This window comes from Mercenaria mercenaria, chromosome 2 (assembly GCF_021730395.1).
Source record: "Mercenaria mercenaria strain notata chromosome 2, MADL_Memer_1, whole genome shotgun sequence".
NCBI classification, from domain to species: domain Eukaryota; kingdom Metazoa; phylum Mollusca; class Bivalvia; order Venerida; family Veneridae; genus Mercenaria; species Mercenaria mercenaria.
The window spans coordinates 84,580,881-84,652,969 of NC_069362.1; the positions used below are offsets into that span (position 1 = coordinate 84,580,881).

A 72,089-nucleotide genomic window follows, 5' to 3' on the forward strand; every position below is an offset into this window, starting at 1 on the left:
AACAGTACAGGTATCGTACTTGAGTTTTCCCCTTCAAATATCATATTTATTATATGATTCAACATTTCGGCTGTTTTATTTTCGAGTGAGTGAGCGACTAAAGTGTGGCCTTGCTACCGCAAGAGAGCTTGAATTTTAAATATATGGAAATATCTGGCTCTCTGGTAACTGGTTTTGTGGTAACTCGGTAGTGCTTCGTTACCACCTAAGCAGTTAGCTCTACTCTCGAGCCGGATATTTCAAACCGCGCCTAGACCAGTGAAATATTGTTACACTCCTTTTCTATAACGGCGATAGTTCTACAACTGTTTGCTTTATGTTTAATAAATAACAATTGAGCCTTGCCATGAGAAAACCAACATAGTGGCTTTGCGACCAGCATGGATCCGGACCAGCATGCGCATCCGCGCAGTCTGGTTAGGATCCATGCTGTTCGCTTTCAAAGCCTATTGCAATTAGAGAAACTGTAAGCGAACAACATGGAACCTGACCAGACTGTGTGGATGCGCAGGCTGGTCTGGACCCATGCTGGTCGCAAGCCCACTATGTTGGTTTTCTCATCTTATTTTGTGATTTGTCGCTTGTGACGTCAGCAAAATGAATTGTTGTTTATTCTAACACGACTTGATTCATTTTCCTATTCAACAAAGAGGGCTGAAAGTTTTTTTGTTATTTTACAACACTTCACTGTTATGACGTCACAGTTATTACGTCATAGCGCCAAACGGCATATTATTCCTTCGACAGTGATTTTATTCAACGATTTATCACTGGATGACATTATTTCTTAAATTACACACAGTTTTCATCCTTCTTTGTTTAATGGGAAAATGAAACGGATTGTGTTAGAATCCTCGTTATTGATAGTAGGCCTACAATCGATTTCCATTTGAATTTCAAGGTTTTGTCTTACCTTCTTATTCGTACTTGGCTATATAATCTAAATTGATTGTACATTAACATCTGCCGTTTTGCACACAGCTGCTTTAAGCTCGTCTGGATTGTCACATCATTTCTGTCAATCATAATTAAATTTATCATGGATCTGCTATTCAATGGCTGCGAATGAATAGGTGTGCTTTGGATCATTTATGTATGAGAATCTAACAGCTGTCCTTTTCAACTGTATGATGCATTGATGTATTTTTCTGGTTTGATAACTATCAATACGACAAATAGCTGTAGTCGTGCATGTAGAACAGTCCTTGAACTGTTTACTTCAATTTTCTCCTGTTTATAGATAGATATTTTCCCCACACATTGACATGTACTATAAGCAACAAAGACTTTCCCCTTCCCATCAGAAGCTTCAGCAATATATTTCACATTGTGAAATTCTGTGGGTTATAACTTAAAAAAAACCCCAAAAAACATTCTGTTGACATATTAAGTCACACTTTCCCCAGGACATTTCTTGATTTGAATTTTACGAACGTTGCATTTCAAAAAGCGTATCCCAAATCCATCGGCAGTGATTAGGCATGAGTTTTTTATGCATAGCTGTAAAGTACTGCTTAACTTGAAAACGATGGGAAGTTCCTAGTCACCTAAGCCTGCAATGAAGTTTTCGCGGAGTCATCTCCAGTTTTCCCAAATATTTTACACAAGATCATTTTTGTCAGATAAAATAACATTTATTTCTTTGATACAGAAAATGATCCTTTCATTACCGTTTTCAGACTGTGAATTTTGATGCAGTTAGCTACAAGTGTATTTAAAAACAGTGCGGAAACTTGAAGTCTGTATTATCAATTCGAATGCCTAGTAGAAACATTTGTTAATCTATGAGAAAGGATTTCAAAAAATGCTTGTGATATTGCATCTACAGTTATTTTAATTGAGCCAATGTTTGCAATTAATAGTTCATTTAGTTATCAAAACTCTAATACAAAACGTTAAAACGTAGAATCATATTTGATAATGTTAGATAAATGGCTGTGATTCAAAATATCACTATTGTACTATTCCATATGTTGCACAATTAACAGTTTATAAAAGAAAAACGTCTAACATTTTTAATCATTTCAAACTAAGCATGGTACTCTATGACAAACTAGAGTATGTCGATGATACTCGCATAAACATACTGACCCATGTATGTGACAATTTTAGTTGTAATATCTAAATTGAGTAATGATACACCTATCTGACCATACACTACGCCCTGGGTTTTGCTGATCGAAGAGTATCTTCAAGAACATACAAGGAACAAGAAAATTTATTTAACAAATGAACTCGTCCTTGGCAACATATCCCGGTGTCCATAAATGTTATTGAACACCTGATAAGTACAACATATAACATTAGCTTAACGCTATTTTCCGACAAACACATGTAAATAATGTCAACATAAGTAAAACAGCTGTAAGAAATTGCGTACGTGTTGAAGCACATTTAAAGCAACATAAAACATAGCTGACACTAAGAAAATAAGAAGAAATTACAATTTATTACATACATTATTAAAGCACCTTAAAACAACATAAAACATAGCTGACTCTAAATAAAAGAAAAAAATGACATACACGGTAAAGCACCTTAATACAATTTAAAACATAACTGACTCTAAGAAAATAAAAATACATTGGCATTACCAGCATACAATTGCTAATAACTAAGCTAAAACTACAAAAAGAGAGAAGAATGATTACAAACACAGAAATAAAGCAGGCAAAGCACAAAAAGAAACTAAAACAAAAACTAAGAAACACAGGGGAAGCAACTTCTGCAGAAACTATAAACACATGGCACATTAACATTTGGGACCAGTCCAGGGCAGAAACTATAAACACATGGCGCATTAACATCTTGGGCCAGTCCAGGTGCGGACAAGTCATCATTCTCACGCAGCCAATGATCCTAATATCATCTGGCAGACTGTTCAACACCCTGACAGCCTCCAATCTAAATAAATTTTAGTCATACCTGACCGTCTTCACAACTTTATAAGAATATAACATTTTTCAACATACACTTACATTACAACAGAGCTGAATACGAAAAAATGATCATCAAAACATTTTGGTCAGCAGAAAACAGCCTTGAAATACTCACATCTTGGAAACGACCATTGCATAACTGACTTCAAAATTGTACAGTACAGAATGTCAAAAACATCCCTTATTACAAACAGAAATAAAAAAATTAACCGCTTATGGAGGCTTGAAATTTAAACAGCTAAAAATAACACGTCGTACAGTAATACTACGTAGAATTATCTTTAATTTGAAATGTCTCTGAAAATATTGCAATAATATCAACGGTAGGCAAGAAAAATGATCTAACTTGACTGTCTGAGTAAAGCAGGTGCTTTCCCAACTTTCGGGACAGTTTGGAAAAAAAAAAAAACATCGCTAGCACTCGGCTTTCCATTCCACGCTGCCCCTCGGGTTTGCGAAAATCCTGTCTTACACAGGAAGTCCTTACTGTGTCTAACCCTGCATATTTCTTTGTTCTATAATATAAAAAAGTTAAATAAATTAACAGATGATGGCGTAAATTTCTAACATCCATAAAACCCAGAAACATTTCTATGTAAAACGCCGATAACATACAATTTTTATGCACTCACCAATAGTTAATTTTTCTACAAAATCGATAATAAACCGACAGTCACAGAAACAACTAAAATATAGGAAAAACATATAGATCACTTGTGTGACATTATCAACGAACAATTTATAAGTTAAAAGGTATTCATAAACGAAATGAGTGTCATGGCTTTAACTGCAGTTTGGCGTAGTCTAAATGACTATAATAAGACGTATCTATAGAAATGTCTTCGAGATACTCTTTCCATGTTCTTTCATACAGCAGCTCTTCTAAACAGTCAAGAGCTATAGGTTCAAAATCAAGGTAAAACTTATTAGCAAACAGTCCAACACTAGTGTACGCGCTGGGTAGATCCTCAACTCCAAGTACACACACTTGTCTTACGAATTTTCCATAGCAGGTTTTAACATGATCATGATAACCTTTAAACTGCCAGATGACGTAACGGAGGAAAAACGGCTTCAAACAGTATTCCTCTGGTTCTCCTAAAACGAATTATATATGTTCATATTGTTAACAAAACTAAAAATTATAATTTTTTAAAACATCTCAAAATGTTAGAAATTTATTTGATCTAATAACATTTAAGTAGAACAAATTCTCCGAAAACGTAGACCATTTTAAAACAATCCCTTTGATAGCGGGACAACTCGGAAAACATGTCGAAACTTAACCTACACAATGTTATATGCTGTATGTGTCTTAAACATTCAATTTATCACGTTTTAACACTTACCGAGAAAAGATCCGGGTATTCCCAACTGTGGATTATAATTTAATGAAGAGAAGAAAGACTCATCTGGAATCCTTGTTTCTTTTAACCACTCTATGAATTTAAGTGACACTGGGTCGTGAAGGCAGAATTCGACAAAATGCCTATTAGCAGCAACATGCATTGATCCTTTGACTAATGTAATGTTACCAGGTGGTGGCGCTTTAACCATAGACCAGCGTCTACGATAGTGTTCAAACGCTCTGAAGGATAGTGTGATATAACATGTTAGTCCCATGACAATTTTTAGATTTAGAGATTTTAGTAAAAAATGGTATGATAAAATAGGTATGCAACGATCTATGAATTAATCAATGAGTAATGTAGCCAGCATTGTCAATAGTTTCAATTGCAGTATTCTTTATTTTAAACGTGCATACTTATCTGCACTGAAACGAGACATTAAGACATGGACATGATATTGCGTTAGCAGAAAGAAACGCGCTTGATGTTTGTAAAGGCGAATACATTTTTATGAGACAAATATCAGGAAAAACCAAACAAAAAATTATTATTAAAATTGTTTATATTTGTTGCCCATATATTCATTCCTTTATAAAACTAAATTCATTGTCATTAAACAACTGAACTATAGCATGTGTGATATTTTATCGTCTAGTAATACAAAGCTCATTCCTTGACTTTAGACAGCCAGAGACGGCAAATGCCAATACACATACAGTAGTTACGTTTGAAGTTTGGAGTCGTGCGAAAACAATATTGATATATGGACAAGCCATGTAACGGCGGCAGCAAAACATGAGGTACAAATAAAATCAACCCGATTTGAAAATTGCGATCATTTTCCGTATTGAAAATTTCGATCATTTTCGGTATAACTACTGTGTATCGAACCAAGACTTTAACAAGTGACATATCTTAAAAAATTGACCTCAGATAATATTATTTTGAACATGACATAGTTCGACGCCGCCAGGAGGCGGTGTCGAGTATATGGGATACACTTTTATTTTGGACCCTGTAAAGATGGTAATGAATAGTTTCGGAATGATAAACTGAACACAGTGAATAGTTTGTAAAAGGACCCTCGATATTGCACGATAGATTTTAGTGAATAAACAAAAAAAATGGCAAAAAAGAAAACATAAGAGATGTATGTAATGCAATTTATTATGTGATATAAAACAATGTTATCTGTCTTTCCTCTCCTTATTTGTAGAGCAGAAAATATTTTTTTATTTACAATTTCGTCAAAATGTTGATCCGACTTATTGAAAAGGGAGGTTACTCTGTAAGTCAAGTTTTCTATTTCTGACCTTAGCATGACCTACTTACCTATTTAATTTTCTATAAATAGAACACACCGCAGATATACCATACTGCAACGCGTGCATTGCGGACAAGTGAGCGTTCATGCATTTTACAATAACCTTTCAGTAAACTTCGAAGAGAATATCAAAAAAATAAAAATACGGAAAATTACACTTTGCCTACATAAAATTCCTTGAAAAAACGTATTAAAAAATTAAATAAAGGAATCAATAAGCATATATATATGTTAACTTATTTTTAATCTTTTGTCTTATTTTCTTTATTGATTACAGTGCTGTAATGTCAGAATGCGCACATTTTTGCAGATTCATTTTACAATTGTATATTTATATAATTGTTATGGCTACCTTAACTTTGAAGCATAGAGTTTCTCAATTGTGACCACATGTACAACTGGTCAGAATATTTCTAAATATTTCATAAACTCATCTTGATTCTAACCTTTGACTTTTTTTTGCTTATGTGTCATATACTTATTGTTTACAGATATTCACTGTCAACTAAGGTGTGCAATAAAGGGCCATCATTTGGCTGAATTTGTCAGTGACAAGTTAATACTTCTTTAAAATGTGGTTTGATCGAAATATCAAAAGCCATGGGACCATAACTTATCAAAGCATCAGTGACTTTCAAATAGATTTCTTTGTTGAATTTATATTTTCATTAATTTTATATGACTAGTCAGTTGCTCTGGTCGTATTATATCTTGTTACTTGTTTCTTTTTCTTTTACTTTTATAGATAGTCTGTTTTTGTATCTGTCCATTCCTGCCCAACTTAAAAAAAAGATTTTCATTAAAACATTTTTTACACTTTGGCAGCGGATTATTATGCTTGCTAAATTTCTTGTAATATTAGATTTGAATCAAGTTTACCGTTGGCCAAAAAAATGAATTCTATGATATTCCAAAAGTATATAAGAAAGATTCATGACATTTGCTTTGTGAATAGGGGCAATATAGAGATTATTCATGTTATATCATTCTTTTCTTGGACAAAATATTTGGTTGTTTTGGCAACGGAAACTGTATAATCTGCATTCTGAAATCTATAATGTAGGTGACTAAGGACCACGAATCTTCATCAGTGAATAGAAAACACCCATTACATTATATGATAATAAAAATAATGGTTTCTGTGAACCACAACTTTGAAATAATTATCTTTCAACATTTCCTCATTTCCCAACAAACTGCATTTCTGTGAAACTTCATACACATACTCCTGTATATAAGAACTTTTCACATGTGCTGACCTTAGTTGGTGAAATAATTACTTTAATTTTGTATGTAATGGGACCACATACTCGCAATGTCAATGTCATTGCAGGTAGAGGATTTGTATTGCATGGTAATACTTTTCTATCATGCTTATTTTTTATGCTTTTAACATATATTGCATTATGTGCTAATGTTGATAATTTGTAACCAGTCAGACTAACCAAACTAATAATTAGGTGATTTCTCATATTGCAAAAAATGTACTTTAGACACAACACTTGGCGGCGTCTTTGATGCTTGCATCAATGAATTTCCTTGTTTTATATTGGAAAACATTCTGACAAAGATTTATGAGGCCCAAGTATATAATACAATAGTCTTTTATGGTTTGACCTCGCGACATAGCTATTTTCTAACCTCATAACCTAAATGATGCAATTCGAGTACATGAATAAAAATATCCATCATTGTAATGCGAAAATAATGGAACCAACCATGTAATGCATGATAATTGAAAAGGATCATATAATGCAGAATAAATGGAACCATCCGTGCAATGTGGAACAAGTGGAATCAGGATAAATGTAATTACCCATATTATACTGTAAAATGGAAACACACGTGTAATGCGGAAACATACAGGAATTATTATCTGTAAAACGGTAAACGGGAATGTAGTTTCTAATGCAGGGTCAACGGAGCCATACCGTGTAATGTGGGACAGATGATACCATCCGCTTAGTGCGGCATATATGTAGCCATATATTCAAAAAAGTTAAGATGCGTTGATTATGCAATCTGAATCAATAAAACATTGCAAAATCTTTTTAACTTTAATTGGCAATAGAAATAAAGTGCAGTCTTACTTTAAAGATCCGTAAACAACGTTTGCACCGTCTAAGACTTTTAGGATAGCAACTAGCTGGCGGTTAGTTTTCAATGGAAATTCTTGTCCGGTAAGGTTGATATAATATTTCCATTGTTTATAGGGCCCAAGTATTCTCATGCACAGCAGCTCTGCCTCTAAAAGTGAAAATTCTCCCCATGTTACATTGACTGGTTCTTTAACGATAAACACGTTGTTCAAACAATTTGCTATCTTCTGGAAGGTTTCCTTCTCAGCTGTTTTCATTTTGTTATCCAAATGTATGCAGTAAAAATTGTGCGGTCTGTATATTAAACGTAGGAGTCTTTCAACTTGTTCAATATCTCTGTAAACCAGAATTGAAAAGGCCATTGGGAATTCATATTCCATCTTAGAAAGTGGATGGTCAATATAGCCCCTGGAAGCACGAAATAAATGGCAGTTGTCTGTCATCTTTAAATAATAGTCCATACTTATATTTGATGATTTTATCATGAACTGCTTGGATTTTGTTATCTCTTTTTGATCTTTGTTGACTATTCTAGCGCAGCTTATACCAGCAGAATTTCTAATTGGTCTATAGTTTTCCATGAACACCTGATGACGGTATAGTACGTCCTCTCTCAACTCAAATATTGTCTTGTCTGTCAGATTGAATTTCGTTCTTGCTTCAATAGCAGAGCCGCTTACTAAGCTTTTGTTAGTTATTGAAACATAGTTTAAGTACAAGGCACATATTGTGGAAAAACATAGAGCTGTCAGCGTACGAAGCGAGTCCTTCATATGTTTTTTTTCGATTTCTGATACTAAGGAAATTCGATAAGCATTAAAATTAGGAAAATTTCAAGCAAGGAGTATGCTTCGTTTAACCCTAATGTTGGTAATAAGGCGATAGTGGGTAAGAGAAATTAAAAGTCAGCTACAATCCCATCGTCTTGAAGCGCATTACATGTTTCCTGACCGGCATCTTAATCATTTACCAGACGTAATACACGGATTTGGTCCTGTCTCCACCACACATATACAAAGAAAAATAATAAAGTGTAAGTGTTTAACGAACCAGCTCTGATTTTAATAATTGTCGAACTAGCGCTGAGAATTCTGTCGTAAGAACCGATATTCATTCCGATCTATTATTGAGACTGCAAACACTTTAAATGATACCGACCTTTGAAATGATAGTGTGACAGTGTGATGTTCCACCAGCCCTGAAATACTTAAGAACAAATTAATTGAAATTCCAAGGTTGAACAGGCAGTATGTTGTGAGCCAAAATTGTTCAGTAATTCTGAAATTTGTTAAATTCAAAAATCCATTTATTGACAGTAATGCCGAATTTCAGGCTGCTCTGAACTTGAAATTTGGTTTAAATGAAATTAAAGCAGTTGAGTGGTAGGACAGGAGGATGAGGATGGCAGTAAAACTGCTATAATAGAATGACAGGATTAAATATTGCCATAATAATATCCTTTAATTTTCATCCTAACATCCTACTATTCTACAAATGCCCTCTGTCTTTGTGATAAAAAGCAGATGACACACTACAAAAATCAATGCGATGGTAGGATGTAGTAAAATTAGAGTGGTAGATTAATAAAATAGCGACTTTAGAATGTCAATAGTAGGCAAGTAGAATGACTCTATTGCACCCTACCGTCACTATTTTACTGTACTACCAGCCCGCAAGCAGCCTTTCTGCCTGCCTACCTGCCTATCAAATTAAAGGTAGAACACAGACTAGATATAGCAAAGTACATATCGCAAGTTGCTAAGAAATAGTGACACCCGAAACTGAATTTAGTAATAGTGTTTTCAAATGCTCACAATACGTCGAAAATTTTTCTATATCATTTTTACTGACAAAATACAATAGTTTGGTCTTTTACGCGACAAATGTTTACTGCATATGCATTTCATAAGACCTACAAAACGGACACAAGGTATTTTCGCATTTGAATTGCTGTACGAAACGTGGGACTGGTTCGTGCCTGGAAACGCGGCTGTTTGTAGGGATAGTACTTTTCTAAGCTAAACATCTCTGACAAGGTGTTTTATTTGGATACGGTATTTACGTACTTCTCTAGACTTTTTAACTTCAACATATGCCCGCCCTGTTACCTCAACAGGGACTTCGCAAATCTGTATAACTGAAATACTGTTGACAAATGGCACTAAACCAAAGAACAAAATAAAACAAATTAGTTATATATTTTTTTATTTCACAAATTGATACAAGAATAATGTTAGAGAAATCATATTAGAATTTCATATGAATATAACTCATTGAACGCGTTACAGCACACATTCATTTGCTTTCTTTACCTTAAACCGAAATACTCTCAATGGTAAACACGAGCTATGCTTAAAATATTTTAAAGTAAACATGAAGCACTTACAATATATTTTTCTCGGAAATATCCATCAAAGCCATTTTCACAAACCCAGTAACAGTATATACGGAAACGACAAACTGTCACCGTTTAATCAATAATAAACTTTTCTAACAAAAGAAAACAAGACAAACAACAAACAACATTCCTAACATATTTTGTCCAGTTGTCCATACTTTCCAATATCTATTACATCAAGCAATTCGCATATCAGCGAAGCCCTTGTTCATCAATTTTCTATTCATGAGCGTATAATTATTCTTCAGTACCAAATCAGATATGTGTAATATTCTTAAAAGGCAACAGTATATTTTAGCACATATTTTCTTGAATTATTTCTTAAATAGAAGGTTCAAAATTTTGGGGAAGAGAGCAAAATCATAAAATGCTGAGGAAACATGATGTTTATTTGAAATTAAGGATTAATTTTTTGCATAAAGATAACAATCGCAACAAAACTGTAAATGGCATTTTTTTACTGAAACTACGGTTCAAGAACTATTATTTCCACTTCAGTTTGGCATTACTTGTACAAATATATATATAACTTGGACATTGCACATTAACTGAAGGCGTTATTGTCTAGATAATGTCAAAACACACATATCCGTAAAGCTACGCTCTCCAAGCTACCTAAAACGGTATTGGCAAAATAATTACAAGCATTATTTGGAAAATGTATGTTTTGCAAAAATCAGCCATTGTTTAATGTGCTTTTTCTAAATCATTTCTAAATCATTTACTGCTGCGACAACGTCATCAGGAAACAAATGTAGAAGTTTTATTTCTGGATATACCATTTTTTAAAAATATTTTTCACATTTAATTCGGAAAACTCCACCATATTGAATTAAGAAATAAATTAGAATTGTTTATAGTGATATAACTTGGATACTAGATGTATTTAGGTAGCAGATGCCGGTTTTTTCTACTACTTCGGACTTCCGAGCGATGTACCAAAGTCGTACGGCTTCTGATTTCTTACGAGATGCAGACCTGAAAATAAAAAGATACCTGTTTACATCTTACTTGAAAAAGAAATAAAATACATAGTAAACTTCATACAAAGCATAGATTTTTAAATCCACAAGCCACCTGAAAGATAATTTCACCCCGCGAAAATACATGACATTTCAGCCCAAATTAGTCATTTCTCAAAGTGGCCTTAAAGTGTTAGGGGAAATTATAGAGCCAAATTGCCACATGCATTCTGTACCCAGTTTCAAGTATTACTTGCAGACCTGGACAAAAATACCTGTCAACCGATTACTTTTTTCACTATTTTCAACTGTGTGAGGCTTATATGATATTTGACAGTTCACGAGAAGCTGAATGCTGAACGCATTTCAAGCAGTTATACGAAAATAATGCCATCAAGCTTACATTCGCATCTGCCAGAATTTCTGCAACATACCATTCTTACATTTGTTAATCAAAAACTCACATTAACAAATATTTCAAACATCAAAACAGCCTTCACTTCAAGGTTTTATCTCTAATGACAGATTTTGACCCTGGGCAATTCGAATCTGTGGCTGGAAACTACCAACTGCTACCTTAAGGACCAAGCCATGCATCTCCATGGACAGTTTGGCACCTGATTCTAAGAAAATGATCTATGACAAATAAAATCTTACCAGTATCTAAACAATGCTTTGTTCTTCTTGCAAATTGCACATGTCCAAACAATGTCTATAATATTGTGGATTTGGCCACATTTTACACACCCTCTGTCTTGCTGCATCTATTTTTCCGACATTAAAAAAGACTTACCTACTAATACATGATGGCCATACATGTTCTGTATTAGCATTGTGCACAGCCCTTCATACTTGAGGAACAGAATTAAAAGCAGCACAGCTTACCCAAGACTAACAGTACTTCAAGTCCGCAAGGTCACAAAAAGCCGCCCCTGGTTACAAGTACTTTTTCATATTACCTTACATACAATAAGTAAATATTACTTATCTGATATATAATACTAATTAAAAATACAATTAATATCAGCAAATGTATATATAAATGAAAACTGTACCTCTTCAGTGAACCAAAGGATGCCAATTCCTACATAAGTGAAACATAGTCCTCAGTGAAATGGAGACAATTTGTGCAAATTTCTTTTACCTACCTGCAAAAGTCCATTCTTGATGAGAGACATATGCCCCTTTCCAGTTTGTCATTAAGGCTGAAATCTGATATCCAACAAGCTGATAAGTACATACTTTTTCAGTGAACCAAAGGATGCCAATTCCTACATAAGTGAAACATAGTCCTCAGTGATAGGGAGACAATTTGTGCAAATTTCTTTTACCTACCTGCAAAAGTCCATTCTTGATGAGAGACATATGCCCCTTTCCAGTTTGTCATTAAGGCTGAAATCTGATATCCAACAAGCTGATAAGTACATACTTTTTCAGTGACCCAAAGGATGCCAATTCCTACATAAGTGAAACATAGTCCTCAGTGAAAGGGAGACAATTTGTGCAAATTTCTTTTACCTACCTGCAAAAGTCCATTCTTGATGAGAGACATATGCCCCTTTCCAGTTTGTCATTAAGGCTGAAATCTGATATCAAACAAGCTGATAAGTACATACTTTTTCTCCTGCCTGGTCATTTCTGAACATTGCAACAAAAAGTGTGTAACATTTAAAAACAAAATCATATAGTTACTTGCCTTAATATTTCTGGATAATCACAGTTTAGCCATCACTTTGTGTTAAGAAGTTTGGATTATATGCTGAACAGTCATTCTTAAAGGATCTACAAGTAAAAGAAGCTACAAATATGCCGATAAGAGAAGGAAAAGCTACAAGTTGCTAAAAGCTTCAAGATAGGCAATCAACTATACAAAAACAGACACAAACCTTGTGAACAGGCAGAGGTGTTAACTTCTGGACAAGACCAGGTAGAAACTTTTACGCAGCGCTTAAGCAACTCAGAGGCACAGGAAATACTGCATATATCTAGAGATGACAATCCTGACTTGACACTACCATACAGACTGAGACCAAAACCTGAAAAAGACAATGATAACGATAGAAATAAATCTGATGAAAATGTTATTATAAATATTTCAAATCTACAAGAACTTGTAAAATCCTTGAACGGACACATATGTGATCAACCACACCTAGAAACACAAATAACCGACAAATAACCGACAGAACTGGACTTTGCATAACCATGTCAGTGAATTGTCACCACTGTCACTTCTCATCCGGAGAGATTAACATGTCCGAGAAAGTAAAGAAGTCTCGTGGTCCCCCGGCCGGTGCACTGAATGAAATGCTTCTACTGCCCGTCAGATGTTCTTCTTGTGCTATCATGCCTAAATATCAAAACACCGAATCGAAATACCCTACAGAGTAAATTAAATGTTCTAAGTGATACTGCAACACAGATAAACAAGAAACAAATTACATCAAATCAAAGATACCTTGCAAGAATCATATCTCTTGCAGGAAAAGAAAAATCTGTTGACACCCAGTATGATACTTCTTTCTCTAGTAGATCTCAGGCCGGAAGTGAGAAGGCCCAGCAGAGTTTTTCTCCACACATTGAGCATACAAGTTTAAAGAAACATGTCCTCAGTATTGCAGTTGCAAACAAGTGAATGAAGTATTGCCCTGCAATACAGAGTCCCCTACTGGAAGGCACCTAATTTTCTCTACTGCAGTATAACATAATAAAATGATATCTGTCAATGATGTATAAACAATATTGTACTATATATACAATATAAATAACAAAGCACTTGGATTAAAATTTGCATATATAAAAACGTACAGTTGTTTTCATTTGGATTTTTTTTGGCCTATTATACAAAATGTTATCATAAAAGTTATTTATAGTAACAAGTAACAACAAAGTGAATTAATCCTAAAAAAAAAAAAAAAAAAAAAAAAAAAAATTATAAAATGTAAGTCCACAAGAAAATCTTTACCAGGTAGAGATAGATCAAAATACACCTAAATATTGGATGTAACATGCATGTTGTACCACAGAAAAGTGGTCTCGATTTTTCTCTACAGCCAGTAATTAAAAAGTTACAATGTAATCTATTTATAGTAAAAACAAAGGGACGTAATTCTAAACAAGAGGGCCATGATGGCCCCTTTATCGCTCACCTGTTATCATTGCACTTGAGGACAAGAAGGTCCTCAGAAAAAATATCTAAGTCCAAAGGACAGGAACAACAAAGGGAAGAAATTTAACCAAAAAGAAAAAAAATCTTACAAGGTATAGATATGTTAAAATACACCTAAAAATTGGAGGTACCATCCATGTTGTACCACAGAAAACTGGTCTCGTGTTTTCCCTACGGCCAATAATAAAAAAGTTACTAAAAATAAGCTATTTATAGTAACGTAAAAGGGAAGTAATTAAAAAAATAAATATTGTAAGTGGACAAAAGAAGGATCTGCCAAATAAATCTGTTGACATAAATGAAATTTCAGATCAGTATCTTCATTAGTTATGGAGATATAACAATTTTAATTTGAAATAAAGGGAGGCAATTTGACATAAAATCAGTCCATAGTTATCTATCCTGATTGTCTCAGTCCAACTAATAACAATAATGAAATTTCAAATAAGTCCTGTAAGTACTTACTGATATAAATCCATTTTGATTACAATCAGGGGAGATAATCAGATATAAAATAACTCTGGAACCTATGATTGGATCTGATTTGTCATGGAATCCAAGATTTCTTGTTGTTGAAGGTATTTTGGAAGTTTGTATCAAATAAAACCATAAATGAAGTCTGTTTATTGCAAATAGCCAATTTTGGACCTTCAAGGGGCCATAACTCTGGAACCCATGATGGAATCTGGCCAGTTGAAGAAAGGAAGCAAGATCTTGTGGTGATACAAGTTGTGTGCAAGTTTGGTTAAAATCAAATCATAAATGAAGCTGCTATTGTGCAGACAAGGTCAAAATAGCTAATTTTGGCATTTTCAGGGGCCATACCTCTGGAACCCATTATGGGATCTAGCCGGTTCAAGAAAGGAACCGAGATCTTATGGTGACACAAGTTTTGTGCAAGTTTGATTAAATTCAAATCATAAATGAAGCTGCTATTGTGCAGACAAGGTCAAAATAGCTAATTCTGGCCATTTCAGGGGCCATCACTCTGGAACCCATAATGGAATCTCGCCAGTTCAAGAAAGGAGACGAGATCTTATGGTGATACAAATTGTGTGCAAGTTTGGTTAAAAAAAAATCATAAATGAAACTGCTATTGTGCAGACAAGGTCTAAAATAGCTATTTTTGGGCCTTTCAGGGGCCATAACTCTGGAACCCATAATGGAATCTGGCCAGTTCAAGAAAGGAACTAAGATCTTATAGTGATACAAGTTGTGTGCCAGTTTGGTAAAAATCAAATCATAAATAAAGCTGCTATTGTGCAGACAAGGTCAAAATAGCTAATTTTGGCCCTTTCAGGGGCCATAACTCTGGGTCCCATAATGGGATCTGGCCAGTTCAAGAAAGGAACCGTGATCTTATGGTGATACAAGTTGTGTGCAAATTTGGTTAAAATAAAGTCATAAATGAAACCACCATCGTGCAGACAAGAAATTGTTGGACGGACGGACGGACGGACACACGACGGACGACTTGACGAAGGGTGATCACAAAAGCTCACCTTGTCACTTTGTGTCAGGTGAGCTAAAAAGTGTGCCTCATGGTGGTGAACATTTGTGCCAAGTTACATCAAAATCTCTCCATGCATGAAGAAGAAATGCTCTGGACAAAGTCATTCTTGAATTTGACCTTTGACCTCTAAGTATGACTTTGACCTTAGACCTAGCGACCTGGTTCTGGCGCAAGACAATGTGTCTTATGGTGGTGAACATTTGTGCCAAGTTACATTAAAATCCCTCCATGCATAAAGAAGAAATGCTCCAGGCAAAGTCATTCTTGAATTAGACCTTTGACCTCTAAGTATGACCTTGACCTTTGAGCAAGGGCTCCGGGATTTGCGCATGACACGTTGTCTCATCATGGAGAACATCTGTGCCAAGTAATATTGAAATCCCTTAACGAATGACAGAGTTATGGACCGGACACGAAACAGACCCTGTTCATGCCATGTTAACATCTGACTACTAAGTGTGACCTTGACCTTTGAGCTAGGGGTCTGAAAGTTGTGCATGACACATCGTCTTATTATGACGCACAATTTTGCCAATTGATATTAAAATCCCTTCATGGATGAGAGAGTTATGGACCGACAGGAAAAAAGCCCTGTTGACCTTTGACCTCCAATTGTGACCTTGACCTTTGAGTCAGGGGTGCGGGTTTTGCGCATGACACGTCGACACATCATGGGGAACATTTGTGTCAAGTAATAATAAAATCCCTTCATGGATGAAAGAGTTATGGACCGGACACAAAACAGACCCTGTTCATGCCATGTTAACATTTGACTACTAAGTGTGACATTGACCTTTGAGCTAGGGATCTGAAAGTTGTGCATGACACATCGTCTTATTATGAGGTACAATTGTGCCAAGTGATATTAAAATCCCTTCATGGATGGGAGAGTTATGGACCGGACAGGAAAAAAGCCCTGTTGACATTTGACCTCCAATTGTGACCTTGATCTTTAAGCTAAGGGTCCGGGTTTTGCACATGACACGTCGTCTTATCATGGGGAACATTTGTGCCAAGTAATAATAAAATCCCTTCATGGATAAATAAAGTTATGGACCGGACACGAAATTGCGGACGGACGGAATGACAGAATGACGGAATGACGGAAAAGTGCATTCCTATAGTCCCCAAAACTGGTTTTCAACCAGTATGGGACTAATAAACACCGCATGGAAAAGAAGCTTCAATTTCAGCCAGTGAAAGTACTCTCCTTCACCAAAACCTTTAAAACATTTCCGAAGCAGGTCACATCAAAGTTAGGTCTGTTACTACTGACTCAAGCTCCCAAGTTGCGAAGGCATTAAGGGAATACAATACAGAGAAGAAATCAAACATTCAACATTACAAATGTTTCATCCACAAATAAAGGACTTTAAATAAACACGTAAAAAATCTCAAACTCAGCAGTATACCGAAAAAAATACGACAAGAACACATATACCCAAAAACTGGCTACTTCAGTGCGCACAAGGGTGCGAATGGAACAGAGTACCTAACCTAAAAATTTGTAGAAAAGGGCAGCTTAACTCTAAACAAGAGCTGTCTCCATAGGATGACACATGCCCCCTATGGCACTTTGAATGAATAGTTATGGCCGATGTTAGAGTTTAGGACCTTTGACCTACGGAGCTGGGTCTTGCGCGCGACACGTCGTCCTACTGTGTCACACATTCATGTGTAGTTATTTTAAAATCCATGCACGAATGACAAAGATATGGACCGGACACGCCCATCAATGCACTATCATGAAAAATGACCTTTAACGCCTAAGTGTGACCTTGACCTTTGAGCTACGGACCTGGGTCTTGCGTGCGACACGTACACATTCATGCCAAGTTATTTGAAAATCCATCCATGGATGACAAAGATATGGACTGGACACGCCCATCAATGCACTATCCTTTAACGTCTAAGTGTGACCTTGACCTTTGAGCTACGGACCTGGGTCTTGCGTGCGACACGTCGTCTTCCTGTGGTACACATTCATGCCAAGTTATTTGAAAATCCATCCATGGATGACAAAGATATGGACCGGACACACCCATCAATGCACTATCCTTTAACGTCTAAGTGTGATCTTGACCTTTGAGCTACGGACTTGGGTCTTGCGCGCGACACGTCGTCTTACTGTGGTACACATTCATGCCAAGTTATTTGAAAATCGATCCATCGATGACAAAGATATGGACCGGACACGCCCATTAATGCACTATCCTTTAAGGTCTAAGTGTGACCTTGATCTTTGAGCTACAGACCTGGGTCTTGCGCGCGACACTTCGTCTTATTGTGGTACACATTCATGCCAAGTTATTTGAAAATCCATCCATCGATGACAAAGATATGGACCGGACACGGAAATTACGGACAGACCGACAGACTGACAGACCGACAGACGGTTCAAAAACTATATGCCTCCCTTCGGGGGCATAAAAATATTGTTCCCTGCTTCAGTGGACATCATAAAAATTGTAGACACAACACTTAACAGTTTGCTCAAGTCACCTAAAGAGCTACAATACCAATTTTTTGCCATTTGGTGTTCATCTTTTCTAGATAAAAATGAGCTAAGAAGCCTTTACCACTTGTGTAACACCAACCTCTGTGAAAAGCTACACTCCACAGTCTACACCTATGCTCCAAAATTCACCTGTTGGAGCAGGAACTTTCCAGCACTATGCCATTCGGCCACCCATTCAAGAACTATGGGAAGCGGCCTAGCATCTATACTTCTAGCTAAATCAGTCGGTATCAAGACACGTGGGAGAAGCAGCATGTGCCTACGGCTAAAAAAGTATGATGAACAACGTGAATACCACCAACGCAAAAAAAGAACGACAAAATATAAACAAACAAGATTATATTCCCTTAAACGCAAACTATTCCGCACTGTATATCTGAAATCCATGTACACTGATCTCCCATCAACATCATCAATGAGCCAGGACCACAACTACGGTTTACGTGCGTGAACATTAAAAAACAATGGTGAAAGCAAACCCGCTAAAATAAGGAAACATGAACTAAAGATGGAGTAAAAAAAAATTGAAACAAGAAACTAAACATAGTGAAGGATTAAACTGTCAAATACAACTAATACCTTCTAGTGCAGGATACATCTTGGATACCCTCTGTGACCTGTGCATTCTCCTTCAGCTGCACATACTTGCCTACTGTAATTAACAACACCAGGCTCATATGAAAGATGTGTTGCCTTCACACAAAGATTTTTATGGCATAAATGTGACACATGAATTTCCCGTGATAATGTAATTCCTGGATTTGAGAGCCAGTATGCTAAACGATGTGCAGACAATCTGACACGTTTACCGGCAAACATATAATCTATAATATCCGTAACCATAACGGTCAACATCACCAGTCCAAAGCATACAGTGTTCAGCTTGAACAGACTTTTGCGAAATAACTAAAAGTAAACTTTTTCGAGTTGCGGAATAACGAGTGGCCGGGAAAAATGCACAAGCCATTATATAACCGACAGAATCTGAAAAAACGAGGTGTTAATACTTTCCACTATTCTGAAATAAAATAATGCAAGAAAATAGCTGTAAATAAATACTTTACAATGCACTTTTGTTGTTGTTGTTGCCACCACCACTTACCTATTTCAATGAATTCGAGCAATCTCCCAGTACATCTCCGAGAAACCATATCTTCTCTTAATTAAAAACAAATATCTGCAAAAGTTACCTGGACCTTAAATGCACCCAAGATGTAACCACTCTCTACACTTTTCCTCTGTCATCATGTCATGACACTGATAAAGCCACAATAGAAATTTGTAAGAACTAAAATCATACCTGCCACTCGAGAAATATCTTCGAAAGAAATATCACCATAAAATCCAGTTCCGAGCCTTGTGAAATAGCCATGTATTTACAAAATGCCAAAAATGTTGCATTTATATTTCCTTTAAAAGTCCTTCTTCCTTTAAATTTGATATAAACTACAAAAAATGTGTTTCCCATTGAGAATTTTAACAAAACCCTACACTACAAACAGAAATAAGATTTACGTACCTGGTAAAATCAGAGTTACCTCCCCTTAACTTCTACCATATAAAACAACATCTGTCTAAGCTATGAATCCATTCAGCTCGGATTTATAAATAACACATGCAGGAGAGCTTGAACAATACAAAAGAAAGCATGAAATAGTACTTACAAAAATTGACAGATGTCTTAAGGTAGCAGATGCCGGTTTTTTCTACTACTTCGGACTTCCGAGCGATGTACCAAAGTCGGGCGGCTTCTGATTTCTTACGAGATGCAGACCTGAAAATAAAAAGATACCTGTTTACATCTTACTTGAAAAAGAAATAAAATACATAGTAAACTTCATACAAAGCATAGATTTTTAAATCCACAAGCCACCTGAAAGATAATTTCAGCCCGCGAAAATACATGACATTTCAGCCCAAATTAGCCATTTCTCAAAGTGGCCTTAAAATGTTAGGGGAAATGATAGAGCCAAATTGCCACATGCATTCTGTACCCAGTTTCAAGTATTACTTGCAGACCTGGACAAAAATACCTGTCAACCGATTACTTATTTCACTATTTTCAACTGTGTGAGGCTTATATGATATTTGACAGTTCACGAGAAGCTGAATACGAAAATAATGCCATCAAGCTTACATTCGCATCTGCCAGAATTTCTGCAACATACCATTCTTAAACTTGTTAATCAAAAACTCACATCAACAAATATTTCAAACATCAAAACAGCCTTTACTTCAAGGTTTTATCTCTAATGACAGATTTTAACCCTGGCCAATTCGAATCTGTGGCTGGAAACTACCAACTGCTACCTTAATGATGCTACTTTGTCCAAGCATGCTATCAATGACAGCTTGGTTTATCGCAGATGCTCTCAAGATCGTTTAGGTAGGGATTAATCCAACCATTCCGCAGAAGTCATAATGTTATGCATTGATGTTGTGTAAGTGGTGTCGTTTTGATTTTCGGCGTGAGTTGTATAACATAGATTTTGACCTATATTCTATAATAATCGGGGCAAGGAACATGTGGGCGCTGAAATGATAAACCTTTAATTACTAAGTCTTAAATTACGTTGAATATCAGAAGGCACATATCAAATAGAGGATATTTAGTAGTTTTGCTACCACAAACTAAAGTGATTTATTCTAATTTGAAAGTCTTTAGTAATTGATCATCATCAAGAGAAATCGAAGGTTAACTTCTTCCCCCGGTGCGCACCTTGCTTAGCTAAGCTGAAAATCTTAAATTTCATGAACATAATGACTACGCAAACAACAACAATGTGCAAATCAAATTAAAAAAATTCAATATTCCATCGTATATGTAAGTATTTTCCTATTATATTACCCAAATAAAAACGATTTCAACAGTAATTGAAGTTCTCCCAACCTGCAAATGTTCAACAGACTTCAACATGACTTATGCTTAAAGTTTGATAAAACTGACAACTTAATAGAGTAATAAGAAATGTTTGGGTCACTAATGTTCAAAAACTTCTAGGGTTTTAGTTTGATTTCTAGTCTGCTAAGATAAACAAAGAAACACTTAATATACTCGCACACCAGAATAGGAATGGCATAATGTTATATATAATAAATGATATTCAAAATCACCGAGTTGTCTGTGAGAGATCGACATTATAGCTATATATATATAAAACGTTTAAACGAAGAAACATGTTTGATAAATGGCTGTGATTCAAAATATCACTGTTGTACCGTTCAATACGTTGCACAATTAATAGTTTATGAAACAGAAATGTCTAACATTTCTTAATCATTTCAAACTCAGGCAACAGAATGGAGTAAATATGACAAACTAGAGTATGTCGATGATACTCGCTACCCCAGTATGTGACAATTTTGGTTGCAATATCTAAATGTAGTAGTTTTACACCTGACTGACCATACACTATGCCCTGGGTTTTGATGATCTTCAAGATACATGATACAAGAAAATGTATTAACGTCGGATAAATACAACATATGTCATTATTTTCCGAAAAACACAAGTAGATAAGGTCAACATAAGTAAAACAGCTGTAAGAAATTGCGTACATGTTAAAGCACATTTAAAGCAGCATAAAACATAGCTGACACTAAGAAAATCACAATTTACCACATACATATTAAAGCACATTAAAGCATCTTACAACAACTAAAAACATAACTGACTCTAGACAAATAAAAATATTAAGATCGGCATTACCAGTATACAACAGGCTATAACTAAGCTAAAAACTAAAAAAACTTTTTTATTTTTATATTTTCGGTCCATGCATTCAACGAAACTTATAACTTCACTCAGCATATACATGACAGAAAATACACATTACATACGCATGATAAACAAGTATTTTTTCTGTAAAGTCGTACATTTTACTAATTGTTTAATATAATATTATTATTTATAACTCATGGAACAATGTCGGTATCTAGCAAAGTCCATAAAATACAATTAATTACAGTAGCTTAAAGATGTGTTATATTCTGCTTTAATTTGCATACTTCAATAATTCTATCTAACCAAGACGCGTTGCTCAAAAATCTAGAGCCGAGTTTACCTATAAATGCCAAGCAGTCGGTTTATCGATATTTTAGTGTAAAGGGAAACAACTACAACGGCGCACAAGGCAAAAAAATTAATACCGACAAGGTTTGCGGTTCTCGTATATTTCACGCTCAAAGTTGGGGATGAAACAAAAAAAAAAAAAAAAAAAAAAAAAAAAAAAAAAAAAAAAAAAACAAGGATACACAGAAGTAAAGCAGGCAAAACACACAAAGTAACTAAAACAAATACTAAGAAACACAGGGGAAGCTACCAAAACATTCCTTATGACAAATAAACATGAAAATAATTAGTTCAACCACTTATGGAGGTTTGACATTTAAACAGCTAAAAATAACACGTCACAGAGTAATACTATGCACAATTTTTAATTTGAAATGTCTTCGAAAATATTGCAATAGTATCAACAGTAGGCAAGAAGAATGACCTAACATGTCTGCCTGAGTAAAGCAGGTGTTTTCCCAACCTTCGAGACAGCGTGGATAAAATACCTCGCTAGCGCTCGGTTTTCCATTCCACGCTGCCCCTCGGGTTTGGGAAAACCCTGTCTTATACAGGCAGTCATGTAAGATCCGTTTAGTCCTGACTGTGTCTAACCCTGCATATTTCTCTGTTGCATGATAATACAAAAAATTAAATAAATGAACAGGTGATGGAGTAAATTTCAAACATCCATAAAACCTATAAACATTCCTATGTAAAAGGCCGATATCATACATATTGTATGCACTCACAATAGTTAATTTTCTACAACATCGATAAACCGATAAATCACAGAAATAACTAAAATATAGGAAAAAAATATAGAATACTTGTGTATCAACGAAAAATAAAAAGTAAAAAAGGTGTTCATAAACGAAATGAGTGTCATGGCTTTAACTGCAGTTTGGCGTAGTCTAAATGACTATAATAAGACGTATCTATAGAAATGTCTTCGAGATACTCTTTCCATGTTCTCTCATACAGCAGCTCTTCTAAACAGTCAAGAGCTATAGGTTCAAAATCAAGGTAAAACTTATTAGCAAACAGTCCAACACTAGTGTACGCGCTGGGTAGATCCTCAACTCCAAGTACACACACTTGTCTTACAAATTTTCCATAGCAGGTTTTAACATGATCACGATAGCCTTTAAACTGCCAGATGACGTAACGGAGGAAAAACGGCTTCAAACAGTATTCCTCTGGTTCTCCTAAAACGAATTTTATACAATATGTATGTTCATACTGTTAACAAAACTAAAAACTATAATCATTTAAAACATCTCAAAATGTTAGAAATTTATTTGATCTAATAACATTTAAGTGGAACAAATTCCCCAAAACTTAGATCATTTTAAACAAAAAGATTAAGATTTTCTTAATATATTTCTTTAACTGGCTAATGAAATTTATGATAAATACCAAAGTATTGAAACCATAACCGCAATGGATGAAAATTGATCAAAACCATTGTTTTTGTCAAAGAAGTTCAAGTAAATAAGGTTTTACAGTTGGATTTGAAAAGCAGAATATTCTTACGCACATGTATTGCATAAAATATCATACTCTTTAAACACACAGATGGTTATAAAGCTTTCGAAACTAAGCTGATTTTAAGTGAGAAAACTGTGAAATTGGCTGACAGAAGAACGATCTACCGAGTTGCTAACCCGTACCTGAAATAATGTTTGGAGAGACACCAGTAGGCCTTTCTTCACTGTAAATGGTGGCAAGTCGTTATATGAAGTTAGTTGTGTCGGTGTGACTTTAACCCTTACCTTGCTAAATTTCTATAATGAACTTGTCCATATTCCAATTTGGACAGTATCATTAATTGTTAAAAAGGGATGCTTACCATAAACAAGAGGGCCATGATGGCCCTATATCGCTCACCTGTTATCACTGCACTTGAGGACAAGAAAGTCCTCAGAAAAAATATCTAAGTCCAAAGGACAGGAACAACAAAGAGAAGAAATTTAACCAAAAAGAAAAAAATATTCCTACAAGGTACAGATATGTCAAAATACACCTAAAAATTGGAGGTACCATCCATGTTGTACCACAGAAAAGTGGTCTTGGTTTTTCCCTACGTTCAATAATAAAAAAGTTACTAAAAATAAGCTATTTATAGTAACGTAAAAGTGAAGTAATCAAAAAAAAAATTATTGTAAGTGAACAAAAGAAGGATCTGCCAAATAAATCTGTTGACATAAATGAAATTTCAGATCAGTATCTTCATTAGTTACGGAGATATACCCATTTTAATTGAAATAAAGGGAGGTAATTTGACATAAAATCAGTCCATAGTTAACTACCCTGATTGGCTCAGTCCAACAAATGACAATAATGAAATTTCAAATAAGTCCTATAAGTACTTACTGATATAAATCAATTTTGATTACAATCAGGGGAGGTAATCAGATATAAAATAACTCTGGAACCTCCGATTGGATCTGATTTGTCATGGAATCCAAGATTTATTGTTGTTGAAGATATTTTGGAAGTTTGTATCAAATAAAACCATAAATGAAGTATCTATATGGCTGTAAAAGCCAAAATAGCCAATTTTGGGCCTTTAAGGGGCCATAACTCTGGAACCCATGATGGAATCTGGCCAGTTCAAAAAAAGAACTAAGATCTTGTGGTGATACAAGTTGTGTGCAAGTTTGGTTAAAATCAAATCATAAATGAAGCTGCTATTGTGCAGACAAGGTCAAAATAGCTAATTTTGGCCCTTTCAGGGGCCATAACTCTGGAATCCATAATAGAATCTCGCCAGTTCAAGGAAGGAACCAAGATTTTGTGGTGATACAAGTTGTATGCAAGAGAAGTTAAAATCAAATCGTAAAAGAAGCTGCTATTGTGCAGACAAGGTCAAAATAGCTAATTCTGGCCCTTTCAGGGGCCATCACTCTGGAACCCATAAAGGAATCTCGCCAGTTCAAAAAAGTAACCAAGATCTTATGGTGACACAAGTTATGTGCAAATTTGGTTAAAATCAAATCATAAATGAAGCTGCTATTGTGCAGACAAGGTCAAAATAGCTAATTTTGGCCCTTTCAGGGGCAATAACTCTGGAACCCATAATGGGATCTGGCTGGTTCAAGAAAGGAGCCAAGATCTTATGGTGACACAAGTTTTTTGTAAGTTTGATTAAATTCAAATCATAAATGAAGCTGCTATTGTGCAGACAAGGTCAAAATAGCTAATTTTGGCCCTTTCAGGGGCCATAACTCTGGAACCCATAATAGGATCTAGTCAGTTCAAGAAAGAAACCCAGATCTCATGGTGATACAAGTTGTTTGCAAGTTTGGTTAAAATAAAATCATAAATGAAACCACTATCGTGCAGACACGAAATTGTTGACGCACGCACGGACGCACGGACGGACGAAGGGTGATCACAAAAGCTCACCTTGTCACTATGTGACAGGTGAGCTAAAAAGATACTTGCTGAATAGCGAACAGTGCAGAGCATGATCAGACTGCACGGATGTGCAGGCTGATCATGATCTGCACTGGTCGCAAAGGCAGAACCAATCATGTCCAGCACGGTAAGGGTTAAACCCAACAATAACAAATAAATGATTCCAAAAAAGGAAACACTATTTCAAAATCAAAAGTTAACTTGAGGCAAGGAAACACTTTAGCTATCAAATTATCATTTTCCTGCTTTTCTCATATACATTTGGTAATAACGGCTGAAAAAAAAAACATATATAAAAATTCAATTGACATTGTATCTTTCTTGCAAGAAAACATGGTAATACTGAGTGGAACGCTTTTTTTGTATTTTTTTTTGTTTTGTTCAAATACCCAAGGGGAGTCACTCTAATATGACAGCGATCGACGAAACGAAAGTGAACAAGATTTTAAACAAATCAAAATTACATTCGTTAAAGGTGTGCAATGTAAGCACGTGGCTGTATCTTATTTGTAGAAGCTTTGAAATGGCTGTTTAGTCATGACACTTGCATTGCCACGATCGTTTCTAAGTAAAGCAATGGTCGAATTTTGCTAGTTTTAAAAAAACTTTTTTTTAAGAAATGAAAGATGACATGTAAAGGTCTACCCGGGAAATGAAAGATATATTGAATTGGCATTGTTGGCATGCGGATATTTGGCCATATCATTTGGGTTTAAAAATGACAGAGCGTGAAATGAAGGTTGCCGTAAAATGCAGAACTGCAGTCTTAATTTCTTTGTTAAATCAATATCACGGGAGGGGATCCAACATATGTATTCCCAAATGGGCACCGCTTAAATTCATATGTTATGCTTCCGGTAGTACATATGTGGTAAAACTTTCGCAGAAAAACAGGTGAGGTTTTTATTTGTGATTGCATTTTGCGGAAATGACAATGTTTTGCCAAAAAAATCGCGATGCAGTGCAACCGAGTATACATTAACCAGCACGTAAGTGCATGTACCTTACCTGTATTTGTAGAAATGACAAATTGTTGCTGAAAATTAGCAACAATTTTATCAACAGATGGAAATATGTTGTAATTGCCCTGCGCTTGCTTAGAGTTTGCCCTCGAAACCTTCCGTATGCAAAACCCCACCCAGAAAAAAAGAATATTATGGCGATCACTTTGCTAGAAAAAATATTTTGGGGCGAAAACCCGAATGGGATACATATGTGGTGCATTAGACTTTTTAGAACTCCACAGATCTTGAGCTTAACTGGTACCTGGATAAAGAAACGAACTGGAAATACGTACCAAGTATATTTCACATTATTCCAAAAATTATATACATGCATATTAAAGGGATAACGTATTAGAAACGAGCACAGCTTTAAGCTTACATATGATGCTGTAGAACATTTCCACTAAGGAGTCAACGCATCTCCTAAATCCGAAGGAGTTTATGTGTTGCTTATGTGTGTTGACCTGTGAGTGTCGGAAATATGCATGTATAGTTTGGTGTATAGCATATTAGCTGCCGATACGGTCTGCGTAATGATATGTAATTGAACCCAGTGTTCTTTTCGTGCTTGTTTTACTCGTTCAAGTGCGCCTCTATATATATCTTCGGCGGTATTTTGCATCGTGAACTGTGGAAATTGTCTGTCTTTGAATCATGCACGTGAACAGAGTTATAGAGCCAAATATCTGTGTCTCGGGCAACGCACTCGAAAAGAAAATGTAATAAATACTTTTGGGTTTGGGATTTCAATTCAGGAGGTAATTTTGGTTTGCCCGATACAGAACTATTGGCCCGGCCGCTCCAATACATAAGATATTGTGGACCTGGCACTTACTTGTGTTGAACTTCGCAAGCTAGACCTATATAGTTTGTGGCAACGTAGGAGGGAGGATATATTGCAAGGCACTCGGACAAAAATTGTGTGATTATTACTGAGCGTGGTCATTAAATTATGAAATATTTCCTGGGCCCTTAATTTGATTAAGTTACCTACCAAACGCAGATATGTTTTGATTATATGACTGAGTACCTTGCAGTATATCCTCCCTCCTACATTTCCACAAACTATGATAGGCATAGAATATGGAATTGCGGTATTCATGTAACAATGTAGTTTTACATGAGTAAGTGCAAGGTCCACAATATCATATATACATGTAGTGGAGAGCCTGGGCTAGCTTAAGATACTTCAGCGCACCCGTTTATGCTTGATTTGGACGGGAGCTTTAGCGCACCCGTTTATGCTTGATTTGGACGGGAGCGCTCTCTAAAGCCGCAACTATCAATAATAAAAAAAAATATATGAAAAAGCGGCATTTAGAGTTTTGGAAGCCAGGAAAAGCCGCAACTATAAAAAAATATGAAAAAAGCGGCATTTAGAGTTTTGGAAGCCAGGACTAAGCCTGGGCCAGTAGTTCTGTATCGGACAAACCAAAATACCTCCTGAAACACCCTGACCGTAAAGTATTTATTATATTTTATTTTTGAGTTTGTTGCCCGAGACAGATACTTTGCTCCATAACTCAGTTCACGGACAGACAATTTCCACAGATAACGATGCAAAATACCGCCGAAGATATATATAGAGGCGCACATGAACGGGTAAAGCAAACATTAAAAGAACTCTAGGTTCAAGAACATATAATTACGCAGACCGTATCGGTAACTAATATACTACACACCAAACTAAACATGCATATTTCCGACATTCACAGGGCAACACACATAAGCAACACATTAACGCCTTCGGTTTTAGGAGAGATGCGTAGACTCCTAAGTGGAAATGTTCTACATCATCTAATATAAGCTTAAAGCTGTGCTCGTTTATAAGTTATTTCTTTCATACAAATGTATATATGTATGTGCCATATACTTCGCACGTATTTCCTGTTCGTTTCGTTATCCAGGTACCATTTAAGCTCAAGATCTGTGGAGTTCTAAAAAATCTTATGCATCACATATGTAGCACATGCACAGCATATGTATCTCATTCGGTTTTTCGCCGAAAAATATTTTTCTGGCAAATTGATCGCCAAATATTTTTCTTCCGGATGGGGTTTAGCATACGGAAGGTTGCGAGGGCAAAATTAAGCAGGCGCAGGGCAACTTAACAACATATTTCCACCTGTTGATAAAAATGTTGCTACTTTTCAGTTACAGCGCTTCACGGAGGATACGTTTTTCTCCGTCATTTCTACAAATACAGGTAAGGTAAATGCACTTACATGCTAGGTAATGTATAATCGGTTTCACTGCATCGCGATTTTTTGGCAAAACAATGTTATTTTCACAATATTTAATCACAAATAAAAATCTCACGTATTTTTCTGTGAAATGTTTACCACATATGTACTACCGGAAGCACAACATATGATTTTAAGCGGTGCCCATGTTTGATCCCCTCCCGTGAATATTCAGTAAATGGGTGCTGGATTTATTTTTGTGTCCTGGACTGTCTCATATATAGCATGATTATTGACCACACAAATGTGCCGAATGCCTATGTTGTTGACCAAGTGAATCCTGAAAGCTGGCAAGTCCTCCGGACCAGAAAGAAATCAGAGGTTGTCGATCTAAAATCAACAAATTTACTCATCTTGAGCTTTGTAAAAAAGCATTATCATTAAAAATAGAAAATTGGTTTTCCGAAAATACTCCGATGTAGAGCTTTCATTTTCAAACATTACGTTATGGGACTGACCAATTACACAATTGCTGGGCGTGAAGGCGACTAAAGTAGTTGTCCAGGGAAATAGTATCTTGTAACTTTAGCAAACAACTTTATTATTGCAGAAAATAACATTTCTGATCCAAGATTAATTAAAACATATTTCCGATCAGTGATCAACGTACTTACTTTGGACTTTCATAAATCCTACTTTTACAGTATCTTTTAGAAAAAGAAAACATTGTCTGCTATTAGGTTATACAACTAGTAGATACATTGTGATGACATAACAATATTATAAATAGCCTAAAACACAGGCACATGGCAGTTAAAGGGAAAGTGTCGGCAAAGTTTTCTTGTTGATTTTTGGCATTACTCTTTTATGTGTTGGTGACTTATTTGTAATCAATATATTTTTGTGGATTTTCATGCTGTAAGCTTATATATATTTTTAGTTGAAATGAAAGACTTACAACAAAGACACCTCGTTTGCAATGAAGCCAAATTAGTTATTTGCTTCCATTTCTGTTTAGACTCTATTGAAATATGTTGCAATATGTTCGGATACATCAAAAATCAATTCAGAGAGACAAACAATGTTTCAAAGGATCTTTTTTACAGATTTTATTATTTATCAGAATTTATTATATTCAAAAATTTCTACTTTTGTGCCTGCATTTATGATAGGCTGTGTGTATTTTAATATTCTTTATAAGTGTCTTTAAATATAGAATACAATGTCCAGTTATTTATTTTTAAAGAAGTCTGTGATATATTCTTTTATATGTGGTCTTTTAAAAAACGAGTTCATAGGAGTCGAAAGTGTTGAAATTTCATATGAATTAATTTTCTACATAAATCAATGTATCATAAAAGATACAGCTTTGAAAACTTCATTTCGTTTTGAAGACAGGGGTTTCATTAAGGGCCGAGGGGCGGGACTTCCACTGCTCCTGAAGCACCAGCTACTTTACCTTTAGCAAGTAAAGTTATAAATAGGAGGAGTCCTCAGATCCCTCTCTACTCTGAAACTTTCAAAAATTCGAAAATTAATGAAACCCTTGAATGTGACACATTTTGTTACTAAATTTGAGATGATTGTGGGGACCAGTTTCATTTTGTTTGGACAACTAAGTTTTAAAAAGTTAGAGGTCCTTCGGGCCACCAGGTAAAAATATTTGGAGTCGACCCCTTAAGGCTTAAGGATCGATGTGAACCCCTACACCCAAATGTTTCCCGATTGAGAGGAATCTTTATATACTTTCTTTTCTGAATATTAGGAAAAAGATATAAACCTTAAAAGATTTAAGAAAATTATTAAATTTCATAAAGCATTAAACGCCAATTGAAAACATGCCATATTTGTTTATATGCTTTTCCTACGTAGAAATAAGTCTTGCTTGTTTTACAAGCTTGCTTCTTTTTGAACACCAGCCAGACGGTAAATATGGAACAAAGCAATAACGAGAATGTCTACCCTAACTGACATAGGCTACGCTATCATTAAGATGACCACTGGTATTCCGCTTTCAATTGTAATATACCAGTGTATGAAGTTACGATAATAGCATATATGATAGCAATAATTAAAGAATGAAGAAGGTATAAAGAAGCAAGAAAGGTGACGTCTTTATAAAGTAACGTAACTTATAAATCTCGAAATAACTGTTAACCTTTATTATACTGGACACGATTAATTTTGCATTAATTTTGCGACTAGTGTAGATCATGATCAGCCTACACATCCGTGCCGTCTGATCAAGATTTGCACTGTTCGCTCTTCAGTCAGTATCCTTTTGGTAAGCACCCCTTTTAACAGTTAATGGAACTGTCCAAATTGAAAGATTTAGCAGGATGAAGGTTAATGACATGTTGATGTTGATATTTTATAAATTAGTATCATTGTAAGGAGTTCCGACAACACATGAAGTACAGACTTACGAAAGGACGGATATTGCCTTGTCTGATGATGCCTTTGATAACGGGTCAACTCAGAAAATCAATCTACACAGGAATGTTATATGCTATACGTGTCTTAGACATTCAACTTATCACGTGTTAACACTTACCGAGAAAAGATCCTGGTATACCCAACTGTGGATTATGATTTAATGAAGAGAAGAAAGACTCATCTGGAATCCATGTTTCTTTTAACCATTCTATGAATTCAAGTGACACTGGGTCGTGAAGGCAGAATTCGACTAAGTGCCTGTTGGCAGCAACATGCATCGATCCTTTGACTAATGTTATGTTACGAGGTGGTGGCGCTTTAACCATAGACCAGCGTCTACTGTAGTATTCAAACGCTCTAAATGATAGTGTATTATAACATGTTATTCTCATGACAATTTCTCTTCACACTGATTTTAGTAGAAAATGTATGATGAAATAGGTAAGCAACAATCTATGAACTAATCAGTCAAATTGATTGATGAGTATTTTAAGCGAGAATAGTGAGAAGTTAGTTTAAATTGTATTGTTCTTTATTTTAAACGTGCATATTTATCTGCAATGAAACGAGACACTAAGACATGGACAGGATATCGCGTTAGCAGAAAGAAACGGATGAATTTTGTGCTGCGTTGATATGAGACAAATCTCAGGAAAAACCAAACATAAAAGCATAATTAATAGAGAATAACAGGTTACTGTCTTTTGATATCAATGTTATCAGGTCGAGGCTGATATGGGCTGGAAGGGGTGAGGGAACCGATACAAACTGCATAGAACAACACATGTCCTCAACTCTTATTTCGTAAAATATGACTTCTGAAGCAAAAAATTAATAGATCTAAATTAATATTTTACGGATTTGAAAATTCATCCGCCCCTGAAACATCTGAACGAAACAATACGGCAGCCATATTGAATTCAACTTCGACAATGCTTTTTGACTTTCTGATATTCTTGTAAAAAAATAAACTCGTACCTGCGTAAAAATAAAAAAAACCCATTCTCTTGAATTAACCAGAACATGCTTTATTGACTCAGACAACTACATGTCCAAAGCGCTCTGTGAAAATTTCACTTCCAGTTCCAGACTCAAGTCACAGACTCAGATACTTTAAAGTTTAATCACTAAATTTACACTGATCCAAGAATTATAATTAACTGATCCAAGAATAATAATTAACACAAATACTTTTGCTAATAATTAATAAAATGTGGATGCCTTAAATAAGTCATAAATCAAGAATAAGTTATACATTGAACCTTTCCAAGAATCGATCCATGTAAACATTGTGATGTCATGATGAACGTTTCGCAATGACGTCAGTGCTATTGTCTGTGTGATAAATGTAGAGACAACCTTATTCAAGGAAATTTGTTGAGATTACAGAATCTATTTAGAAAAAAATGTTGTGCAACATCGAAACTGCACTCTGTAATGAAATTCAATCTCGAAGGAAGCTGATGTAAAAACTAGTCCGTCAATATGGGAGGAGCTTAATTTTGATATCAGGTCAATGACTTGATATCAAAATAAAATATCAGGCAAGTGATATCAGGTACTTTGCATAGTAGTTGCATGATAACGGTAAATGCCAATGCACATACAGTAAATGCGTTTGACGTTTGGAGTCGCACGAAAATAATATTGATATATGGACACGCCGTGTAAAGGCGGGTACAAATGTAATCAAACCGAATTGAAAGTTTCGACCATTTTGCGTATAACTACTGTGTATCAACACAACTGGTCTCTTGATACAACATAATTTGATGCAAGTAACCTCTTAATGAAAGTTTGAATGTAGATTAAACTGATATTTCACTTAACTTCTTGTACGCTAGACATACTATTGATGAAATACTTTTCAAAATTGTTTCCCAGTAACAAATGCAAATCCTATCGTATTAACGTTCAACCTAAGTTTCAAAACAACTACATCTGAACCTAAAAATAAAAGGACGGCATCCTCCTGTAGTCTAGAACTTCTATATTTGCTTCCCTCTTTTATGACATTCCTTTCAGAAAATATTTTTGAAAAATAACATAAAAGACATATCGAATGAATGTTCAAACTATGTTTCGAGCCAAATACACAACTGACTTGTTCAATACTACGGTTTGAACTACTATACCTCTTTTCTCTCTTGTATGAAATTCCTTTTAGAGAATATCTTTGAATAACAAGCTACAAGTCCTATCGTATAAATGTTCGAACTATGTTTCGAACCAAATTCATCTAAAACTATCTCCAGGAACGGCTTGACCTGTTCAGCTTAACCTCCTATAGGCTAAACTACTATATTTTGCTTGGCTTTTGCATGAAATTCCGATCTTTGAATTACAACCTACAAGTATATTAATTTGGATATTCAAACTTCGTCTCAAACAAAAACTGTTCAAACGTGTATTTAAAAACCACTTGAGACATGCAAATATGTGCATTGCATACCCCGCCAGCATGTGGTACTCTCATAGGTTTAAACAGTAACTTTTGTTTAAAGCAAATTTGTCAGAATTCAAGCTGATGTTTCAAAATATGACGAAGATTTAGCACAGTAATCTAATCTGCGGACCATATATACAGCTCAAGGGCCCTTCAAGCATGGGTCGATATGCCTATATATGCTCTTTCAAATTCAATAATTCCACTTATCGGATCTTTGATCTGCATTCCTTGATTCCTGTAGTCGGTATGCTTGATAATCATACACCAAATCTCATGACGATCAGGTTGAAAATGTAACATTTTGAGAGTTAACAAGTTCTATGATTTTTTCCCCAAAGAACATAGCTTTTAGCCTACATAACCAGGTTTCAACCGTGATCTAGATTTCAAAGAAACATACATTCTGATAATTTGAAAGATGTATAATGATCAAATAGAAAACTTGACTTCTAGACTGTTGACAAGGTTTTTCTGTGATTTTTGTATTTTGCTTATATTTAAAATGTACTTGTTGATGAATATTTAATCAACCCTCCAATACAATTTCTTTTGTTGCAAGCCTACGTTTCAGTGCATGGCTATCTGGATGTGTTGAGGGTGCTCTGTGCTACCGGAAGTCTACCCTAACCTTTCATTTTTGATATCGTGACCTGGTTTAAGATCTCAGATAAACAAGTTTTGAAGTTGGTCTACGTTTCATAGAGGCAATAATACTAACAATTATTTTCAGAAGATGAAATGTAAAATGTTAAAGAGGTTTTCCTACGAAGATTTTATATTGGAAAACATTCTGACAAAGATTTATGAGGGTCAATTAGAAAATATGGCCTCTAGAATACAATAGTTGTTTATGGTTTGACCTCGTGACCTAGCTATTTTCTGACGTCATATCCTAAATGGATCAATTCGAGTACATGAATAAATAGATCCATCATTGACATGCGGAATAAATGGAACCAACCATCTAATGAATGATAAATGAAAACGACAATGTAATGCAGAATAAATGTAACCATCCGTGTAATGCAGAATAAGTGGAATCATTAATGTGATTGAGGATAAATGGAATTACTTTTATGATACTGAAAAAATGGAAACACACGTGTAACGTGTAATGGGGAATCATAATAGAACCATCGGTGAAAAACGGGATATATGGAATAATTCTGTGTAATACAGGATAAACGGGAGAGTGTTTTTCAAATGCAGGGTCAACGGAGCCATACCGTGTAATTAGGGACAGATGATATCATCCGCTTAATGCGGCATAAATGTAGCCATATTTACCACAAAGATAAAATGCGTTTCTTATGCAATCTGGTACAATAAAACATTGCAAGATGCAACTTTAACTGGCAATAGAAATAAAATGCAATCTTACTTTAAAGATCCGTAAACAACGTTTGCCCCGTCTATGCTTTTTAGGATAGCAACTAGCTGGCGGTTGGTTTTCAATGGAAATTCTTGTCCGGTAAGGTTGATGTAATATTTCCATTGTTTATAGGGCTCAAGTGTTCTCATGCATAGCAGTTCTGCCTCTAAAAGTGAAAATTCTCCCCATGCTACATTGACTGGTTCTTTAACGATAAACACGTTGTTCAAACAATTTGCTATCTTCTGGAAGGTTTCCTTCTCAGCTGTTTTCATTTTGTTATCCAAATGTATGCAGTAAAAATTGTGAGGTCTATATATTAAACGCAAGAGTCTTTCAACTTGTTCAATGTCTCTGTAAACCAGTATAGAAAAGGCCATTGGGAATGCATATTCCATCTTAGAAAGAGGATGGTCAATATAGCCCCTGGAAGCATGAAATAAATGGCAGTTGTCTGTGATCTTTAAGTAATAGTCCAGACTGATATTTGATGATTTTATCGTAAACTGTTTGGATTTTGTTATCTCTTTCTGATCTTTGTTGACTATTTTAATGCAGTCGATACCAGCAGAATTTCTAATGGGTCTATAGTTTTCCATGAACACATGTTGACGGTATAGTACGTCCTCTCTCAACTCAAACTCAGTTTTGTCTGTCAAATTGAATTTTGTTCTTGCTTCACTAGCAGAGCCTCTTACTAAGCCTTTGTCAGTTATTGAAACATAGTTTAAGTACAAGACACATACTATGGAAAAACATAAAGTTGTCAGCATACGAAGCAAGTCCTCCATATATTTTTACGATTACTTATACTTACTAAAGAAAAATTGATTAGCATTAAAATCAGGAAATTGTCAAGCAATAATCCAAATGTTGGTGATAAAGCGATAGTGGATATGAGGAATTAATAAAGTCAGCTGTAATCCTAACGTCTGGAAGCGCATTATATGTTTCGTGACAGACATCTTAATCATTTACCAGACGTGATACACAACTTTGGTCCTGTTTCCATCACACATATCCAAAGCAGAATATTACAGTGTATACATAAGAAATGGACGTGTGTTTGTGTATAACGAACCAGTTCTAGTTTTAATAATTGTCGAATTTACACTGAGATCAAAATTCTACTGTTAAGAACTGATATGCATTCCAATCTATATCTGAGACGACAAACGCGTTCAACGAATACCGACCTTCGAAATGACAGTGTGTTGTTCCACCAGCCCTGAAATACTAAAGAACAAATTAATTGAACTTCGAGTTGAACAGTCAGTATGTTTTGAGCCAAAAGTATTCGCAGTAATTTTGAAACTTGTTCAATTCCAAGATTAAAAATCATTTTAAACTAATGCAAATGTCAGACTGCTCTGAAATTGAAATTTGGTATGAATGAAATGAAATCAGGTGAGTGGTAGGACAGGAGGCTGAGGATGGCAGCAAAACTGCTATAATAGAATGAAAGCATAAAATATTAACATATTAATATATTTTAATCTTTATCATAACATACTACTATTTCTGGTTACGACACACTAAATAGCTGTTCTTCTTTATTCTATATAAAATTGATACATTTCCAATGGCCTTAGCTCACACCAGGACCCATTTTAAACGTCTGTAACTTACATTGTCTTGATTTGTTTGTTTGTTTTGGGTTTAACGCCGTTTTTCAACAGTATTTCAGTCATGTAACGGCGGACAGTTAACCTAATCAGTATTCCTGGATTCTGTACCAGTACAAACCTGTTCTCCGCAAGTAACTGCCAACTTCCCCACATGAATCAGAGGTGGAGGACTAATGATTTCAGACACGATGTCGTTTATCAAATAGTCACGGAGAACATACGCCCCGCCCGAGGGTCGAACTCGCGACCCCGAGATCCGTAGACCAACGCTCTTACATACTGAACTAAGCGGGCTGGTACTACATTGTCTTGAAGAATATTTTCAGTGCTAAATATAAACAAGTCAAAAGTTTTTCCGTCGCCAGAAATGCATATTCAGATCAGTCAGAATGAATGTCCTTTTATTGATCTCAAAAATCATCTGCAGGTCATGGTGATCTAAATATATTACATTACGTTCTAAAAAATCTAACATTTATGGTTTATGCAAATTAACCACACTTTCCAAACCAGAATCCTAACAGAAGTAATGTAAACACATTTCCATTTACTCATCTCTATCAAAGGTTATCAGCTCACTGGACAGCTGATTATTTGTTTACATGTTATGTAAGCGGATATTGATGACGTCATACACAACTTGTTTTTACAATTTAATATTAAGAAAAAGCATAATTCCACAAATCTCCGATAATCGTGGTAATCCTACATCACCACCAAATTATACAATTCTTGTATCTAAGTCAAATGTACCACATGAAAAGCGAAAATTGTAGAAATAAAAATGTAAACAAAAGGATCGTGTGAATTACAGTTCGATTACTAGGTCATCCGTGTTTACACTTCTTCAAACCAAAATTTCCCTACTTACAAAATGACTTTTCTACTTTTCGATTATGTTTTGTTTTAGCTTGGGTTCATGTTTTTCTTATACAAGACACACTAAAATATGGAACCCTGGGTTTAGGTTACAAAACGCAATCTTTAATGTTTACAAACATGATGTTTACGAAAACGAACTGTAGATCACGGTCATCCGAGATGGTTGTAACTTACGGTGTGTTACGAAGATGGTCGGGTAATCAAAAGAAAACAGGCGGGGAGGTGGGGGGTGCGGGTCATGGTTCATGCAAGAAAAATATTTTCAGTCAAACACACAAAATGCGTCCTACATGTCAAGCATAGATCTGTCATGTGATTTTAGCAAAATAATTGCATAGAAAATAAGGAAAATAGCTCTACAGAGCAAAAAAATTCTGTGGACTATTTGTATCCGCCATTATACGATACCGTTTTTTTTCGCGCCAATTTCCTATTTAGTGTCTGCATGCCTTCTACAACTGCTTCTGTCTTTGTAATATGTACCAAAAGACGCGCTACATAAAATCAAAGAGCAATGGTAGAATACAGTAGAAATGTTTGAAGTTAGAATGGTAGAATGATAGTATAGCGACTCTAGAATGTCAATGGTAGGCAAGTGGAACGGCAATAGTATCCTATCGTCTCTATTTTACTGTTCTACCAGCAAGCAAGCCAGCCCGCCAGTCAGTCTGTCTGTCTGTCTGCCTGCCAGCCTGCCTATTAAATGTGTAAAATATATCAAACAAGTACTAAACAAAAGTTGGTAAGTTTCATCTATGATATTTCAAACGTAGCACATTTTATCAATTCTTACAATAAATGACACAGAACCATTAGCACAGGTGTCTAGTACGAATGCTTATTTTGCTTCTATCCCACCAATGAAGACCCATATGAAACTTTTTATCTTCGATTGTACGCAAAGTAAGCATCTAGAAAACAGACTATAAATAACAAAGGACATATCGCAAGTTCGTCAAGAAATAGTACTACCCGAAACTGAATTTAATAATAGTGTTTTCAGATGCTCAAAATACGTCGAAAATCGTTTTCTTACATCATTTTTACTGACAAAATCAAATAGTTTGGTCTTTTACATGATAAATGTTTACTGCATATGCATTTCTTATGACTTACAAAACGGACACAAGGTATTTTCGCATTTGAACTGCTGTACGAACTGCAGGAATGGTTTGTGCTTAGAACCGCGGCTGGTTGCAGGATTAGCATTTTTTTAAGCTAAGTTTGATTTGGTTACGGAATTTACGTTCTTAACTAGACTTTTTAACTTCAACATTTGCCCGCCCGCTTAGCTCAGCAGGGAGAACACAATGATCGTAGGGTCATGCGTTTGATCCCCGGGCGAGAGTTGTTCTCTGTGGCGATTTGATATAAAGATGGTGTATGAAATCTATCCTCTTCCACCTCTGAATTATGTGGAGAAGTCGACAGTTAATTGCGGAGAAAAGGTGAGTACTTGTACAAACTCATTGGTTACGGTAACTGTCCGCTGTTATAGAATTGAAAAACTGTTGAAAATGGCACTAAACGAAATAACAAAATAAAGCAAATTAGTTTTACATGTCACATTTCTTTTATTTGAAATGTGTTTATTCATTTCATTATAGATTGATACAAGAATAATGTTAGAGAAATCGTATTTGAATTTCATATGAATATAACTCAATGAAAGATATGCGTTACAGCACACTTTCATTTGCTTTCTTGATCTTAATTCGAAATACAATCAATGGACCTATGCGCAAAATATTTTAAAAGCTTAACAAAGAATAAAGCACACTTACAATACCTTTTTCTCGGAAATATCCAGCAAAGCCGTTTTGATATACTCAGTAACAGTACATAACTGTCACCGCAGAATCAATGTAGGCGATGTTACAAACTTTTCACACAGAATGTCAGGAACAAAAAGACAACTCAAACTACAAACAGCTTTCGCTGCATATTTTGTCCATTTGTCTCTTTTTTCCAATACAATGTTCAAGAAATTCACATATCAGTTAAACGCTTGTTTAAATTATCATTCCTCTATTCATGCGCGTATTTGCATCAGTGCCCAATCAGATATGATATGTGTAATATTCTAGAATGGCAAGGAATCTAAAATTTTAGCCCGTATTTTCTTGAATTATTTCTTATATAATGATTATGATTTTGATTTTGATTTAATTCAGTAAGAGGTTAAAAATTTAAGGACAGAGCAAAATCATTAAAAACATTCGAAGGAAACAAGTTTCTTTTGAAATATAAAGAATTAATTATTTTTATGGTATTAATATAGAGATAATAACAATCGCAACATAACAGTAAACGGCAATGTTTTACTGAAACTACGGTTCAGGTGCTATTATTTCCTCTTCGTTTACGAACAAGATTTGGCATTGCTTGTACAAATACATATAACCACAGGAGCCTGAAATTCTATCCAAAAGCAACGAAAAGTCTGTATATGAAAAAAGACCCCCCTTCTATATAATAAAAAACTACAGGAATGAAACGTATTCACACCCCACCCACCACGAGAAAACAATAATATTTCAAAGTAAGCAGTGCGAGTGTTCTCGGATGGCGTAATTATCTAAAGGCAACTAAAATATATGCGGGACTGTGCTTACTGGTTGCTTCACCGTATTAACTAACACGAAATCAACGATTTCAACAACATTTCGTTCATCGTCCAAACCATTGCGTGACGTCACACCTTCATGTATATTTCTGCACCGGAGTTAATAATGTTTTTGTGTAAATGCCAGTGTCCGGTCCGATCCGTACACAATTTAGAACTGAACAGTACAGCATCGTGTATACAATGTCATTTGTCATTTACAACACAATTAATATTTGATATCAGAAAACTCATTCCGTATCACTAAGCGCAGCTAAGCAGCCATGATATTCTTTTTTCTGTTATGTGCTGCTTCCGTCAATGGTTGAGTTACTTTCCCTTTTTTTCAATGCTAGAGTTAGTTCCCATAATGGGGTTTTTCCAACATGATATGCCTAATTCTTTTATTATTTAATGGTTAAAGAAATTCAAAGATGTAATATTTATTGAAAGAAATATTAATAATAGAACATAACATATACAGATATTTTTTACCTGGTTCTTGAAATTATTTTGTATTCTCTCCGGCGCAGAAATATACATGAAGGTGTGACGTCACGCAATGGTTTGGACGATGAACGAAATGTTGTTGAAATCGTTGATTTCGTGTTAGTTAATACGGTGAAGCAACCAGTAAGCACAGTCCCGCATATATTTTAGTTGCCTTTAGATAATTACGCCATCCGAGAACACTCGCACTGCTTACTTTGAAATATTCTTGTTTTCTCGTGGTGGGTGGGGTGTGAATACGTTTCATTCCTGTAGTTTTTTATTATATAGAAGGGGGGTCTTTTTTCATATACAGACTTTTCGTTGCTTTTGGATAGAATTTCAGGCTCCTGTGATATAACTTGAACATTGAACATTTATACTACAGAAATTAAGTGCGTTATTGTCTAGATAAAGTCAAGGTACACATATCCGTAAAGCTACGTTCTCCAAGCTATCTAAAATGTATTAGTCTTGTATTGGCAAAATAATTACAAGCATTATTTGGAAAAGGTATGTTTGGGCAAAATCAGGCATTGTTTAGTGTGCTTTTTCTAAATCATTTACTTCTGTGACAACGTCACCAGGAAACAAATGTAGAAGTCGATTTTTTCTGGATATACAATTTTCTAAATTCTTTTCACATTAATTTTCAATTCTGAAAACTCCACCATATTGGATTAAGAAATAATCTTATATGGTTTATAATGATATAACTTGGATACTAGATGTATTTAATGATGCTACTTTGTTCAAGCACACTATCAATGATACCAGGTTTTGTCCTGCTTGGTGTATCGCAGGTGCTCTCAAGGCTGTTTAGGTAGGGATTAATCAAATCGTTCGGCTCGGTTTGCATTCTGCGACGCATTTCGCAGAAGTCTTACTGTTATGCATTTATGTTGTGTCAGTGGTGTCGTTTTGTTTGTCTTTTTCAGCTTGAATATTCCGGCTTGAGCGGTTCCAATTCTCCGGCTTTCATAATTTTGAGTATTGTTTAGTCACCCTTTGGATACGGTACCTGTTATTCAATTTTGTCAACTGGGTACTGTACGCAGCTTTTCACGGATTTCTACCGTAGTGTATTATTGAAGGTTCCTTGTACAACCGCCATATGAATACATCTGTAGATGTCCCTTAATTGTCTTTTAGTACTTGTAACATGTACAAATGTTGAGATCTAATCAACATATTTTTTGATAGAGGGCGTAGAATGCATTTCCATTACTATCAGTTCATACAATTCGTCCGCGGAAAGACAGCTGTCTGCGCATTTACACCGGAAGTGGAATCGCCCAGTTATTCTTGCAACGGTTGGTGATTTTAAGAGATAAATTAAATTACGACGTGCCGATGTTATCTATGCAGCTTTGTTATCTCGACAGCCAGAAGTCTAATCAAATAAAGATTTCGACGGACTTACATGACTTTTATTCTATAAAAGCGATAGTTCTTATATTCCTGTACATTGCAGGATCAATTTCTGATGTAACTTCAAGTGAAACGCCGTCTTATTTTACTTAACTTCTCAGTCTTACTCTAGCTATAAGAATCTTTAATTTTGATTTACCTTTTCATTGATTCTCTAAAAGAGTATTGCCATCTGTTGCGTTATTTACAACCGCTTTAAGGTTATTTCGAATGTCATAATTGAGCCGTGCCATGGGAAAACCAACATAGTGGGTATGCGACCAGCATGGATCCAGACCAGCCTGCGCATCCGCGCAGTCTGGTCAGGATCCATGCTGTTCGCTAATCGTTTCTCCAATTCCAATAGGCTTTAAAAGCGAACAGCATGGAGCCTGACCAGACTGCGCGGATGCGCAGGCTGGTCTGGATCCATGCTGGTCGCATACCCACTATGTTGGTTTTCTCATGGCACGGCTCATATGATCTTAATATCAGATTCAAGATGCTTTTTCATTCAATAACTGCGCAATTTCGACATTGATTACCTACTTTTGTTTACGTAAGATTTTACTGCGTATCAAATTTACATGTAAAAAAACTAACAGGTGTTGTCTTAACTATCAGTAGCACAACAGACAGCATCAAAAATGTTTGAAATGAAATAACATTTATTCTGCCGTAAGCTACATTGCGATGATGTACGCGAGATGTTCAATACATAATTGGGAAAATGCTCTATAATTTTTATTTCTTGTCCTAATTTGATGAAACCTTAATTTATGATAGATAAGGACATATAAAATGTGAGTAATTAGACCATGCAAATAATAAATTTATTTATCGTTTCTAAGGCAACGTCACTACCACGAAAGCGACCAAACGTCATTACAAAGCTATCATATCAAACAACATTAATCAATACAACTCGTGGTTACAATTTGATCAATATTTCTCGTCCTTTAATAGTATACCTCCTTTTGAGAGTAATCAATTCACACCATAAACCTACTTTGACTTAAACTTTTCAGGTGGGCATAGGTTCAAGCCCCACTGGGACCAACATTTTTCCCGTATATTCCATTTTCTTCTGGTAAGTTTTGACTTTTTTCAATACTTATTATTGATTCATTGCTAAAATTGAAAATGCGCGAATTAAAGCCCGCGCGAAACAGTCCTTCCTCATGTTTGCGCGAAATTTCATGCCAGCGAATTTAAATGATTTCACAGTAATTGTTTACCAATCGTTTGACGTTTCTTTTATCAAAATTAATATCTGCAAACATTTTGGACAGTGGCCATCCCTTTGAAACTTGTCCCTACTTGAGCTTGGGGGAAAATCATGATTTATACAAAATTTATAAAAAAAAACGGCACGGTAAAAGTTGTTTACAAATTGCAAAACAGTGCGAACCAAGGTCAACTTTAAGAATATACCAAGCGAATGCCATTTTTCAAACATTATTATTAGGGGTCTAGTACCGTAAATATCTACACATTCCTACGAACAAACAAAACCAGATCATATACTATTCTTGTGGTACCGGTGAAATTAGACTATGATCTGTGATACACCTATCAAGCAGCTCTTAATTTTCAGAACGTGGCTGAAAGCTATCGCCTTCTTGCAACTTTTTGGCGAATCGTCCGTAATAATCCCCCGGCAACTTTTAAAACTCCAGTATCACTGAAAAAAGGATGTTCTCTAGGGCATTGTCCTTTAAACCTCATGTAGTGTAAAACTTGCCTTTTTCCTTGATTTTTAACCCATACCCTGCTAAATTTCTACAATGAATGTGTCCATCATTCAATTTAGACAGTACCATTAACTATTAAAAGGGGTGCATAGCAAAAAGAAACTGGCTTAATAGCGAACAGTGCAGAACATGATCAGACTGCACGGGTGTGCAGGCTAATCATGATCTACACTGGTCGCAAAGGCAGAAACAATCGTGTTCAGCATGGTAAGGGTTAATTCAAACACAAAATGTTATAGCAAATTTATTTCATGCGCTGACCAACACAACATGCTTGTCAAACATTTTACTGATATCCCCTTATACATTGACGTTATTGGCATAGTCAAGTGCATTTTCAACAGGCATTCGAGCATAAACATCTAACGCACGACCATTTAAAAGAGCACTTAAGGTGGTTCGCGGGGTTCCTACGAAAATTTCGAAGTATGAGATATAAGACTGATATTAAGTCTGTATGTACTAACATATCCTGTCTTTCATTTGGAGAAAAAAGAAAATCGTTCCGAGTCCACATTTCCTTTGAAGAGCGCCACCTAGCGGCACATGTATTTTTCAAGGGAAATCGCCGTTTTTCTGTAATAATCGCATTAAAATTAATGTTATTACATTTTTTCAAACTCAGGGATATATCTAAATTCAATGTTATTGTTTACATGTCGTATTTTGTAAGTTATTTCATTTAGAAAATGCTTAAATAAAGAGATATCCGTAGTAGGGGTAGGGAAAAATGGCGAAAATATTCTATGTGTTTCTTGGCCGTTTAGCCGAAATAAAATAAAACGGAACGGTCAAAATTCTTGATTTTCAAATATATTCTTCTTTAATCATTTCTGAACAAGAAAATAAAATAAATATAGGGGGTCTTCACGGCAGATTTTTTGTAAATTTACTTTTTATTTGTTTTGGTAATGTAAATATTGTGACGTTGATACGTCATTTATGGTGTTAACGTCACACAAACGTTTTGTTCATTATGTCCTTTAAAGATACATTTTTGTATATACAGGATGATGAAAGTATACAAAAATGAAATATTTTTACCAAATAGATTCACATTATTTACAGTTTTAAGTAATTTACAATCTAAGTATATCATCTAGAAATATACTTCTATGTAAGTTCAACAATTTCCTTAAAGACGCTAATTATCTTGTTTATATTATTATGTAAAATATCATTTAAAAATGATGTCCACGGACACCCTTGCCGTTTCTGTTAGGGTATTCAAATTTCAGCCTGTCTCAAATTCTATTAGACTAGCTGTCTGCAAGAACAGAGTCTATATTCACATGGATTTCTGAATACTGGCGTCGTAATTAGCATTGCGTGCAACCAATACGCATCTGCTAAATTGTTTTATCCATTTTTGAAACAGTTTTAGAGCTAACTTAATGCATGAAGACTTCACTGTAATCAATCCATGGTACATTTTTAAGCCGTGGATCTTCAATGCAATGATCACAGTAATTCATTAAGGAATATATCCAGTCGGTGGTTACATGTAGACTTCACTATAATCATTTTGATTATGATACATTTGTGATCCATGATATGCAAAACTGTGAAAATAAAATTAACAGAAAAATCTAACAAGGCGCTTCAAAACGCATAAATGTAAAATCCCCATTTGATGCTTGCACACCGTAACTTCTGAAATATCTGAAAGAAACAGCGGGTCTGAACAATGAACGCATGCCTCTAAACCTTTCGCAAGAGCAGCCTCATTTAAACCACTCTTCTTCCATCTTTCCATCCTAAAATATCGGCTGCGTCGACTGTATCTGTTTTATATTATTTTCTGAATGTTTTGAAGCGAAATGAGTTAGAGTTTTATTTTTGTTCTGTCATTTCGAAGCAAGTTTTCCCTCAATACGGTTTGCATTGTGCATTCACGTTGACGTTATAAATCTAATGCACTAAGCGGCACCAAAATGAGCTTTATTCAAGTAACGGTTTCAAGTTCACAGACTGAAGTACATTTTTGCCGTAAGAGGCATTATCTCATTTATCCATCATCTGCTTAAGATTCCATGATTTTATTTATTGAAAATATTCAATACAGGTTTAAAAAGCAATAAATATAATACACAATTAGAATTATAATGAAAATCAAAACCTCTAAATAAAGTTACATATCATAACAAAAAAGAAACATATTGATGTTTTAGCCACCCTTCAAAATGTTCCTTTTCGTTAAAAATGTATTTCATTTTTGTCTGGAAAACAGTTTCACCACATTACGTATCTTGTATCTTCGTTGTAAGCTAGTCACTTGAAATATTGAAAAACAATAAGGAATGTCGTTCAGTTTCGCACTTAAACATTTCATACAAAAGGTAAAATGAGCCGCGCCATGTGAAAACCAACATAATGGTTTTGCATCCGCGCAGTCTGGTCAGGATCCATGCTGTTCGCTACCAGTTTCTCTAATTGCAATAGGCTTTGAAAGCGAACAACATGGAGTCTTGACAAGACTGCGCGGATGCGCAGGCTTGTCTGGATCCATGCTGGTCGCAAAGCCACTATGTTGGTTTTCACATGGCGCGGCTCAATGTAAATTTACAAATCACTCTTTTTTTCTATTTTCTTCAAAATAATTAAAGAAACCTATGTTTGAAAATAAAGATTTTTGACAGCTCCGTTTTATTTCATAGGGGATAAACTGATAAGATTTTTTCTACACCCCCACCCCCGTCCCCCCAACACTTTACTAACCCTTAAATATGGAGCCAGATACGCGAGTTATGCAAGATTAAACATTTTCATAAAAAATTCAACCGCTTATACCATATTCAGTAGATATAGTACATGTTTTAGCGCGACATATTCACATTTTGTGCCAAACTTGTTGAACATGAACATGTTGAAAAATTTCACCGAAACTGTGGACAAGTAGCTTTAACTGACTCTGATGTATATTACTAGATAATAGATAGATATTGACTGCAAAATACGCAACAATGTACATCATGTGAATATATTCGAATAAAAAAGATTCTAAAGTTTTTTGTGAACTCTGAAGGTCCTGTTTATATCAATGAACGACATAATGACGACGTTAACGCCGTCATTGTGTATCAACATCACAAAATTTACATTACCAAAACAAATAAAAAGTAAATTTACAAAAAATCTGCCGTGAAGACCCCCTATTTTTATTTTATTTTCTTGTTCAGAAATGATTAAAGAAGAATATATTTAAAAATCAAGAACTTTGACCGTTCCGTTTTATTTTATTTCGGCTAAACGGCCATGAAATACATTGAATATTTTCGCCATTTTTCCCCACCCCTACTGCGGACATCTCTTTATCTAAGCATTTTCCAAATGAAATAATTTACAAAACGCAAAATGTAAACAATAACATTGAATTTAGCTATATTCCTGAGTTTGAAAAAATGTAAAAACATTAATTTTAATGAGATTATTACAGTAAAACGGCGATTTCCCCTGAAAAATACATATGCCGCCAGGTGGCGCTCTTCAAAAGAAATGGGGACTCGGAACGATTTTCTTTTTTCTCCAAATGAAAGACAGGAGCTGTTAGTACATACGGACCTAATATCAGTCTTATATCTCATACTTCGAAATTTTCGTAGGAACACCGCGAACCACTTTAAATTACACGTAAATGTACACACACTCTAAGAAAATGTAGGTTGAAAAATAAACAAGTTGAAAGTAAAATTTAAGCGAAATTCAATGCAAAATATGGAGAGAGACAACATAAGGTCGGATGATATCACATGACCTTCCTATCATTAGTCCAAAGAAATTATGGTGTTTTGACATATCAGCTAAACAATCCTTTATTTGCATTTATAAAAACAGTTTCATCGCTTCTTGACGGTATGTGAAAAAATTGGAGCACTCTTCCGGGTATTTATTTAACATCCCTCGTAATTTCTAATCGAGTACATTTTCTTATCACTTTTATCAAACATCGAAAAGAAAAACAAAAACATAAAACATGTGAATCCAATTTTGTTTATTTATCTCAAGTTATAATACATGACAACATAAAGTTAACATAACAACAAATAAGGCAACAAAGTTAAGCACTGAAATACGCAGTCATACTTGTTTTTAAGATTCACATTTACATATATATCATAATCAAATATAATATTTAATTCTTTCGCTTGATTAACGTGAAAACCAATTTTATTCTAAACTTGGACACAAGACACATGCCGGATAATGTCTGATCAATGGCGGCTGATAACCAGCTGTTACACGAGATAATCGTTGCTGATAACCCATACGTCATGCAATTAAATTTTATAAAGAAAAGAAACATCTAACATTTAAATCAATTACATAGTGAAATATGATTTGTGTACTTTTATTGTCTAAGCATGTACTATAACACTGTAATGACAAACTAGATGTCGGTGAAACTCGCTTTACTGGCCTACACTTTACAACTGAGTTTGTTACTGAAGTCCAAGAGGGTTTTTGTATAAATGTGAAAGGTTTTATCCACTTACAAGAGAACAATTTAATAAAAACGTATGACTAAAAATGCTGTTCTAAACGACCTATGCATAGTTGGTAGACTTCAAAGCCGTATAGTGCGGAACAGTTGAAACGATCCTTCTGATTTAAACAGAAATGAGCCGCGCCATGAGAAAACCAACATAGTGGCTTTGCGACCAGCATGGATCCAGACCAGCCTGCGCATCCGCGCAGTCTGGTCAGGATCCATGCTATTCGCTTTCAAAGCCTATTGCAATTAGAGAAACTGTTAGCGAACAGCATGGATCATGACCAGACTGCGCGGATGCGCAGGCTGGTCTGGATCCATGCTGGTCGCAAAGCCACTATGTTGGTTTTCTCAATGCACGGCTCAAATGAAAATAATTACTACAAGCTTTTAAACATATTCTAAACATAAACATGTTTAAGCCTATGTATTCAATAACTTTTGTATTCAAAAGATGTGACTGTCGTTATTCCGGTAGTGTTGTTCTAAAAAAAGCTAATTATCAAACTTGAATATTTTGGTATTTTATATTTTACGTTCAACGTGATAAAACATCATTTAGACCTGAAAATGATGTTTTTCATTTTTAACCTTTAGCCTGCTGCCGGCATGTGATTCTGCCTTTGCGGCCAGTGCAGATCAAGATCAGCCTGATCATGGTCTGTACTGTTCGCTATTCTATCAGTATATTTTCAGTGAACACCCCTTCGGATAATACGTGGTACTGCCCAAACTGAATGATAGATCAGTCCATGTTAGAAATTTAGCAGGGTAAAGGTAAATATATATAAATTTAATGCTACACGGAACATAATAACGTCAGAACTCTCTTGTACTAAACACAGTTTTAGTTGAAATCAAGCTACTGAAAGTACCAGGTCAATGGTCCACAAATTGAACTCACATTGCAATGCTGCCTTTCACTGGTAGAAACGGGTCACTTGACAATATTATTTGAATAAAAATTCGCTTAAGACTGTAGACATGATTACTTTCTAAGTACGACATCAAAATAAGATAATCTAAAACTGACACAACTGTTTGACTCTTTCATATCTCATTGTATTTGCAAATCATGCAGTTAAATGAATTAACTGGTGATGTTGTATTTTAAACATCCATAAAACCCGGAATATATATATATATATATATATATATATATATATATATATATATATATATATGTCGTATAAACGTTTGGCACTTACATTTGTACGCATAATTTTTATAACTTTATAGAACTTGTACAGTAATAGAAACATCTAAAATAAGGGAGAAAGACAATGTACGAACGATTTTATCTAATGTGATAATTATTTCTGCTTCTTTTGGTGCTACGGTTTCGACTGCATCTTGGAGTAGTCTAAATTGCTATAATAAGACGTATCAATAGGAATGTCTTCGAGATACTCTTTCCATGTTCTGTCATATAGTAATTCTTCTAAACAGTCAAGAGCTGTAGGTTCAAAATCAAGGTAAAATTTATTAGCAAAAAGCCCAACACTATTGTAAGCGCTGTGTAGATCCCCAACTCCAAATACACACACTTGTCTTACGAATTTTCCGTGGCAGGTTTTAACGAGATCCAGTTGACCTTTAAACTGCCAGATGACGTAACGCAGGAAGAACGGCCTCAGACAATGTTTCTCCGGTTCTCCTAAAACGAAAAATACCTGTTTATATTGTCGATGAGTATGAAAATGTACTGATTTAAAACATCAAACAAACTTTACAAGTTTATGTGATCCAACAACTTCTAAGTGAGGCAAATACCCTTAAATTAAAGTGATAATTTTAAACATATTTTAATTTGCTAAATATATTTTTAGACTGGCTGTTGTAATTTGTGTTTCAACTAAGGTCCTCAGGTGCTTGGAGTAGTTCTATTCCATAACGAATACCAAGGTACTGAAACCATAATCGTAATTGATACAAAATTGATCAATGTCCTCGTCAAAGCGGTTCAAATTCATAAGGGTTTGACTTTGTGTTGAACATTTTGGATTACACAGTATATCCAGTTTTACTAAAGATAATAGGTAAGGGTAAAACAATTGTGCTGCTTCAGCGTGAGGGCTGTTACACATTTCGTTACCCCTCATGAACAAATTCAGTCAAACCATGTCTTCTATTATTTTGCGTGGTTGCATTCTATGCCTCCAAAAGATCTTCTTATAGATTGTTTCACAAATGTTACAGAAAAGGAAATTATCCCTCCTAACATACATGTATTGCAAAAGATGGTATATTGACTAATACACAGTCGATTGAAAAGTTCTTAAAAAATAAGGACAAAGTGCAACAAGAAAAGCCACAATCGAAGAAAGCAGCCGTCCATACAGCATTCAACACAAAAAATTCTTTTTATGTCAGAAAACTATGCAGCTGACCTTCGGAAGTTGCTCGACCGTGCCTGAAATGATTTTTTTTGAGATGTACCAGTAGGTCTTCGTCCACCTTTAATGGTGGCAAGACTCAGAAGAAGTTAATTTTGTCATTGTGACTTAAAGCCTCATAATGCCTTTGTTTAAAATGTCATGAACATAAAACATATTTCTTTTTAAATAATATTTCCAGTAATTGTTTTCCATAAAACTTATCAAAGATTTGAATATTGATGAACACAGTAGAAAGTTTTTATTGAATCTTTCGTTTTTATTACGTCATGTATTTCAGATGAGGTAAATATACTAATAAATTTATTTATAGAAGGTGATCAATAGCATTTCTAATTTGAAAATCTTTTGACATATTTCAGTTTTCATATATTCTGCTTGAGATTTATTTTAAGATTAAAGTTGCACATGATATAAAAGTTACATGCCTGTTAGAAATGTATTTTGTATTTTTTTTTAAATAAAAGTTTGTAAATACTCCCTTCAATATAGCTGAGTATTTCGTTTGATTTCTATGTAATTTCTAGCTTTAGATTTGCATTTGATAAATATTGAGATGTTTCAACGATCTGAACCAAAGAAATGTTTTGAGACTGCGCCTAGCCTCTAAATCTACCTTGGTCGTGCAACAAAGAAAAGCAATTATCGGGGGGCGACTAAATATAGACTTACTGGACCAATCCTTGTCCAGAAAAGGCATTAAAATTGCAATATTTTTGTTGTAATACGGTAAATCGATTTCGTTGCTTCGTTAGTTCTAACCAGGCATTGCCCCATTCAAATGACTGACCCAATTTAAAGTAAACACTAACATCCTGGACTTTGAAATCGGGCGTAATACAACTATACTGTTTTCATTATTTTTGGACAGGATCTATGCTCGCCCAGTGGTATATTATAGAAGAAAAGAATTTGTGTATTAAATGACATGATAAACATTTAGTGTAATCTATCAATATTCTAAAACAACATAATAACTCACACAAAAAGCATAATATTATACAATGGAAGTGATTAAAACGTATTCACTGTAAAAACTAATGATGCAGCACTCTTGTTCAGAAGTTATGGGTGTATGTTCTACGGCTGCGAAGATGACCATCTCATTTTTATGAAGCATGTCGTCTTGGTTGGTTATTGTGTGTGCGAAGGTGGCTGACCAATCCGATTTGTACATAGAATGCGCGACCGCACTCCGGACAAGAAGGGCTAGTTGGTACGGTGACTGATACTGCTCTAGACATTCGTAGTTGTCATTTCTGTATAGTTAACTGACACGGTGGTTTTCGTATGCTCTGGCTCCCTGCTTGAGTTTTGAGCGCCATAACGATTTGTTTTTGGCAAGTTCCCCCAATTGTCTGGTCCTACTTGAAACGATTTGATGGACGACTTGAGGGAGTCTTTAAAGCGCTATCTTTGTCCGCCCTTCTTATGTGAGCCGTTCTGCAGTTCGCCATAGAAGAGCTGTTCTGGGATCTGTGTGCCTGGCATCCTCCTTACACGACCTGCCCAACGGAGTTGTCCTTGGCGCAGTATGGTGTCAATGCTGTACATGTTAGCACGATCCAACACTTCAGTGTCAGGTATTTATCTTGCCATTTTATGCCCATGATTTTACGTAGACATATGGTATGGAAGTGATTCAACTTCTTTGCATGTCTCTGATGCACTGTCCAGGTCTCACTTGCGTATAGTAGTGATGTCAGCAGAACAGCCCTATAAACGCTGAGCTTTGTCTTGGTGGTGATGCCTCAGCGGTTCCATACCGATTTGTGTAGGTGTCCAAAAGCTGAGCTGGCTTTAGCTAACGTGCATCGACTTCATCGTCAATGTAAACAACTCTGGATAGAGTACTCCCAAGGTAGGTGAACTTTTCCACTGGGTTAAGGCGTTGAGATTTGGTGAACATCTCTGGTTCAGTGTAAGTTGTGTTTGGTGCTGGCTGAAACATAACTTCTGTCTTTTTTATGCTAATGGTCAGGCCAAAGTTGTCACAGGCATCTGATAACTTCTTGAGACTGTCCTTGCATATCATGCCATGAGGTGGCATTTAGAGCAAAATCGTCAGCAAAAAGGAGGTCACGGAGTCTAATGTAATGTACCGTTGTCTTTGACTTTAGACGACGTAAATTGGTGCGGTACCTGATATCAACATCTGGAGAATGCATCTGCAAGCATTGCAGTAAACATCATGCTGAAGAGAGTAGGGGCAAGCACGCAGCCTTGTTTGACACGTTTGACACCGATTGGTTATCGTCGTCAAGAATAGGGGCCTGCATTCCATCATGGAATTGTCGTACCATCGAGATAATTCTTGGTGGGCAGCCGAACTTTGCCATGATCTTCCAGAGGCCGGTCCTGTTGACAGAGTCAAACGCCTTTGTGAGGTCCACAAATGTGGTTTAGAGGTCAGTGTATTGCCCTTGAATTTTTCCTGGAGTTGTTTGGCAGCAAAGATCATATCTACTGTGCCGCGGCCTGCACGAAAGCCACACTGACTTTCTCGAGTAGGCCATTCTCAAGATGACGGAGAAGTCTGTTCAACAGTATGCGTGCAAGGATCTTCCCTGCGATGTCCAGTAACGATATACCTCTATGGTTGTCGCAGCCTTGTATGTTGCACTCACGCTTGTATAGATGTACTATTGACGCATCCTTTAGGTTCTGTGGATTCTTTTCTTCCTGCCACATGGACTGAAATAGCTCTGTCAGCTTTAGAATGAAGGTTGGACCACAGACTTTGTATATCTCGGCTGGAATTGCATCTGCCCCGGGGGCTTTGCCAGTTGGCACCTGGTACATTGCCTTTTTTGTCTCCTGAGTAGTGGGAAGTTTGTCAAGTGATGTGTCTATTGTTGTCTGAGGAGGGCATTCTATAGCTGCGTTGTTGATGGATGATGGTCTGTTGAGGACCGACTCGAAGTGTTCTGTCCATCTGTCGAGAATGTTAGGCTTGTCTGTGAGAAGTTTGGTTCCATCAGCTGAGAGGAGTAGTGATGTACCAGCTGGCTGTGACCACAGAGTGTTCTGACAGACTCGTAGGAATGTTTAGTACTGTGGGCATCTGCTTAACTTTGCATTTCGTCGGTTTTGTTGCTTAAAAATTTGTCCTTCATTTGCCTCAGTTCAGCCTGGACAGTCTGCTTTACTTGATGTAGAGCAGCAGTGTTGGCTGGAGTCTTGTTAGCTGAATATGCCTTCAGCAGTCTGTTGTAGATTATATATCGTTATATATCGACTTGTTGTTCTCGTCAAACCGGTCTTGATGGCAGTGAGTCTTTGGACCAAGGATAGTACTGCATGTTGAGTGTACTGTGTCCTTGAATTGTGCCCAATCCTATTCAATGTCATCGGAGTTTAGGGTGAGTGGTTCCAACTAATCCTCCAATTCTCTGTTGACTTGCTGTTTGACTTCAGGAACTGTAAGTTTCTGAACGTTCAAGCACTTTGGGGGTTTCTTGCCTGAGGTCGCCTAGGTGGTTGGATTTTGAAGTTCACCTTGCACAGGATGAGGCGGTGGTCGATCCAACATTCTGCTCCACACATGGACTTTGTCACACGCACATCATGGCGGTCTCTTTGGCGGACTATGGCATAGTCGATGAGATGCCAGTGTTTGAGTGCGGGTGCATACATGTGGTCTTATTTCTGGTCGGTAGCTGGAACATGGTGTTCGTTAGAAGGAGGCCATGTTTCGCGCACAGCGTCAGGAGAAGAAGTCCGTTGCTGTTACATTTTCCAACGCCATGTTTTCCAATGACTTCGCCCCAGGCTTGAACGTCCGCCCAACATGAGCATTAAAATCTCCGAGGATGATCAGTTTGTCCTGCTTAGCAGTGGATGTGATCACATTGTCGAGTTCTTCGTAGAACTTGTCTTTGGTGTCGTCAGGGTTAGTCATTGTAGGGGCGTAGCAACTGATGATGGCATGCTTCTTTCCCTTTAGTGGTTGTATGAGCGTCATGAGGCGATCGTTTACGCCTTTGGGCAGGCTGGGCAGCTTGCCTGTTAACTCATTTTTTATGGCAAAGCCAACTCCCGACTCACGGTGCTTTTCCTTCCCTCGTCCACTCCATTAGAAAGTAGCCGGCTGTGGGCTCTCTCAGCTGCCTTTCTTCGGCAAAGCGTGTTCCGCTCAAAGCAGCGATATCAACATTTGTATCTTGACAGTTCCTTGGCTACAAGTGCTGTTCGCCGTTCTGGTCTATCTGTAGTATCCTTGTCCAGAAGTGTCCATGCACCAAATGTGATTGGTTGCTGTTTGGTTGTTGGTATGTTTTCTTCTTGTATTTCGACCGCTTGGTGGGAATCCTAGCCAGTCGCGGTAAACTGGCCCAGGTGTGTCAAGTAGACAATGTTTAGGACACCTTTTCTAGTCCCTTCCTCATTCTGCTGAGGTGAGCAATGCGGTCCTAAAGAGGGCTGCCCCGTCACCCAAGGTGCTGCCGTGAGCTACTGCTGTCTCGGTCAGTGAGCTGACGACCAATATCTTGGGCTGTCTGTGTGAAGGGTCATGACTACAGCTTCCAGTGTATCCTCACCTGTCGCCGATCGCCACAGGACTTGTGAGTATATGGTGTTGTGCGGATGCTTGCGTGTAGAAGGAGTATGACTTGTGCTGATGACTTTGTTTAAAGTGAAGGAGGACTGCGTATAACAAACCTCACTCTTTCATGTTAAGAATCACAAATTGGCATAAACAACATACTTTTGAGTAACACATAATAAACAGTCAGGAACAAATTGAAAATGAAATGAAATCTCTGAACAGTAATCAAGTACATGTACACAACATGAACCAGTACATTTTCAATATTACAAACGGCACACCCACTCCGTGCTGGTTACTAAACTCAAGTCTACATCAGTTTGTACATAAGATGGCAAACACTCGTAGTGAAACCACTTATCACATTTGTCGCATCCTACCGAAGTGTACTCCTCAATTTTTCCCATCATGCATACAACACAAACATCCCTTTCCATTTGCTGATCATTTGTCAGTTCGACTGCAGTTGTTGCTACGCCATCCTCCTTACTAATGCTTTAGCTTTTTTTCTCGGTAGGTTTGGCACTGGTGAAAGTTTTCCTCTTTGAAGTATGTTTTTATTTTGGTAGCGGAGGTTCAACTAGAACAGACTTTGGTCCTCAGATATGATACCCAGCTTTACAAGAGCATTTTCTTCTGAATGGCCAGTGCTCACAAACAGACAGTTGATTGCTAGAGCTGAAATTGGAAGACTACAGATTTTCAGGTTCTGACTGTGTTTGTTTGGCTTCCGGAATCAAGGCATTTACATCAACTTTGTTAAGAGGATATACATTTTTATGCCAGTACATCTGAATACAGAGGCCACTGTCAGGCATTCCATCATGAACCATTCGTGGCAGACATTTAGAAAAAATAAGCATAGGTGATATGGTCTGACTAGCTGCTGAAATGGCATTCAAAAGAGGAACATGACCAGAAAGGCTTATTTTACACTGATACACATGTCTCGTGCCTCTAGGAACAATAACTTTCTTACTTGGGTTCAGCTTTCCAGAAAAACCAGATTCGTCACAATTATATATATTCTTGCAGATTCATGTTGCAAATTTAGAGAAGTAACAGTTTTCTCCAACAAGTCAAAATAATCATTTACTGTGTCCTGTGTTAAAACAGCTCTCTGCCTTTCAAGGGGGTGTGCAATACGTACTGAAAAAGAATGGTGTCTCTGTAAAAATCTTCGCACCCTCTTATCAGATGGTCCAGTGGCCTTGTTAATTCGTTCATCTTTGCCCTTTGGCATAATAATCTCAAGTACAATCCATTTAAGAACAGGTTTTGTTAGTGGAATACCCCTTGATGCCATAAAGGTTGCATAATTCACAACATTTAATTCATCCTGGGCATCTAATAAAGGACTCTAGCCAAACTGTGTAACAGTCTTTATAACGACCATTAACATGATCTTTTAAAGTACTGTATGGGATACGGAGCTCATTTGCAGCTTTATGGAGTGAATATCCTTCATTTTGGACAAGTTTCCAGGCTTTCTCGAAATTCTCTTCAGAATGAGAATTTTTTTGGATGTCTTGGCATTGTGAAGGGGGAGTCAAAATTTAGTCTTATCTAACCTGAGCATTCTGACATTTTTGCAGTTAAATGAACTAAACACCTGTATGAAACTGGCATATTTTCAAACAATTGTATGCTTTGAATTTATTTATCAATTTTTGATACTTAAAATATATTTAAATGAACTAGAAGTGAAAGATGATGGTAAAATTGTCTGTTATCATTTCGGCCCTGGAAGTAGCATTTCGAAAACAATTTTAGCAGCTGGAAGCTGAAGAACTTTTGCTGATATAAAATCATTATTTGGTCTGATTGTTTTAAATAAACTGCATAAAAAGATAATACTATGTTTAACCTTTAGCTGTGTAACAGCTTTTAACCAGTGTTTTTGAAAATATTTATTTTAAGTCATGTTTCTTCTTGGTCCTTTTCACTTTTCACTTTTCGTTAACCGGAAACTCAAACATCAAAAATGAGGACAGAAAGTGTTACACAACTGGTATAAAGATAAACAACACGTGATAAAAGTTTGCATATTTATTACACAATCTGGCTTCAAATGAAAAGTGGGCGAGCATGTGCCTGGGCGAGCATAGGTCCGGTGACTCTATGATTGTCAATGCAAGTATTTGACAAATACAATGTAAAAGTTCTTAAATTTATAACTTCCGTTTTACTAAATTATCGTGAAAAAGACAGAACGCAGAAACGTCAATAAAACCAACTGTAAAATTATTGTTAATACTGTGATGGTGTCGATCTTTCTAGTATCATTTGTACAAATTTTAACAATATACGAAATTTCAGCTAACGCGATGTCTATATGCAGTCACTTGAAAGCATAAAAATTGATGTATGATATCGGACCTGTCAATTAACATGCCTAACCGGCCACTTGTTTTCATCATATTTTCTAAAGATTAGATATTATTTTATTAAGCAACCACTTGCCTTATGCAACCAGTCAGCTTATTTTCCAAAAATAACTTTTGGTTCTAATGTCAACTGTCTAGAGCAGTTCACTGCTTTACGCAGCCAGATTGACCCGCTCCTTTGACAGACTGCTTAATACATGTTTGACTGTATGTAGAAACTATACTTACATAATGATATTATATGCAGTATGTGGTTTAGAAATTCCACTTACCCTGTTTTAAAACAACATACCGATTAAAGATCCTGGTATTCCTAACTGTGGATTATGGTTCAATGTAGAGAAGAATGACTCGTCTGGAATCTTTGTTTCTTTTAACCAGTCTATGAAATCAAGTGATATTCGGTCGTGGAGGCAGAAGTCGATAAAGTTCCTATTAGCAGCAACATGCATTGATCCTTTAATCATTGTTAAATTATGGGGTGGTGGTGCTTTAACCATAGACCAGCGTTTACTGAATTGTCGCAGAGTTCTAATTGATAAAATATATTAGTCTTATAACAACTCTTTGAACTTAGTAGAAAGGGAATGGTGATATAAATAAGAGCATCAAAGACATCAAAGAGAGGCAACAATCTATAAAACTGTCAGCCAGTTTGATTGATTAGTAATTGAAACTGACATTTTGGAAGTATATTTCAAATGCCATTACAAATGCAGAATAATGGAACCGGATAACTAGACCCATTGGTGTAATGCGTGATAAATGGAATCGGATATCTAGACACATCAGTGTAATGCGGAATAAATGGAACCGGATATCTAGACCCATCATTGTAATGAGGGATAAATGGAACCGGATATCTAGATACATAAGTGTAATGCGGGATAAATGAAACCGGATAACTAGGCCCATCAGTGTAATGCGGGATAAATGGAAACGGATATCTAGACTCATCAGTGCAATGCGGCATAAATGGAACCGGATATTTAGACCCATCGGTGTAAAGCGGGATAAATGGAACCGAATATCTAGACCCATCAGTGTACAGCAGCATAAATGAAACTTGATATCTAAACCCATCGGTGTAATGCGGGATAAATGGAACCGGATATTTAAACACATTGGGATAAAGCGGGATAAATGGAACCGGATATTTAGACCCATCGGTGAAATGCGGGATAAATGGGACCGAATATCTAGACTCATCAGTGTCATGCGGGATAAATGGAACCGGATAAATAGACACATCCGTGTAATGTAAGATAAATGGAACCGGATATTTAGACCCATCAGTGTAACGTGGAATAAAAGGAACCGGATATCTAGACCCATAAGTGTAACGTGGAATAAATGGAACCGGATTCTAGACCCATCAGTGGAATGCGAGATAAATTGAATCGGATAACAAGACACATCAGTGTAATGCGGGATAAATGGAACCGAATATCTAGACCCATCAGTGTAATGCGGGATAAATGGAACCGGATAACTAGACACATCAGTGTAATGCGAGATAAATCGAACAGAATACCTAGACCCATCGGTGTAATGCGGGATAAATGGAACCGGATATCTAGACCCATCAGTACAATACGGCATAAATGGAACCGGATATTTAGACCCATCGGTGTAAAGCGGGATAAATGGAATTGAATATCTAGACCCATCAGTGTAATGCGGGATAAATGGAAACGGATATCTAGATACATTAGTGTAATGCGGGAAATACGGAACCGGATATTTAGGCACATCAGTGTAATGCGGGAGAAATGGAACCGGATATTTAGACCCATCAGTGTAATGCTGGATAAATGGAACCGGATATCTAGACCCATCTTTGCAATGCGGGATATATGGAACCGGATATGTAGACCCATCGGTGTAATGCGGGATAAATGGAACCCAATATCTAGACCTATCAGTGTAATTCGGGATAAATGGATCCGGATAACTAGACCCATCCGTGTAATACGGGATAAATGGAACCGAATATCTAGACCCAACAGTGTAATGCGGGATAAAAGGGACCGAATATCTAGACCCATCAGTGTAATGCGGGATAAATGGAACTGGATAACTTGATATATCAGTGTAATGTGTAGTTATACTTGTAAATCTGATTTAAATTGCAACCTGTGGGAGCCTCGCAGCCTGGGCAGCGAGCGCGGTTTTGTATCTCGGTGAGTTTGCTAGAATATTTTGCAGCAGTGAAAGCTTGCTTTTTCGTTCTGCTTATTTATTAATTGTTAAAATGGATTTTATTGAATTCGCAAAGGAAAATCAGTTAAATGAGGACACCATTGCTGAACTTACAAAAAATGGAATATATACAAAAGAAGCATTTGGCCTCTTAACTGATGACGTCATTCAGAAACATTTCACGAAAAGACTTAACCTAGGGCAACAACTGTTGTTATGTGAAGCAGTGAAGAAAGTCCGAGCTACTGAGACTGAAAATGCTTTAAACCTTACGGCGGATGACGTGGTGATGCTGAGTGGAAAATCCGGTTCAGGTTCAGGTATGTTACAGCTCTCAAGTGTATTACCACAAACAACCATAAAAGCAAAGGCAAAACAAATTTGTGACTTTCTGGCTTTGAAATCTGAAAGTGATCAAAACAATGTGAAAATCGGGGAGATTGAAATCAAATAACGCGACGGGGCAAAACCAAAGCTTGAATCCATCACCCAGGCCCAATACATGGAGGGCAGCAACAGGATTCTCCTTGAGATGATAAAAGAGGGGTGCAGCATGGAAGATGTCCGAAATTACTTAGAGTATCTTACTAAAATCGGAACATTCGCTCAAGGTTTTTCTTGGTCGTCGATGTTACAATACGATCATGAATTTCGTCGTCTGCAAAATTAGAAAAACAATCCATGGAACATAGACGATAACTACCTTATGCAATTGTATCTTAAAACACGCTCATCTACTCAAGACCGCACGACAACTCCACGCAACACAATTAAACCAGAAGCTAGAGGAAAATCTGACCCGTCGTCTGGGAGCCCAATCTGCGAAAAATTCAATGGAAGGAATGGGTGTAATTTTACCAACTGCCGTTATGCCCATGTCTGCATGTCGTGCTTTGCAAAAGATCACAATGACTATACACACAAAGCAGATCAAAAAAAGGGACAGTAAGGGAGTCGGTAAAACCGTCTCCCCTCCAACAAAAACTGAAAATTTGGGAGAATGAACTAAAAGATGATGAAGATAAAGACTATTGTTCGATGGTATACGCAATGTATTTTCTATTCTTGATGAGGATAAAATACCGCTTATTCAACCTTCAGTGACAAAAAACTCTTACTCTGTGTTTTGTGATCAGGAATTAGTAAACAAAAGGATTAACTATGAAATTGAAGAGGGTAACTATGTAATTGTTTCTGAGAAGCCTATAGTAGTTAGCGCCCTTTCATCAATTCCTAAGCCCGACGGTAATATACGTCTGATCCATGATTTCTCAAGACCTATAAATCAAAGTGTGAATGACTTTGCCTCCATTGAACATTTTCAATATCAAACCATTTCTGATGCCATTAACAAGTTGACTCCTCGTGCCTACCTAGCAAAAAATGATCTCGAGCATGCTTACAGGTCGGTCGGCTTGCATCCATCTAATTTTCCTTATACGGGATTACAATGTGACGGTAAATACATGTTTGACTCTCGCCTGCCTTTTGGTGCCCGGAAGAGTCCACAAATCTTCCACAGGATTACTCAAGCAGTTCGACGTATGATGCAAAGGCGTGGATTTAACTGCATCATTGTGTATTTAGACGATTTTTTTGTGATCGGAAATGATTATTCAGAATGCTTACTAGCTTATCAAACTTTGTTATTACTGCTACGTTCACTGGCACCAGATCAGAAATAAAATGCCTCCGTACGTGTTACACCCTACCCCTAGGTATTCTATAAGAACCATGGTCATGAACGGGAAAATATACTAACCCATTTCAATCGCGTATTTCATACCTAAAACACGCAGGTCAGTAAATGTGTATTACTGATATTAAACAAGCGATAATTTATCTTCAATCGTGCACCAGTCACCTTGTCTCAATATTCCATATTGCAGAGATGCTCCGTATATTTTATGCTTTAGTCAACGTTACAGAAAAAACTTGCGTGAACTTCCCTAATGAACATCCGGTCTAGAGGTCACGACAGTGTGCACATGTTAAGCGAAATGTAAACAAACAGAAACAGAATGCAATATATTCACAGTTTTACGATAAGACTCGAAATGATGAATGAAATTCATCTTGTATATAGTTTTGAATTTGAAATCATACATAGTTATACATCTATTCTGTTTATTTAATTCATTTTGCACATTTATGCTGCATATAAACATTTTAGCGTACACGTGTAGTAAAATGACGACTGACATACATTTTCACATCAGCCAATCAGAGTGTGTCTATAATCTAGAACGGAACTTCACCAGGGAAGTTCAAGCAAGTTTTTTGTGTACCTGTGAAAAAACTGTAAACTACACGTTCTTTTTCTAAGATAAGAACTATTGAAGAAATGTGACCGGTACACAACGGAAGATAAATTACCACTTGTTTAATATCAATAGTACACATTTACTGAACTGCGTGTTTTAGATATGAAATACGCGATTGAAATGGGTAAGTATATTTTCCCGTTCACGACCATGGTTCTTATAGAATACCTAGGGGTAGGGTATAACATGTACAGAGGCATTTCTTTCTGATCTGGCGCCAGTGGCTACGTTCTCTTGGTTTAAGCATAAATTATAAAAAGTTAGTAGACCCGTGTCAGCAAATTGTTTTTCTGTGAATTGAAATTAATACCGTTTCCGGGACAATCTCACTCGAATCAGTGAAAGCTTGGAATTATTTTCAACAAATTGACTTGTGTCTTTCAAAGCACAGGCTTTCAAGAAAGGAACTGGAAAAACTAACGGGGAAATTAGCAGGGGCCTCTATTGTGATCCCTTGGGGCCGCGTCCACGTTAGACCGTTCTACAACAAGCTCAAACAGTTAAATCCGATCATCATAAATGTCTCACAAAACATTTAGCGGACAATCTACACTGGTGGTCTTCGAAAATTGTTCAAGCCAATGGCACTAGAAGGATTTGGGATTTTCGGGAAGAAATTCAAGTATTCTGTGATTCATCTTCGCATGTAGGCGGAGCTTTCTGCCAAGGCGACTGGTTGTACACAGCGTGGCTTGCGGATTACCCGCGCTTGGAATGTCAGCATATAAACACTAAGGAATTGGCTATCGTAGTTTGTGCTGCTTTACGGTGGGGTCACCTTTGGGAAAATAAACGCGTGCGCATATTCACTGATAACGTTTGTGCTTTGTGGAACATAAATAAAGGAACCTGTGTGAACTCGACCTCTCTGTATTTGTTACGCGTCTTGTGTGACCTTAGTTTAAAGTTCAACTTTACAATATTTGCTTCTTACATCAACACTCATGTTAATTATATCGCAGATTCGATCTCAAGACTACATAAAACTGGCCAATTGCCTCGGTTCATTAGTGTATTCCCAAGACATTTACGGCTAAATTACTTCTTAATGCATGAACACATGTCTTTTCAGATAAGAAAATGGAAAGACTGGGTGAACAATTGGACAAAGAAGTTGACGAATTAAAATCTTTAAAAACTTTTGCAGAAAGCACAAAAGCTTGTTATAAAACGCATTTACGAGTGTATAAACAATTTTGTAACTTGATCGTTTGTGAGCCGGTACCTTTGTCAAATGTGAATATATGTCGATACATTGCTTTCCTAGGAAGGACTAGGAAATATAGCACTGTTACGCAGTATCTCAATATCATACGCATTTTGCATTTGGAACTGGGGTTCTCAAATTCTTTGGATGATAATTTCCAACTTTCTTCTGTTTTGAAAGGCTTAAAACGTAAATTGGATACTTTTAAAATGCAGAAAAAAACCTATTACGCCTTCCCAACTTCTTTTCATCAAGTCTCGTCTTAACTTTTCCAACCTGTTTGATATTTGTTTTTGGGATGCCTGTCTGGCCTGTTTCTTTGGCCTACTTAGGATAAGCAATGTATGTACTGGGCAACATAGTATAAAGCGTGCAAGCATTGTCTTTACAAAGAGTGGCTGCATTCTCAACATTGTGTCTTCAAAAACGTTACAATATGGACATAAAAATTTTCCAGGTCGCTCTTCCTTTCATGAAAGGGAACCAGTTGTGCCCTACTTCAGCAATGTTGAAATTTATTGGCCTCGCAGGAACATCTATTACAGATCAAGATCTGTTCTCATATGTTCATAATGGCATGTTAACCTGTGTGACCCAGAACAAATTCAGGGCAAGGTTAACGCAATGTTTACCGCCAGACGCAGATGTTTATTCATATAATTCACATTCGTTACGAAGATTTGGTTGTAGTTACTTACTTTCCTGTGGGGTGCCTCTAGACGTCATAAAGGCTGTTGGGGACTGGAAGAGCCTTGCGGTTTTTGATTATCTGCACCCTGACCTCGCGTTTAAATTTAAAACATCGGCCGTAGCCTTGCAGTCCTGTAGCAGTACTAATTGATTTCTCTTATCGCCATCATACCTCAAGTTCTCTCTGTCTCCTACTCCTACTGTGGATTGGAACATAATTATGATAGGACTATTAAATGCTTTTTATTGCTTTCACATTAATCAATAATTAATGTTTGCTTGGTTTACACGTTATGACATATTGTTATGCTTACCATGCTTTGTCACGTCATATTGCATTTATGCTTACCATGTTTTGTAATACTTTATTTGCATTAGTCAGTAATAAAGTATTATCAACCCACAGCGTTGTTATTTAAATGTAGTTTTACTTGTAAAACTGATTTAAATGGCAACCTGTGGGAGCCTCGCAGCCTGGGCAGCGAGCGCGGTTTAATATCTCGGTCAGTTTGCTAGAATATTTTGCAGCAGTGAAAGCTTGCTTTTTCGTTCCCCTAACCCATACAAACGATATCTCAGGTTAGGAACATAATTATGATAGAATTATTAAATGCTTTTTATTGCTTTCATATTAATCAATAATTAATGTTTGCTTGGTTTACACGTTATGACATATTGTTATGCTTACCATGCTTTGTCACGTAATATTGCATTTATGCTTACCATGTTTTGTAATACTTTATTTGCATTAGTTAGTAATAAAGTATTATCAGCCCACAGCGTTGTTATTTGAGTGAGATAAATGGAACCCGATATTTAGACCAATCGGTGTAATGTGGGATCAATGGCACCGAATATCTGGATCCACCAGTGTAATGCGGAATAAATGGAATCTGATATCTAGACCCAGCAGTGTAATGCGGGATAAATGACACCGGATATTTAGACCCATCGGTGTAATGCGGGATAAATGGAACCGGATAACTAGACCCATCCGTGTAATGCGGGATAAATGGAACCGGATAACTAGACCCATCAGTGTAATGCGTGATAAATTGAACAGGATATCTAGACCCATCAGTGAAATGCGGAATAAATGGAACCGGATAACTAGACACATCAGTGTAATGCGGGATAAATGGAACCGGATATTTAGACCCATCGGTGTAATCCGGGATAAATGGAACCGAATATCTAGACCCATCAGTGTAATGCGGGATAAATGGAACCGGATATCTAGACCCATCAATGTAATGCGTGACAAATGGAACCGGATATTTAGACCCATCGGTGTAATGCGGGATAAATGGAACCGGATAACTAGACCCATCAGTGTAACGTGGAATAAATGGAACCGGATTATAGACCAATCAGTTTAACGCGAGATAAATGGAACCGGATATCTAGAACCATCAGTGTAATGCGGGATAAATGGAACCGGATATCTAGCACCATCCTTGGTATGCAAGATAAATGTAACAGTCCGTGTAATTAGAGATAAATGGAACTATTCTTGTAATACGGGATAAAAGGTACCATCCATTTAGTGGACTGTCCTCGTAATAAGGGATAAATTGAACTGTATTGTGAAACTCAGATACCGTTTTATGCGTGATAAAAAATAAAACTCTTCATATTATGCCGGATAAATGTAGCCATTATATTCTATAATTAGAAGTATGTTTATTGGACAGTCTGGTATTATTTAGTACTGCCAATTTTAAGCTTCGAATAAATATATAAATCGACCTTACCGTGATAAAGATCCGTAAACAACGTTTGCACCGTCTAAGGCTTTAAGGATAGCAACTAGCTGGCGGTTGGTTTTCAATGGAAATTCTTGTCCGGTAAGGTTTATGTAATATTTCCATTGTTTATAAGATCCAAGTGTTTTCATGCATAACAGTTCTGCCTCTAAAAGTGAAAAATCTCCCCATATTACATTCACAGGTTCTTTAATAATAAAAACATTGTTCAAACAATTTGCAATCTTTCTGAAGGCTTCCTTCTTATTTGTTTCCATTTTGTAATCCATATGTATGCAGTAGAAATTGTGAGGTCTATATATTAAACGCATGAGTCGTTCAACTTGTTCAATGTCTCTGTAAACCAGTATTGAAAAGGCAATTGGGAATTCATATTCCATCTTGGAAAGCGGATGTTTAATATAGCCCCTGGAAGCACGAAACGTATGACAATTGTTTGTTATGTTCAAGTAATAGTCTGAATTGAGATTTGATGATTTTATCGTAAACTGTTTGGATTTTGCTATTTCTTTCTGATCGTTGTTTATGATTACTTTTGTGCAGTTGATACCAGCAGAATTTCTTAAGGGTCTGTAGTTTTCCATGAACACCTGTTGACGATACATTTCGTTCTCAAACTTCTTCTTGCTTGTTAAACTCACTTTCTTTCTTACTTCTACAGCAAATCCTTCTATGCGTTTTGCAGTCATTGAAAAATTGTTTAAGTAAAATACACACAACAAGGATAAACACAAAGCTGTCAGAATACGACGCAAGTCCTTCACTTTTTTAAGCTTTCTGATCATTATACGGTTACATATACTAATATATATATAATAAAGATTTATTAGCATTCAAGTCAGAAAATTTTCAGACAAAGAGAATGTTTCTTTTAAATTTAGTTTTGGGGATAAAACGTTAATAGATAAAGGTGATTTAAATCCATATTCTGTCTCAAAATCTACATTATCGAAATGTTGTTTTGATCCGGATTATACAATACAATTATATCAATTTTATGTGACAGCTTAGAAACGTATTATGTTGAAGTTACGTTTGTGAAATGTAACTTTGTTCCAAAAATAAAATGCCTCCGATTCTTCGTGGAACGGAGATGTAGCACATGTTTTCTTAACTTCTGAAAACAAAAAACTACATAAGTTACAAATAAAGCGATAATCTGTTGAAATACGTTTCAAGAACGTTAAAAACGCCTGTTTTGTGCATTTAAAAAATTTGCTTCAAGAAGTTTTTGCAATACATCCTGTCATTATTCGTTCCATCTACATGGTTTATATGTTTCTAAAAAGTGTAACGCATAAAATCGGTTATACCAAATGCATATATTCCTCGAACATTTTTTAACTCTCTTTATCTCAAGCATTAACATTAATGGAACACTTGTATATTGTTTAATAATAAAGTAAACAAGAAAATAATTTGAAATAAAATAAGTCTGAATACAAGTTCAATTTGGATACCATATGACATGTTCACATTTGGAGAGATAATATAAAAAATAAAGTCAGACCAGATCGCACTTCATTATTCGTTGAGATGGTTTCAAACAAGATGCATGCATAAAATAAACACTCTGGCAGCAGAGTGAACCAAGGGAAGTAATTTTAGCCTAAACCATGCGTTAAGTTTGTCATTATGATTTACAGAGAAACTTTTCGCCAACAGAAAGGAACATTTTTTGCAACTAGAAACAACTAAAACAACAGTACAACGTAGGTTCACGATGTTAATTTGAGGTCTACCCGGTAATAGTACTAAAAGGACCAGCGCGTATTGGCGGACAGTTCTAGAACCCTAATTTTGCACCTCGGTGGCCACAGTGGTGGTCTGAATTAAGCTTAATGTTTGTTAAAATTTCATTGTGGATGCATCCTTGACATTCCAGTAGCAAAGATGGGAAAGAAAATTGTATTTGTTGAAGTAAAACTCAGTTTTAGTATGAGCAGTATTACCAGGTCACAGCAGTGTGATTCTGATGTGATTTTGCAGTAAGCAAATGTGACAGGAAAAATCTTAGAATATATAGGACCCATACCTTTCTCTTGATTTTATATCACTTAATATTAAAATAAAAAAAATATCATCTAGGACTTACAGGGTATATCTAAGTGAGACCTTAACTTGCAATGTTTTTTTAAAACTGAATAATAGTGTTCAGTTTTTCTTAAATGAAAAGGAAAGAGTATGATTGCCAACCCAGTTGCTAGCTTACTCAAAATCTTCTGCCAAATAGTAATCAACACTAGTCCTTTTGACTATTAACAACAAGAACGGCGAAGCATCACAACTTGGGCTTGGTCACTGTAATACACCACCACTCGCATTCGAAAAAGAAATGCGGGTCCTAAGACAGAAGCCTGTGTAAAACTACATGCAATGTTAGAAGCTTAAAGCAAAGACATCTACTTTCTCTGTATGACCCAAACAAATGTAGGGTATCTTTAACTAGACCCAATCCTAAATATTGCTTCATGAGAGAGATTGAATGGTGAATATATCATACAAAAAAAGAAGAAGGAAGAAATCGTGTATGCTTTTATTTAAGAAATAATTTACGGTTATACGTCGGGCGTAATATTTTTTTGGTAAGATCTATAACCGCACTTGACACAGTGGTGCGAATGGCAAGACTGGTTCGTACTTGACACAGTGGTGCGAATTGCAGGACTGGTTCGCACTTGACACAGTGGTGCGAATTGCACAACTGGTTCGCACTTAACACAGTGGTGCGAATTGCAAGACTGGTTCGCACTTGACACAGTGAAATTGGCCTAGCGGTTTATGAGGAGATGTCATTTAAAGTAAAAGTTTACGGACGACGGACAACGGATGACGGACGCCACTGCATCGCTCGTGACACAGTTGTGCCAATTGCAGGACTGGTTCTTTTCCGATGCTTAACATCTCTGACGTTGTTTGTTTGGTATACGGTTTTTCACGTAGTCTTTTCCTTTTCACTTTTTACATGCAAAATCTCTTTTTGCTTAAAATTATTAATTGATTCCATAACAAATCTATACAAGATAAATGTTGGAGAAATCTTATTCAAATTGCGTATGAATATTACTCACTGAAAGATATGTATTACAGCACGTTTTCATTAAATGTTTAACCAAATGCGGAAATACAATCATTGACAGATATGAACTATGCCTCAGATATTTAGAGCAAATATGCATACTAAATCTAAGCTAAACTAAGTATGTAGCACACTTACGGAAAATCTATCCTTTGGAAAATTAAAAAAAAAGTCGTTTAAGTCCACTATCATAAATCTTAAAATATCATCTTTACTCCAGTGACATTACATACGGAAAGGACAATATGTCGTCATTGAATCAATGTAGCTGTACTTTTATCTGAGTGTGAGAAATAAGAAATACAACAGCTTTCACTGCAAGATATGTGTAGAAAAATATACATTTGATTTCATATAATTCCAAATCAACTTTATTTTGCTTAGTTTCTATTTTTTTTCTAGACAAATTCTGATATTTAAATAGGATCAAAACTGATCGAATACGGGAACCTTATGTCTATTTTTCATTTGAAAAATAAAATATTTCATCAAATAAATCATGAAATTTATGATCTCCATTTGCAAAATGCCAAAACTTATATATTCTAGATTTCAGTATCTTACCAGTGCCGAATCAGATAGAACAAGTGACTGAGTATTGCAGTTGCAGTATACAGAAGTCCCCTACCGGTGGAAAACTTTGTTAGTGTTCGTCCCTTGTGGTTGTTGGCAACAGTGTTAGGTGAACCACAGGAACAAAAACTATTTTTACTTTAATTTCAATAGTGACCTTGAGCTTTGACCACCAAAAACATGTGTGGATAATATATGCGACATATTGTCTGGCCACGAGGAACATTTGCTTATAGTGGTATGAATGCATATAAAAGTTATGGAGTGGAAACAAAATTTTACTTGACCTTAAACAGTGACATTGTCTTTCAACCGGCAAGTATAGCTCATGCGTTGACACATTGTCTCATCATGGGGAACGTTTGTGTGTAGCACGAAGATAATCCATCAAAACATATAAAAGTTATGGAGCGGAAACAATTTTTACTTTACCTTCAATAGTGACCCTGACCTAAGACTTACAAACATAAGTCATGTACGTGCATAATCTACATATTGCCCTCTATTCCCATACCAAGTTTTATGAACTTAGCTTGAATACTTATTGAGTAATTGCAGGATCCAGATTTGCGGACGGACAGACGGGCGGACGGCATTCGTATAGTCCCCTCCGGTGTTCCACAGCGATGACTTTTTTATATCATCTGAACAAAACTTATACGAGAGAGTACTTACTTTATTTAATTATTTCTTATTTAATTGATAATGATTCGTCATCGGTTTAACACTTTGTCCTATCCCTTTACATGAAGGCGTAATTACTTTTAAAATGAAAGGAAAGAGATGTTTTATCGTTTAGGCAAGACCATTATTTAAACTGGGGAACATACACATTAGTGTATCATTGATGGTTCATATAAATGATTACGCTATTCATGACTTACTCCAAATTCTCTCGTAATTAAGTCTTGCACATAAAAACAAGATTGATATCCAGCTGAAAAAAGCCAGATTTCATGAACGCAGCCCCCTTCAACCTGCAACTCTGTAGGAGTGCACGCAGGGATATACACCAGACAAACACACATAGAAAAAATACATAAACAAAATGAAACACATCAAGACGAAGCAAACAAATATAGAAACATAATGGGGCACCGCACTAGAACAGTCAGTGCCAAAAACACCACTGGGGAGCATGAACCGGTGTATGGTGCGCGTCGTACTTCTTTTTTTACTTTCTCCATGTTCCAAGGTCACAAGGCAGTGAAATAAAAGTTATCCACACTAGGTGAAACCCTAACACACATATTGGTAATAGAAGGGATGGTATTCAATACTGTAAGTTTATATAAAATGCAGACCTGCTGAACCTTAATGCGTGTACTCGATCCTTTTTCAGAACAGAAAGCATCAACAGAAATACCCTTAGTGCTCCGACGACAGATGTCAAAGCGTTCTGGCAATATATAAACATTTCACAGTTCTGCAAATCTAAACGAATTTTCAGTTCTTGGCTTTTCCGGTTACAACACTAAAGCTATACTTAGCAAAGGGACATCATCTATTATATAGCCCAGAAAGGATACATTCTGCATCGCCGGAATCGTTAAAGTCAGCACCTGATATACTTTTTTTCACAAAAAAACTAAAATCCTTGAATTTTTTAGTAAGTTGTTGACAGTTGTTTAATATACATGTGAAGTCCTGTTTGACCTTACCTCCCATGGTTTTTCTAGCTGTAAAGTACTTTTTGTCTTACATAATGATTCTCTATAACATTGTTGCCATCTTTTCCTTTATCTACAGTTGCTTGAAGGTTATTTCTATTTTCACATAAGTTTGATATCTGTTGCGCGTCATTTAATCTATATACAGTGTATCTGTATGTACTGTTATTCAATATTTATCAGCAAGATGATCTAGCGGTGAACTGGGCCATTTCGTCATGAAAGCACTTTATTTGTCACACATGCTTGCCTTTAACTGGTATCAAGAAGCATATATAGGTGTGAGATAGCCTTAAGGTATACAATACATTTGGAATTAAAATTTGTACCGCAAATCGTTTTGAAGTAGAAATATTTACGTTTATTGTGAGTGAGAGAGCTCTGTCGCGAAGGAGGTAGCAGACAGACAGAGAGACATATATTTTATTGAAGACTTGTACATTGTACATTGTCTATAACACATAAGTTACATAGATAATATCAACGTGAAACTACACATAGATTTCGTAAATAGTATCAACGTGCAGTTATAAACAGTTAGGATAAGACATTATATAAATATAAATGGAAAATGAATAAGTAATTGTATAACACTTTATAAACATTGTATATGAATATTCGATGGAGATGAACAAAATTAATTTAAATTTCAACATTTAGAACATTAGAACGTGCACACAATGCTTCTTTCACAAATAAAGCCAAATTAATAAGTTCGGTTCTGTTGGTACTAGTTAACAATTGGATTTATTTAAAAACTGATGGTCTAACATGATATATTCTATTGACATATTTTCGTC

General features: G+C 36.0%; 3 protein-coding genes across 5 annotated transcripts; all 3 read right to left on the bottom strand.

The window, feature by feature from the left end:
- Positions 1-1,674: 1,674 nt before the first annotated feature.
- LOC123564465 (beta-1,3-galactosyl-O-glycosyl-glycoprotein beta-1,6-N-acetylglucosaminyltransferase-like) lies at positions 1,675-11,010 on the bottom strand. 3 transcript variants are annotated; one of them, XM_053537086.1, is made up of 4 exons: positions 10,098-11,010; positions 7,703-8,705; positions 4,289-4,527; positions 1,675-4,037 (listed from the first exon to the last, which is right to left on the bottom strand). In XM_053537086.1, exons 2-4 carry the CDS (start codon positions 8,482-8,484, stop codon positions 3,715-3,717), a joined length of 1,344 nt encoding a protein of 447 aa, XP_053393061.1. In that variant the 5' UTR covers positions 8,485-8,705; positions 10,098-11,010; the 3' UTR covers positions 1,675-3,714. The 3 variants fall into 3 exon arrangements, with proteins under 3 accessions (XP_053393061.1, XP_053393060.1, XP_045214017.2); XM_053537085.1 differs by having other exon boundaries at positions 7,703-8,909; XM_045358082.2 differs by having other exon boundaries at positions 7,703-8,917.
- Positions 11,011-20,051: 9,041 nt separating this feature from the next.
- On the bottom strand, positions 20,052-35,772 carry LOC123564467 (N-acetyllactosaminide beta-1,6-N-acetylglucosaminyl-transferase-like). Its single transcript, XM_045358083.2, has 3 exons — positions 35,199-35,772; positions 31,487-31,725; positions 20,052-23,530 (listed from the first exon to the last, which is right to left on the bottom strand). Exons 1-3 carry the CDS (start codon positions 35,585-35,587, stop codon positions 23,208-23,210), a joined length of 951 nt encoding a protein of 316 aa, XP_045214018.2. The 5' UTR covers positions 35,588-35,772; the 3' UTR covers positions 20,052-23,207.
- A 13,629-nt stretch (positions 35,773-49,401) lies between these two features.
- Positions 49,402-69,326, bottom strand: LOC123564464 (N-acetyllactosaminide beta-1,6-N-acetylglucosaminyl-transferase-like). Its single transcript, XM_045358075.2, has 4 exons — positions 69,185-69,326; positions 65,956-67,084; positions 58,071-58,309; positions 49,402-50,103 (listed from the first exon to the last, which is right to left on the bottom strand). Exons 2-4 carry the CDS (start codon positions 66,798-66,800, stop codon positions 49,781-49,783), a joined length of 1,407 nt encoding a protein of 468 aa, XP_045214010.2. The 5' UTR covers positions 66,801-67,084; positions 69,185-69,326; the 3' UTR covers positions 49,402-49,780.
- Between the last annotated feature and the right edge of the window lie 2,763 nt (positions 69,327-72,089).

Bases quoted from the DNA above. Each gene is read 5' to 3' on its own strand.
- LOC123564465 (XM_053537086.1), bottom strand. From the start codon at position 8,484: ATGAAGGACTCGCTTCGTACGCTGACAGCTCTATGTTTTTCCACAATA. The intron at 4,528-7,702 runs GTAAGACTGCAC...ACTATCCTTCAG, and splicing joins GTTGTTTACGGATCTTTAAA to AGCGTTTGAACACTATCGTA. The intron at 4,038-4,288 runs GTAAGTGTTAAA...AATTCGTTTTAG, and splicing joins AATACCCGGATCTTTTCTCG to GAGAACCAGAGGAATACTGT.
- LOC123564467 (XM_045358083.2), bottom strand. From the start codon at position 35,587: ATGGAATATGCATTCCCAATGGCCTTTTCTATACTGGTTTACAGAGAC. The intron at 31,726-35,198 runs GTAAGATTGCAT...ACTATCATTTAG, and splicing joins GTTGTTTACGGATCTTTAAA to AGCGTTTGAATACTACAGTA. The intron at 23,531-31,486 runs GTAAGTGTTAAC...AATTCGTTTTAG, and splicing joins TATACCAGGATCTTTTCTCG to GAGAACCAGAGGAATACTGT.
- LOC123564464 (XM_045358075.2), bottom strand. From the start codon at position 66,800: ATGCTAATAAATCTTTATTATATATATATTAGTATATGTAACCGTATA. The intron at 58,310-65,955 runs GTAAGGTCGATT...TTTATCAATTAG, and splicing joins GTTTACGGATCTTTATCACG to AACTCTGCGACAATTCAGTA. The intron at 50,104-58,070 runs GTATGTTGTTTT...TTTTCGTTTTAG, and splicing joins AATACCAGGATCTTTAATCG to GAGAACCGGAGAAACATTGT.